Genomic DNA, 70,473 nt, shown 5'->3' with positions numbered 1-70,473 from the left:
AGAGCAACACACGGGTTTGCTGTTATTTTTAGAATGTTCAAGAATATATAAGGACTTGTTTTTCTAATAAAATTTGGAGCTTGACTGTTTAACCATATTGGGGTGTGTCTTGTCTCACAACCTCGTCCTGCAAAAAGGGTTTCCTGCTACAACTGGCGCCCGAACAGGGACCCTAAAGAAAGCTTAAATGCAGAAGTCTTAAATGTAGAAGGCTTAAATGCAGAAGTGTTAGAGGCTTAAATGCCGAAGGCTTAAATGCGGAAGACTCCAAAGCATCGCTGAAGGTGATACTGGGAGCTTGCAGGCGAGCGAGCAGTAGGGTACGGGAGGAAGTGCCGGAACCCAGAAATCCTGCAGGTAAGACCGCGATGGAAGAAGATGCGGAACTAAGACTGTTGTTAAGTATGCTCTCTGAGAGAGGCGAAGAAACAGCTCTTAGCGATCTTAAGAAGCTCACTGAGTGGGCGCAACAAAAGGGGCACATTAAAGAAACAGCGCTTTTTTTTTAGCGTGGAGGAATGGCGTGAAGTGGGGAATGAACTATAGGATATAACAATAAGTGGTGGAAAGGAAGGAAAAATAGCCAAACACTTGGGGAAAACTTGGAAGGTGGTGATAAATGTTTTGCAGACTATGAAAGCTGAACGCAAGGTAGCTGCGGCGGCCATGGAGGCTCTTACATCTCCCACCCACCAGAGGAGCACCCCAGTATCACGTTTAGCATGATTTTTTGGGCTGGATCATCTTGCTCCAGGAAGAGGGGTGCAGGCAAAAGTATGTTCCTCAGTAACTGAAGCCAGAGGAGGAGTAGAGAATACTCAACAAGAGGAGGAGGTATCTGATAGACGGATAGAGAAAAAGGAACAAAAAGAGGAAGTGAGACGAGAGTCCTCTGGAGAGGGAGGGGCCAGCAACGTCACTGAAGGAAGAGTGTTGGTGCCACCCAGCAGAAGTGTGGCACCAGTGACGCCCAGCTGTTCGCTGCATCCTCCCCTCCCAATTAACAATAATGGTGAGGATGACAAGAGTGAAAGAGAGGATGATTTAAACAAGATACTAGACAAGTTGCAAAAAATAGAAATATCAGCAAAAGGCTGTGCTGCTAAAAATTTACTACTTAGTTACGGTCCGTCACCACCATCAGCTGTAATGCCATTAGAGCAGCCTCGGCGGAGCCGTTGGTCTGGGATTATTCGCAACACCATTCTCGAGGGAGACTGGCAATCAGCAGGAGCACTCGTGCTTTCCCCACTCACCGGCCGGACAGGCCATTGTGGAGCATACGCCTGGCAAGCTAAAAAGGCTACAACAACAACAACAACAAAGATAAAAAAACCCAAAAGAGTAAAAAAAGAAAATAAAAAAAGAGAAAAAAGAAGAGAAAAAAAGGGGGGAGATGCAGGGTATCAATCTACACCTCATGAAAGGCTAAATAAGGCATGATATGTCATGAACCTTTTAAACATTTCCCCTGTCTCACAGATGCCACCAATATTGTGTCATTTCTCGTCACAGATACCAGATCAACCAGAAGTCCAGAGCGAGGCTCAAGTGTTAACAAAAAACCTAGAAAGTAGTAACTGGAAGGGACCATATCCTTTAATAACCTGGGGAAGAGGTTATGCTTGTGTCTCCACAGGTCACGGTCACCGGCAAAGTGTGTGCAACCTGAGGCGTGAAAGGCAGCCAGCACTCAGGATCCAGCTGTGGGTGCTGTGGGTGCCCCTGTGCCAACAGTTTGGGGCCTCTTTGACTGATCATTTAAGCAGAATGTCTGGGTAATGTTTGCTACTGCAACAGGACAAAATACACTACAGTTGCCAACTCTTAAAAGAGAAAATGCCAACAGTAATTGCAACTCCTTAATGAAATATCGAGGCTTGCTTGTCACTAGTGAAAGACGTAGCTTAGACAGAATGTAGTTATTAATGAGGATGAAATGCTGTCAGAATGTGTGTATTCCACTTTCTTTGTTTAGCCATATTAAGAATTAAGAGCTCAAGTGTTTAACCTTATTTAGAAACTCCCTTGGTTTTCCCCCTGGAGCGCTGGCCAGGCTCTGGGTGGAACCCAACAGGAGGATGAAATCAGATGTTCCCGCTCAAAGAATAGTGCCAGTTATTTTGGCCTGTTGATTTAGAGGCTGGACCGGATTGCAGTGGTGTTGGATGCCTCACCTACGGATGGACGCATCGCGTAGGATTTCCGGATTGCGAGGAAGGGCACTCTGAATTCTCGCTGCATCCAGGGTTCCCCAGCGGTTGCGGATCTGAGTGTTAGTGCTTTATTAAGTTTGTGCTGTATGAATCTTTCTAATCACTCTCAATTTACATTTAGGCAGTATTAGCAATTGCAAGACAATAATCATAGGGGGATTACTGGAATGCTGTCTTTTTGTTCTGTGGAAATGTTGTCTATCTTGTGTAGTAAATAGCCTAGAGACCTTAATAAGATAAAAGGGGGAATTGTGGGTGCATATGCCGGATCGCGAACCTTCTGAGTCACTGACAATGTAAAAGTATCATCAGCATTCAGGTTAGAAGATTCATGACGTCTAAATTAATGGCGCACTTGTGTCAAGTAGCCCCATTGGCATCTGAGGGGAGGGGCAGGGCCAGCAGCCCCTCTGGGCCGTTCCCGCTCCCAGCTGACACTCTCCCGCAGGCCCCAGAAAGCGGTTCCCCTGCAGCTGCCTTCAGGAGGGAAAAGTGCGCTATGACCCGGTTTCCGTCAGACAAAGCGTTTTTGGCTAAGAAAAGGGCCGGTACAGAGCCAGTGCACACTCTGCAAACCCCGACTCCAGGCACGGGTCGGAACTGGGGGCAGAGGCGGGTGGGCGCCCTGCAGGAAGGGCTGGGGGGTGCCGGCGCCTGCAGGGCCTGTGTGCGGGGCCTTGGGGGCTGGAGAGCAGAGGGGTGCCGGCAGCTGGAGCAGCCCCAGGCCAGGCACCGGCCGGGCTCTGCCTGTGAGGAGCCGGGCAAGGCCCAGCAGAAGAGCCTGTGCAGGGCCAGTCAGGGAGGCAGGAAGGGAAACGAACAAGTGGCACTGACACCCCCGGGAAGTTTTGCCAGAGCCCTGCGGTTGGATCACGCGAAAAATAAAGAGCATTTCATCCTGGCAGCGTGCTGGGATGTGCGTAAAGCTCACGGGAGGGATGTGCCCGACACACATCAGCTGGGACAGCCTGCGACGTGACGAGCACTGTGACATCCCTGCGAGGAAATGCGCCCCAGGCCACGGCAGAGACCTGCAGGAGCTCAGCGAGGGCAGGAGGAAGGAGCACAGCTTCAGAGAGAGGAGCTATAAAGCTTGGATAAGTTATGACCTGCTTCACAGAAGTACACTGAAAAGGATAAAGTGAAAAACCCAGTAAGAAGAGAGAAATGGTCCTGAGTTTTAAATGACTTAAAGAGAATTTCAAAAAAGGGAGGAGGGAGTATTCATAAGAGAGCGAGAAATAAACCACTGACATTAAGGACAGCTTGTTCAACAAACCTCCCCAGCCCTCTGGACTGACAGAATCAGGTATTTGGAGAGACCCGAAGAGCTCAAATTTACTGCTGCCACCAAGCGAATTAAAAGACTACCCGGAGTATCCTGGAATGATGGTTTGTCAGTGACAGTGTTGCTGAAGATAAGATGGAGACAAGACAAGGATCCTGACAAATCCAGAACTTTTCATAAGTAATTATTCCTCCTTCTGGGCTATTCGCTTCACACCATCTACTGACAGCTCCCTGTGTGCATCTAACCGCTTTCATGGATGCCAGGAGAGCTGAAAAGGTACTGATCACCTCGTTTGTACCCTCAAACTGTGCATGTCTGGATCTGCAGATTGGGGTATGGCAAGGGAAAGTGATGAGCCATTTGCAGAGTTCAGATCTCATTTTCAGAACACTTAACTCATGATGACAAATGGTGCCAGTTCTGTGTAACAGCAGCTTTCAAGATTTCCAGGTGTGATTGTTTCTTCCTAGGTAGGACCAAAATCAAATCAGTTCAGAATAATCAACAAAATAGGTATAAGTGCTGTCAATCAAATAAACAAAAATGAGGGTGGGAATATGAAAAGTGTATTATTTTGAATGATGAAATACATACTTGCTTTTGGAAATGCAGTGGTGATACCTTGGGAGACCCACTCACTTGGGTACCTCATGCCCTCACTCTGCTCTTCTCACATGCTGCAGAACATATCAAAGCCTTGCTGGGATCCAAAGGATCACAGCAGAGGTTCACCATAGCACATGTAGTTTATGGTGATAAAAGAGAGTGTTTCTGACCAGTACTGCTCACAAGACAAAGGATTGGGTCGTACAAATACCAAACAGATCCCAGCCTGGCCCAGCCCACATTAATCCAGGTTTTATGAACCTCAGGCCGTGCATTACAGATGTAGACTTTGAATGCAGCTTCAGGTTTTGCCCACCCGCACCTTGGTCCTTCCAGTTGTTCCCATCCTTGGTGACTCAGAGCAGTGAAATGGCCAAGCTTATGAGAAAAATAATGAACAACGAATGCCCTTTGGCAGGGTTTTTCTCTTTTGGTGTCAGATTGGTCCTTTGACCGTCAAACCACCACTCAGAACTGCCACCCCTTGATTAAATCACACACTGCCTGTGATGTCAGATGAAAGGATATCCATCCTTGTAGTAACTCCCCCAAAGTATGAACTTGCCCTGGAAGAGCCTTTGGCTCACTTTCATCCGTTCTGAACTGGCAGGATTAATGTGAAACCACTGGATTGTTTCTCCACTTAGGATCATGCCTAGACTTAGGTAAATGACTACAGGTTTTGCTTGTCAGACTTTGTGCATGTGACCCCGTGGTGATACAGAATAATCAGGAGGAATGAGCTCAGATGAGCCCATCTCACTTGGCACAGCAGTGCCACTCGGAAGTGAAAGAGGGACAGAAGGCTGGAGTCAGGTTTGCGAGCTGTGCAGTGTGCCTGTTCCTCTGCCAGGGGTTTGAGAGCCAGCTTGAGTTCCTTTGTGCCAACAGCGTCTCATTGCTAAGGTACTGTCACTCTGCAATCATCTCATAGATGAACAAAGCTTTTGCTGACTGATGTCTAATTTGCTCTGTGTTTATCAGAACTGAAACAGTAACCATGATGACCGAAGACTGCATCAGTGAGCAGCGATGTCAGAAGAGGAACCGGAGCGGAACAAGAAGAACTAGTCAGAACTCTGGAATATAATGGACTTCTGAAACTGGTGATGAATTGGTATTGTATTGAATGTTATGAAGAATCCCATAAAATAAGACACTTTTTGTCAGCTGTTGCCACTTACTGAGGTGACAGCCCAACTCTGAGTTGTTAATAGAGCAAGCCTAGAGATACCCACAGTCTGGTAAAATCCTTTAACGTGAATCCTCAGGGGGGAGTTTGGGATCGTCCCTTGTCCCAACACCCTTTCCAGTGGGCATCAGGGCTGAGTCGAGGTGATTTAGGAGGGAAACTCAAGCCCAGAGTCACGCGGGAGGGTGGAGGTTGGACGGAGCAAGTGACAAGAACAGTGACAAGTTGGTATCACTCAGAATCTAAACGTAGCCGCCCCCAGCCCCTCTGACACCTGAGGATAAACTGAGACGCAAGGGGGTTTATTTTCTGCCAAATTACCCTGCAAGGTGACAGGCGTCAATGTTGGGGACACTCCAGGGATGGAGACGTCACCACAGACACCCTGCGGCCACCCTGGTCCCCTCCCAGTTGTGGGGCACCGAAGTGGGGTGCACCCCAGGGATGGGGATGTCCCCAAGAGCCAGCTTGGTGTCTCCTGTGTCCCTTCAAAGTCATGGGGTGTCAATGTGGGGGACACCCCGAGGACGGGGGCAGCACTAAGAGCCACCTTGGGGTCCCTCAAGGTCATGGGGCATCAACATGGGGGACAGTTCATGGATGGGGATATCCCTAAGAGCCACCTTGGTGTCCCCTCCCATGCCCAGGGTGACAATTTGGGGACTTCCAGGAGACCCTGAGGGGTGGATGGGCTGTGTCCCCATGGCCCCCGTGGGGTGTCCCTGTGTCCCCCATCCTGGTCAATCCCGTTGATGTACCAGTGGAGGCCGTTGGTGACTTTTCCTGACAGCCCAGTGGGGTCCCCTTCCTGGGGGGTGGGAGAGGGAACATGAGTGACAACAGGCTCCCCAAACTTGAGGGGAGTGGTTGCAGGGGGCGTTGGGATGCCCCCCCTTCCCAGGCGTCCTTGAGAGTTTGGAGGTGCAGGGACAAGGGTGTGGCATTAGTGGGACCCCCCCTAAAAACCCTGCAGGGGGTGGTGGGGACAGCAGGGACACAGTGTGTGGGGCAACTGGGGGGTGTGGGGGGGTGACAGTGCTGGGACCGCCCAAGCTCCTGCAGGGGCCAATAGGGATGTGGAGGAGGGGTTTGGGGGTCCCAATGGGGGAACTGGGGGTGCAGGAGGGGTGACACCACTGGGACCTTCCCCAGACCCCTGCACGGGTCAGTGGGGGTGGGGGTGTTCCAAGTGGGGAACTGAGGGTCTTGGGGGGGTTAAGGTGGGGTCCTCCCAAATTTGGGGGATTGCAGGGGAGGTTGTTTCGGTCCCAGAGGGGCTTATGGGTCCCAAGCTGTTGAGGGGTATCCTAGGGAAAACTTGAGGTGTTCCCCACTATTTTGGGGGGCCACAAAGGGTTTCTGGGCATCCCCTTGGATTTTGGGGGGCTCGGGGGGGGTTGGTGGTTCCAAGGGAGCAAGACTGCTAGAGAAAAGCAGCTCTTCTCTTCAGCACCAACCCTCTGCCCGCCACCCCCCACCAAAAGGAAGTGCCCTCATTCGCTGTCCCCTCCCCAGTCCTTCCTTCTTCAAAGCTGTGTGGCAGCGACGTTACGATGAGGTGGTAAAGAACTCACTTTGGGTGATAAAGAGCTCACTTTGGAGCTGGAGGAGGAGAAAACCCACAGAGCCCTCTCAGGTCTCATTTCAGGGACTGAGAAACCTTAACCCATGGAGAGGGAATCTACTCGCTGCACCCCGAGTTTGTCAGCAACCTGCTGCTGTTTCTTCGCCAAACACTCCCGCAACTAACCTGTGGCATATTTTCTTAGCTGCATGTCTTTAATAACCATTGCCTCTTTTCACCTTTCCTGAGATTTTCTTATCTTTAATTTCTTGACCTTTCTGATGCACACAATACGAGACAGAAAACACAGAAGTGAGGTGCCTGCTCTATTGACCAACCAAATTCATTTCCAGTGACCTGACACAGCTTGTAACATACACACACCGAATTAAAGACACACCGAGCCAGGTTTCCTTCTATCCTATGTCGTTTATTGTTTGAAATCCTGTCTTAATATTTTTTACATTCAATGAACCTATTACTAAATTGTATTACTAAAAATAAAATCATTATCATCTCAACCGAGTTAGAATTCAACAGCACTGCCAAAGTCAGGAGCAGGGGCAGGAAAGACGTGATCTTCCCTCACACTAGGTGGAGGAACTTCTCGATGGAGACTTGGACCTTAATGGAAAACACAACACACAACAAAATAAAGAAAGTTAATTCTAAACAGTCTCTCTCCTCATTTATTTCCTCCCACTCTCTTTTGGGGGTTTTGACTCCTGTTGCAGTAGCAAACATTACTCAGACATTCTGCTTCAAAGATCAGTCGAAGAGATCACAAACTGTCAGCACAGGGGCACCCACAGCACCCACAGCTGGATCCTGAGTGCTGGCTGCCTCTCACCCTCAGGTGTGGTTGCACACACCTTGCTGGTGACCACTGGAGATGAGACCTGTGGAGACACCAGCATAACCTCTTCCCCAGGTTATTAAAGGAAATGGTCCTTCCCAGTTACCCCTTTCTAGGTTTTTGTTAACACTTGAGCCTTGCTCTGGACTTCTTGTTGATCTGGTATCTGTGATGAAAGACAACACAATATTGGTGACACCTGTAACACAGGGGAGATGTTTAAAAGGTTTGAAGAGATGGAGTCTGTCTGGTATTCAGGGCAAGCTGCAGTGATGTTTTTAGCTGGATGCCTTGATGAAGAAAACTGTTTTTGTACTGCTCTGACATTCTGGTGGAAAAATGCATGTGTTTTACAGCAGAGCAAATGGTTGACCTGGAGCCAAGCTCTCTCCCCCCTTTTGTTTTTGCAAAAGCACTTTCAAGGTCTGGTGCGCTCTTTCTACGACGGCTTGTCCTGTGGGGGAATGCAGTGTACTTGCGATGCTTGTTAGCTATACGGTGAAGATCTTGTTTTGCTTTCTCTGTAAGTACTTTGGGTGATGTCAGTGAAAGATCTTTTCACAAAATATCAAAAAGGCTATGCAGATCATCATGAGTTAGGCCCACAACAGCTGTATCCAATTTATGGTTCCTAACAGTGTCTGTAAATCTTTTAAAGTCTTAATATCGGTTTTAAGTTGTTGCAGGACAATGCACACAGGTGATTCGGTTCACAAGGTGAGTGTCAGGGTGGGTTTCAGGGTGGGTTGTGCTACAGTGGTGATTAAGACAAATTTGATCCAATTTGAGTTCCTCATTGAGTCATACAGTCATGACCCCAAAATGCAATAGGGGTTTCCAATATAAATGGATGAATATTTGCTACCCAATTTTCTGGGCCTCTTACATGAATGAGATCCTTGCTTTAAATTGTTACAGCATGACACCAACCCTGAAAAGCATTTGAGGTACCAGGGCTAACAGCCAGTCTGCTCACAGATATTATGGTCACATCTGCACCAGTAGCTTTAACGAGAGTACATTTTACCAGAAGTTAACCTTGTGTCACTGTTTTAGTCCAAAAATATTTAAGGGGTACCTGCTGATCCAAATCCTGAGTAATTGCGGCTTCTTTAACAAGCTGAACAATTTTTTACTTTTTTGTTACTGAACACAGGGGTACAGACCATAATTTTGATTTTTCTCTTCATAATCAGCATCTACGACCCCTGGTAAAACAAACAACCCCTGTAAGGTTGCAGATGATTTTTTAACAATATTTTCATTAGGCAGATGGTACAGAGGTGCACTCTCCCCGCAGAGCACGCACCTAAATTCAAGACAACAATCAACAGAGAATGACTGCCTACTGCTAGAGGAGGTATTTTACCTGTAACTCTGAGAACACTGAGCCCGAACAAACCGCCGCACCGATGCCCCAGCGGGCGGGCACTAGGACCCTGCAGTCCCTGGCCGGCCGCTTCCCTGGCCGGATCGGGAACTCCGCGGCTGCAGCGGCCGCGTCACTCACACACACACACACGCACACACACACACACGGGCACACGGGCACACAGAGGAGCTCCTGACACTCATCACTCACAACATAAAGTGACAGCTATCACCAATACGAGGACTCCGTTAAGAGCACTAAGCCTGTGCCGCATCCCCCTGCCGCTTTTGGCGGGGGGTGCCGAGCGCGCAGTGCCGGGCTCAGCCGCAGGCGGCCGCTCCGCGGGGGGGTCGGGGAGGCCCCGGGCCGCCGCCGCCAGCTCCGAATGTTAAGCATGGAGATCCACAGCTCGGTTTTCCAGGTAGAGCACTGTGCCGGCGTGAATGCCAGTTTTTTCTTAAAAGTGTTAGCCAATTTTTATGGGGCCAGTCGATATCCCTGAGCCATCGCCTCCAGTACAGCTGTTGTGGTCTGAGTTTTTGCAGCCCGTTCTTATTAATGCTTAAATCTTTAATAACAGAAAAATGCCAAGTTTAATAACAGAAAAATGCCAAGGCTAAGTTTTTTATCGGACTTATTCCCCGCTTTTCTAAAAAGCAAAAAGTTTAAGGGCTACCTCTTGTTCCTTGTTCCTGCACAGGCAAAAATTCCTTAAATTCCTGGTGCAGCTTGACAAACTTCCTTAAAGTCGGATCAAGTAGCCAACAACCAGTGAAGGCTTTTCCTGGGTAATCAATCCCTATTCAGCCTTTTATTCCTGTGGCCTTTCCTGGGTAATCCCTATTGCGGCCTGGCCTTTCCTGGGTAAATCCCTATTGTGGCCTATTCCGGGGTAGCCCTCCTCGGATTGCAAAATCTCCTGAAGCCGGACCAGCTGCCCCAATGTCAGACTTACAAATCCCGACGCTTTAGGAGATGGCACACATCTACTGCCACTGGCAGCGACCTTATCGCCTTCCTGCTCCAAAAATCCGTTCCGCCGCTTCCCGGGTTCTGTTCAGTGGAAAAGCAGAGTTCGGGTAACCCTGTTCGGTGCGCCACTTGCGACGGGCGGAGGAAGCAAGCAGCCGATTCAATGTGAATGACAGAGCAAGCTTCAACTTTATTGAAAGAAATCACCCCTTATATAAGCACTCTGCAATAACCATGCACACTACTCACAGATCTATTGGATACATGTAACAGGCTACATTATAATATCCCAGCCCCTTGTGGCATTTCAGATATGTCACAACATCTTCCCTCTTCTGGCCTGCCTCCTTTCCCAAGGTTGTTTTTAAAATCAAGGCCGTTGTGTACCTCAGTTTCTCTCTTTGTTAACATAACAGTCCTTTGTTAGCATAACTGAGCCCTGGGTTTTTCCTTTGTTTACCTCAGGTGGCTGCAGTCAGCTCCTGCAGAGACCCATGGCCTTGCTCTCTGCAAGCCGTTCTCCAACAGAACCTGAAAATCATTTTCAAATGTTCCAGCCTGGTCTCCCCCTAGTTGCGCCTGCGCAGTGTGTTCCGGTGGTCGTGGGCTGGGGTCTCAGGGATGAAGTAGCTCCTCTTCCTCACCGTTGAACTTTTTACCCCGGTTCCTTACGCAGTCTCTGTAGGGCTATATGCTATCCCGCAGGGCTGGTTTCTATCAGTTCTTAGGGCTATATATTCTTGTCAAGAAGTATTTCCGTGATCGCTTAAGCAATTATCCTTATTTGGGCAGCTAAACGTTTTGTAATTTACTAAGCAAAACAAGCACTACATAATCTTAACCCTGCAGCTATTTTTCTTGTCCCTTACTTCAGCAGGAGCACATGAACAAGCTTTTTTTCCTGGACACGAGTTAGATAAAGGATTCAATAAAAAGCATGAGGTGGATACAAAAGGAAGGAAAAGTAGTAGCAAGTGAAGAACAAGCAAAAATCTCATTCCATTATGTATTTTATACACTTACTGTTAAATCTCCACTATTACATGTTTATGTATATATAACTGTAGGCCCACAGTCTTGCCAGTAGGTATAACTTTATGCACAGAGTAACTGTATAACCATAGTAACTATATAACGGTAAAGTCATGGGTATAAAGGTTCCCATATTATTTAAATGTTGAGATTATTTTTTCTCTAAATAAATTCATTTTATCTCTAAATGAACTCAGGAACTCGCCAGGACTCACAATGGGAAGGTCAGTTCTTTCACACACAGGTGAAACACGTAACACTGTGGACAATCCATTTACCCCTCTTTGTTCAGTTTTCAGCACAGCTGGGGGCAGAACACCTTCTACGATATGAGACACTTCCACAATGTTCAGTTAATTATCCCCAATCCTCGCAACGGAGCTGTTTTACGTCACACAGTCCTGGCAGGGACTGCTGCTGCAGGCGGCTAAGTCATGGACTGATCGAGCTCCTTTGTGTTCAGAAAACTCTACTGCAGTTTGTTTCTTTCCCCTCAAACTGGAAATAGAAACTCAGTACTCTTATTGTTGAAAACCTTTCACTTTCCAGCTTGAATGTGAATGTGTGATGTAGACCGTCAGTTATTTTCTTGAGCTTAAACAGTTCTTTTTCTCCCTACAACGTTGATCCACCCAATTTATTCTTGAGCATGAATTAACACTTTTCTGAACTTCTTTTGGTAAGTCACAATCTCTCTCTCCTTTTGCACAGTAGGCTTTCCATTCCCCTCATCTCACTAGTTGCCTTTCTTTGCACTTTTCTCCAAGCTTATTTTTTTCTTGAGTAAGGGTGGTCAGGTCTGTGTGAAGTGCAGAGGACTGGCAAGACTTTACATGGAACATTAATGCTTCTGAGTTTGAAAGGAGGAAGAGAAAGTGGTTGCCCTCACACTCTGTACTCAGCTCTCACACTTTTGAAAGAAATCTCATTGCTATTGTTCCTGTCAGTGAGATGTGTGCACTTCAGTCACGTAGATGTTTCTAAAAGCCCTAGCCTTATCTTAAGCCCCAAATATATTGGCTCAGTTGCCTTTCCCTTGAAATATTGGAAGAGTGAGGAGTGCTAGTACACAGAATTCTGAAATTTGAAATCTGAAATAGACCTTCACTCCAGAACATGACACAGCAAATACAGTTTGTTAATCACAGAAGGCCATTAATTGCTTTGCAGAAATTAATGCAAGTGCAGCTATATAAACCTGCCAGGGTCTCTATCTTCTCATGCGGGATGAGGAACGACACAACACCAATATGATGATCAGATCGTTTATTCTCGGATTCTGGTTACTTTTATAGTAAACTAAGTTCCGTACATGTGCTTATCTGTCCTCTCACAGGCTGCATGTTATCTACACGCACTGTCCACGCGCTTCTACAAGCATCTGCTTTGGTTAATTGTATTTACGTATACAAAGCCCAAAAGTTGCCAAAACTTCCTTATCTTGTATCTTGTTTTGCTCAAACCGGTGTGCATCTGCTGACCACAGCCATTCCTTCTTTTGCTAGCTTTGCCTTCGTCCTTGAATCCTCCTGTATGCATTAACTCCCGTCTAATGCAGCCCAGACTCCTACATCTCCCCCTCTTTTCTTAAATATTTGCTCAACTGAATCTTGCAGCATCCGTTGCAAACATTGGAACAGGCAAGGAAGAATCAACACCAGCATCAATAATATTATCAATGCCATCAATGCTCCTTTAACCAGCGTTTGCAACCAAACCTGTGGGTGCGTATGCCGGGTCGCGAAGCGTCTGCGTCACTGACAATGTAAAAGTGTCATCAGCATTCAAGTTAGAAGATTAACGATGTCTAAATTAATGATGCAGTTGTGTTAGAAGATTAACAGTGTCTAGATTAATGACGGCTAAAAGCAAAAGTATTTTTGCTCATTAGGGAAGAAACAGATAAGAAAGGAATCTGTAGAATAACAAAGCAGAAATTTATCTACCAGTTGTGCACGCTTAGTAGCGCTTGTTGAAAGTGCTGAGAGGAACGAGTTTTTGAAATGAGCATGCGCCAGAGCAACACACGGATTTGCTGTCACAAGAATATATAAGGTCTTTTTTCTCTAATAAACATTGGAGCTTGACTGTTAACCATATTGGTGTGTGTCTTGTCTCACAGCCTCGTCCTGCAAATAACAGGGTTCCTGATACAAAATTGCTCTATTTTGGTGCCTCCAAAGTATCAGATAATTTTGTCTGCTTCTGCCGGTTTCTGTGAAAGCAGGTGAATCGATGGGATTGTTTCTTCTTTGCAAGTTAACAGCCCTGTTCAAGTCACGCTACAGGAATGAAAGTTCATTAAGTTAAAAAGTACTTTGACATTACTGGATGCTACTGTTAGAGTCATAGAAAACAGCAGTTTTCCTTCTGCCTTGGGATGGGACTAAATGCACTGTGCTGTGACTGATTCTTTCCCTGCAGGATTATTTCCACCAGCTCACCTGCATCACAGAACGGGAAAAGTTTATTGTGCCAATCCGAGCTGTAGGTGCCCGAGCTATCCTGGACTTCCCTGACCAGCTGAGCTTCTCCGTCTGTCCAGTCAAGTACAGCTCCCAGAAAACTCTGCGGGTTCGCAACATGGGTAACCGGGAGGCTCGCTACCGCATCAGCACTGAGAGGTAAAGGAGCTCGTCTTCTTTGTGTAAAACACCGTTGCATGATAACATGGTTGGTAACAACAAGGAACCAGAGCATCTGAGCTGCTGTATTGCAGCCGTAGCTGCAAACGGGCAGGACACGTCGGTTTTGCTGTTGCTTAGTGTTTTAAGCATGATGCAACCTTTGACAAAACTCCATGTGCTGCAGCGAGGTTTTGTACTGCAGTGGTGTCTCCAACAGAGCATCTCTCAAGATGGATTCTGTTAGATAGGAAGAGCACACGAAGGAAGGCAGCCTGGCTGCCCTTGGGCTGTGTAAGATGCTGCGTGGCAGGCGACAGCTCTAGGAGCTCGGTTCCTGTAGACCAAATGCAGTGTTAAGAGATGGGCAAGCTGTGTGCTGGTGAGAGAGACATTTAAGAATTTACCAGCAGCTGCGTCTTTATGTGCAAGTGCCATTAGAGATCGTAGATCAAAGCCATTGGTATTGAGGCCCTGACAAGAACTCTGTGTGGTCCAGGAACTTTGTTTTCCAGTAGGTTTGGTCTGGTGCCTGGGACCAAATATTAAGTAGAATGAACTTTTAGGTGGAGATGAGCAGACACTGGCTTCAAATCTACACCACAGCCCCAAAGCAGCGTGCTAATGAGGGCACAGGCAAAAGATGCAGCAAGTGTCTGGTGCATGGGTTGGGGGCCTTTTCTTCTAGAGCTTTATCTCTCCCAGATTTCCTGGAGAGTGCTCCAATCTGTAAGTATCCAGCTTGCAACCTCCTGATCCCGAGTGCCTTCTGAAGTGGTTCCATACCAGTGTCGGCCAAAGACACCCATGCTCTGGGAGGCTGCAAGCACGTGGTGTTCCGGTGGTCCCGAATCAAATGCCTGACATGAGCTGTGTTGTGGACAGCCTGTCCTGCTCCTTCTGGTCTCAGAAGACAGTCACCAGTTTCTCCGTTTACTGAATAGGAGAGGGTGATGCAGCTGCAGGGAAACTGGTTGAGTTGGCTGGTAATTCGTGGTGAGTTGCTTGTCTCGGAGGCCTTGGTGTAGGAGCTGAGGTCAAGAATGCAGCAAAGACCACTGGTCTGACTGGGTGCACCTGAGTGAACTTCTTCCCCAGGAAAACAGGGCTCAAAAGGCTACTCTTTACTTGTGAAACATGAGGGTTCAAAAGAAGCTTCCACCAAAGCCTGGCAAGGCTATTTAAGCAGAGTTCTATGATGCTATTTAAGGTGGCTGCTCCTTTTCCTGGTGGAAACACGTAGGCAGGAACTTGTAAATCACTGCACAGTTTTCCTCTGGGATCTCCAGATCTAGCTGTTGCCACCAAAATAAATACTCAGTAAAGTCTAGCATCTTTTTGCAATGTACTCTCCAACTCTTCTGTTGAGTGATAGGGCACATGTCGAATCCTGCTTGATATGGATTTGAAGAGTTTCTGAATTTCAGCAATTAAATATTTCAGTGCTGATTTGCTATAAAGAAGTGGGAAGCACTGCAAACGTTTTATTTCAACCTACACAAAAAAATATTCTTAACAACTGGATTGCATGTGTACAGGGATGGAAAGCTGATATGATTTCCCTTGTCAGCTGAGGGCATCTGCCACCTCTTCAATTTCATGATGAAGTTTTGAAAGCCACTTTGAAATTCCAGACAGATGATTTAAATCTTTGAATATAGGTAGCATTTTATTCTAATTAAGTTGCCTTGACTTTCATTGAAATTTGCTTTTAAATACTCTTCAATGAGTATTTAAAAATACATGCTTGCATGTGAGAGGAAGAGGAGGAGGATTAGTGAAGTAGAAGGGAGTGAGAGATCTGTCTAAGCTTATAGATCCATCAAGTGACCTCTGTATCCTTTATTCTGTACCTAAACAGTTTAAACTTGTATTTTCTGGCCTGAGCATATTCAGGCTCTCGCCCATTCACAAGTCAGCTGCAGATGTCACCATTTCCTAGTCCATCGTGCTGCTCATGTCACATTTCCTTGCTGCTTTTCTCTGGATTTCCTTCTCTGTGGCATCAAGCATAAACTGTCTGCTTTCACCTTCAGTGCATTTTTCAGCCCATCTCCAATCCTAACCTTTCCCCTCAGCTCTTGTATCTGGTCACTTTATGTTGACATTCTCTGCCTGTTACTCGTTTATCTAAAGGCTTTGATGTTTTTTGTTGTGCATTTCCCTCCAGGGAAGAGCTCTTAAGTGAAGCCATGGGGCCAATTCAGCATCCTTCTGCTGTTCCCGTTTGGAGCTCTCCCTTGCATGGTTTTTACCAGAAGCATGGCCGCGTATTTGATCACTTTTCATGAAGGGAGAAAACCACCACAGCCCTCCCCGTTATGCAGTCTGGCTTCATGCCTCTCCTCCATCTGCATGTCCATACCCAGCTCTTAGCTGCATAGCATGGTAATAAAAAGTAATAACAGTATAAATAGAGAAAGTCTCTTCCTGTTGTCTCATTGTTAAGGCAGGATAACCAGTTTCTGCTCCATGACATTCACAGAGATAAATGTCATCCCAGTACATTCGAGTTGAAAAGGGTGTCTGGAAGCAGATCTCAGTGCAGCACTGCCTTCTCCTGACATTGCTGACCTTGTGCTGTGGGGGCTAGAGGGGATCAGGCTGAGATAAGATCCATTTAGGAATGTCCCCACCAAGCTCTGAAAGCTCAGGAAATTATCCTGCGAGGCACATTGCCTCGAGCCCCCTTCCATCCCTCCCTGGAGTACCCATATGCTACGTGGAGGCGTGAGTTCCCATAGGACGTGCAAAGACCATCCAAGGACATGAAACTTGAGCCTAGGTGCAGTGAAAGAGGGAAATACAGACCTTGTGAGATGCTGACTCCACATGGGATTTTTCAGCACGGAGATGGAGTCTTGGATGCTTTGACTGTAGCAGACTGGGTTTACTGGAATAGTTATGCTACTTGGCTTGGGCTGTTATACCATTACTAACAAATAATATACGCGAAGATTAAACGACCTTTCTTTTTTTCCTGCAATAGATCTTAGTGGACAGAAGAGGCAATTCAATCACCAGTAATTTTATTGTCTTCCTTGGGTTTGGATGAAATCAATTCTCCCAAACTCAAGTGATTTTATAAGGCCCCAGTAGACCAAAGAAAGGTTGGCTGCAGGAGATAAACACGCCACGGCACTTGAAGTGTCTTGCAGCCTCCTTGCACACTGCGTGTGCCAGAGGTGTGGTTCAGGAGAACAGGCAGCATGGTGGTTTGAGAGCCTGGACCACAGAACTGCCAGCTTTGTTCACTTGTCAGTCGTGTTTCTCAATTCTGTCAGGAGTATTTGGCCTTTGGTATCATCACGGGATGCCCAGCTGTCAAGATGGGGAGCTGTTGCCTGGTGAAAGTAAGCAAGACGTAAATGCCAAAATATATCATTATGAAATTGCTTACGAATCTTTCTGAAGGACAATAACAGGCAAGGTCTCGGCAAGTACTGATGGGCAGGCTTCTCTGCTCAGAGCTCCCTAAATCCTGACTCACATTAGACTCCTGTCTCCGAGAAGTACCTACTATGGTCTGATGGGTGGTCTTCAAGGTGCAGGACCAGATTCTGTGCTTGTATGTGGGTGCCTGCAGTGCCCACTGGACCCTGTATCAAGGTGCTAAAATGTGTTTCTAATCCATGCGATCTCTTGTTTGGTGCTGAAATTCCTCTGCGCAGTTATTCCCCATCAGTCACCACATCCCTGGGGATCTCTTTGTCAGCACAGGGAACTTTAGTAATTAGCAAAGCCCCTCTGAGCTTGTACGTGGCTGACAGACCCTCTGTACTGGGATGCTTTTATTGCTGCCAGTAGTAAGAGTAATTACGCAGGTCATTTCCCTTCGGTGGCTCTGCGAGACTAACGCAGAAGCAAAAGTCTGGGGGCAAAAGTCTGGGGGCAGGCTCTCGCCCTCTCTGAGGGGAGAGGTCAGAACCAGTACTCGTATGTGAATGTTAGGAGGCAGAGTGTCCAAGAAGAGCCAGCCCTCAGGGAGGAATGTCTGCTCCGTTACTGTCCTGTCTCCTCTTGGTGCAGAGCCCCAGAAAGCAGCTTCCCCAGAAGAGATGGGCACAGCAATAGTTCTCAGTGGCTTTAGTCCCGCTGGAAGCCTCTAGCCTCGTGCTAAAAGCCTGCTGAGGAACCACCTGGGTATTTGGCAGATTAATACATTGTTTTTCATCAAATTCCTACACAATTTACAGGGAGGGCTGAGTTCCTGAGCAAAGCTCTCCTCAAGCAAGTCTCAGCTTGTTTGCTGTGGATCCCAGACCCAGGCTCAGAGCCTTCTTTGTGGCTCTGCGCACCCAGGACAAGGAAGGGAGCGCTCAGCTTCAGCTCCTGGATTAAGGACTCCTCAGAGTCACCTGAATGACCTGGATGCAGAATTCCCTGTGACTTGAATGGGATGGCAACCCAACGGCCACCTGGGCACATCTGAAAAATATCACTGTAAATACTGTCACCTTGGGGATTAAATCTCTACAAACACACCCAGAAATAAGGTGCTGACAGTGGTGCCCAGGACATCCTCATTCTCAGCTGTCAGGATGTGATGAATGTGCTGATCTGTGGAACTGCCAATACAGCTAAAACCTGTAACAGTTTCTTCTGTTACTGGTGGTTTGCTTTATTCCTCGTACTTCCATCAGCAAGTGAGATGAGCAAAGACTCCCCTGTGCTTTTTTCCAGGTGAAGACATTCACACAAGCCTTTATGGAGCAGCTGTAGATGTCAGCATCGGGCTGGCCAGGAGCTCCCTGACAGTTGAGACTTACCTCACGCTGTCAAACCACAGATGTGTGGTGATTCACAATCGGAGTGAAATCAAAGTCCACTTCCAGTGGAAGGCTTTTTCTACTCAGGAAGAGGAGGATCGTCAGAAGCTGAGGTTCGTTTGAAAGATTCATTTCAGTAAGATACACTGCCCAAGGGTAAAACGAACGTATGGCCTCCAGGGGTGTTGGTGCATTGAATGGTTTAGGACAAGGAAACCATGTATGGCATCAGGTTACATGTCCCTGGGCTTTAGGGTAATGGAGCTCAGTGCTTCGCATTCCAGCTCCATCCATACTCCAGCTGAGGATGGTGTTTTGTGGAGGAAAGGTTGATTGCAGTGACTGGATTTCCTCAGAGAACAAATTGGTATTCGTGGGAGCCCCAAACCACTGAGGTCCAGAGACCCCTGGGCTATGGGGGGTCCATGAGGCTGAGGAAAGTGTCAGCCCTCATCACCTGGGACTGCACTGAGTAGCAGCACTTAACACAGCGGCAGTAACACAACTGTTATGATATTCACTGCAGCTTCTTCCACTCCAGCTTTGATAAGGTGGCAGGCTCCTTCTCCAGGAATGTGCAGGGTCAGGTGCTGTGTTGGCCCAGCAAGTTGAGGCCGTCCTGCTGTAGGATGTTGAATTGCCTTGCACTGTCCCGATCTCCAGCACAACGAGGTATTTCTACCCTTCCTCAGAGACTGGGGAGATTTTGGAGGTGAAGGGTTCTGCAGGGAAGGCAGGGCAGCACGGGACAGAGCGCGTTTGGGCTGCAGCAGCCTGTGTCTTCATGGTGCTGAGAGATGGGGCAGGTTCTTCCAAGGGTGTCTGTGGTGAAGCTTTGAAATTCCCCTTTCAGGCAGCAGAGACACACTTATAGCCCGGGGGGATGAACTGGAAATGACACTTAAAAGTTTGGGTGATTAAGGGAATCCTTGTGGGACTTTTAAGACTTGCATGGATGTAGGTGTATAGGAGGTAGCTCACAGCTGATCAGGAAACTGCCTTAAACTGGAGCACTTTTTAAAGTTCAACATAATTGGGTCAGAAATGCCTTGAAGACCAAAACTAGTTTTCCACTGTTCTCTATTTTTAATTACACAGTGTGTGACTTCCATGCAAGCTCAGTGTGTTAAAAAAAAATCTCATTGCCTTCTCTGGGCCCTTGCCTGGACCCTTCCTTTACCACTCTCCTCTCACCTGCCTGTCTCAGATTGGACCCTGAGTGATCCTCTTTCCCCTCAGAAGCAACCAGGTTTCTGCAGAGTTCACTTCAACCTGATTCTTTTCCAATTACATTTGTTCTCATGCCAGTTTATGTCCTGAGTCTGACCAAGACGTTCTGTTCTTCCTCCTTGCAATCCCAGGGATGGTCATAGCTCCAAGGCCACTGTCCTGCTGCCAGAGAAGCCTTAGAGATCTCAGAGCAGAGAGGACTTTTTCCATGAGAGGAGGCAGTGCAGGACCCTGCTCTGGGCTGTGACCCCAGAAGACCTGGATCCTTAGGTGGTGTATCCAGGGGTTTGCTGTGTGTCCCTCCTGCAGGACTTTCTGGGATGTAATGGTGGAATTATTGTCCGCTGATGGAGGCTGAGTTGGGGTTTGCTCATCGGTGGCGGGAAGCCCTCCTCACGCGCAGGGCTGTAGGTCAGCCGTGGAGAAACTTTCCCCACTGCACTCCAGGGGGGGCGAGCCAAAGCAAGTACTTTTGGTGCTGGTGCCAGCCTTTGCCCCAGGCTCTGTCTGTGTACAGCTGGTAACATCCGTGACCGTATTTCCGTTGGAACTGTATTTGAATTTAGCTGGGTGATGATTGCTATCCTGGTTTTACTACATTGCCTTGATCTGCTGCTACACATGGAGCCTTCCACTCATCCCCCCAGAGTTGTCACCTGCTGGTTCTTCATGGCCGGGGTCTGGAGCATGCAGAGGGGACAGCGATGTGCCAGCTGGGAAGCAACTGCTCTGTAGCAGTGCTCCCTTATCTCTTGGTTGTGACCTTTAAACACTAGAATGATTTCTGCTACAGCTGCCAAGTAAGGGAGAGATGAACTGCATCAAAGCCCTACAGAGATGGCCAAAAAGAGGAAAAAGATAAGGTGGTTCAAGGCTGGACATAAGGGTTTGGATTCAGAGATCCTGGTCCAGACTTTAGTGGGTGATGCCAGGAAAAGTGCCTTCCCCTCTCAGGGCCTCTGTTTCCATGCACATAAAGCCATTGGTTTCACCAAAGGGATGTGATGCCTGAATTCATTGGTTTGCTGTTGTTTGCTCTGGGATCCTCTGGTTAAGGCGGTATAGGGCACAGAGAGCACATTTAGCTTGCTTATCCCTGCAGGTCCAAAGGGGAAGGAAAAAGGAGTGATGCCAGTGGCCTGCAGCTGAAACCCAGCTGCGTCTCCCCTTGCCAGGGAAGCCCTGCAGTGGGTGCTCCTGCATCCTGATCTGCCTCCCCCAAGCAGCTCTGTGGTAGGAAAAGCCAGTTGGGGTGGTCGGTGGATTCTCCATCAGTTGTGGCAGAGGCTTTGAGCCAGGAGGCTCTCGAGGGCTGCTGGCTTTCAGAAACCTCTTCTGAGCTTGTAAGCGTGGAGTAAACCTGCGTGCCGTGGTGGCGGCCAGCAAGTGATAATCTGACCCGTGGGGGACCCCGCGGCTTGGGGTCAGCCCCTCACTGAGCTGCTGCTGTTCCTCCCCGAGCGCTTTGCTGCCCCTGCGCTCACACGAGTCTCTGCAAATATGTTGCTCATTAAATGATCTGCTTGGTTTGTCTCTCCCCATGGCTGTAGAGGCAGAAAGAGGGCAAGATGGATCGCTGTCTGAGGGAGTGCAATGTGGACTCTGCTCTTGGAGAACGCCTTCCCATTCTCTCCCGCCCCTTCCAGAACCAGCGGGCAAAGGCGCAAGGAGACCCCATGCTTTTCTCTGATGATGTGTTCACGCTTGAGCCGCTGGTAAGTGATAGCTGAGAACCTCCCTTCCTTCTCCTCCCTGGCTGAGGTCACTTGGCAGGTCCCTGCATCAGCTGGCTTGATGTGCCGAGAAAAAACACCAGAGGGCTGCTAGAGCTGGTTGCAAAAAGCATTTCTGTGGGCTCCTGACAGAGCGAGAGGCTGCCTAAAGCTGAGCTCTGCTGCAAGGGCGACAAATTAAGGGCACTTGATAAGTGTCCTTACACTGTTGAGAGCCATCAATAATGATGAGTGAGGGCACAGCTTACACGTAGCATGTGGGGATTAACAAAGGATATTAGAGCGCTCTCAGTTCGCATATTGACCTGAGGAATGAAATGGTCCTCTGTGGAAAGGAGGCCAAGTTCAACCCAAGTGTGATCACAGACATACCAATCTCTTCATATAACCTGGATGGATACCACGGCTCAATCTCCCTTCCAGTGTCATCTGTGAGCCTGGACACAAGGCTGGATGTTTAAACAGTCTTCTTGAGTTTCATTGCGCATAAGTACAGAATTTTTTGGGGCCTTTTCTGTTTATGCAAGCAACACTCCATATCCTTCAGTCAGCCAGAGCCCTGGCTCTGAGTATTTGCCCTGGGTTGAGATGAAGAATGCCCACTGTCCGAGCAATGCAAAATCCCTTTTCATCTTGGAGTAAATCCTAGGATAATCTCAACCTCTTCTTCCTTTTAAAATAGGTGAAACTAATTTCTTTTTTTTTTTTCAAGGAAGGGGATCATCTCCTCTTCTCAGTTACTCCTATATCCTACATAAGGCTGAGAGCCACCAATGTTGGCACAGCTGCAGTTTCACACCACCGTAGCTGACAGCAGCATGATGTGACCGAGAGATTGTGTCAGAGTGGTGGGAATATTGTAGAGAGAGGGAGCTGATCAGCTGAGCATTAAGAGCACCCTGTATGTCCCAGGGCTCCTGCTGCTTTACAGTCAGACTGTGTCTCCACAAGCAGCTTAACCTGCTCTTGAGCTCCTGAATGCTTTGAGGTGAGGTCCAGAAGTCCAGCTACCCACAGCGCCGAGTCCTGGTGCTCCATGTAGTGACATAGGGACATAAAGTGTAGCCTGGCCTCAAGTCCTGAGGGGAAACCTTTCCTGAATGGTTGTGTTAGTGTTACTGTCAGTTTGCTCTAGGACTGACTATAAGTGGGCTACCACATGAGTCTCTCCCCTTCTGTATTGTCCAGCATTATCAACCTTCTGATTTCCATGAATTCCATTATTTATGGAACAATCAGTTTCACATTCACTTTTGCTCATGCCTGTCTTTCCCCCTGGCATATGGATGTCTTTACATCAAATGATAGTTAGTATTTTCTCCCCTATATCAAATGTAGAATCTAAAACTCCACTGCTGCTGGCTTCCACAACCTTCTCTCCGGTGACAGCCCTGTAACTTTTATCTTGGACAGACACCCTTCTGGCACTGCCATGTAAATCTGCTGGAGAGGCCCCCCAGAGATGGGACCTTGCTGCCTCAGACCTTCTGGCCAGAAGTGGCTGCTCTCTTCTTCTCACCTCTCAACCGTGATGTGTGGGAGCACCCCACAGAAATAATGAAACCCTTGTAACAGGTGACTGGAGGAAATAATTGCTTCCAGGGGTTAGGAAGCTGGTGGAGGGAGACCAGTCTTGGAAACACTTTCTGAGCGGGATGGCTTTGCAGGGTTTGTGCAGAAGCTTTGCTATGTCAGTGACTGTTAGGTGTCAGTATTTGCAGGTGCTGCAATCTGTAGAAGCTGCAGCAGGTCCCTTCAGTCTGCATAGGGTTTACTCGCTGATGGAAATAACAACAGAAAAGAGGAGGCGTGATTTTGGAGTTACAATGTGACCGAGAACATTTTGAGCAGTCGTCCAAGCCTGTGGGAAACAATCTGATACACAGCTCTGACTTTCTGAGCACATCTCAGATTTGCTTTATTTTTGCATCTACACATGATGTGTCAGCAGAGGCAGCTGTGATAGAGGCCCAGGTGGCTCCCAAGGGACAAAGTCCTTGCAGTTTGCTGCATCCTCCCCGCCACAGCTCAGCTCTAAGTCCCATTGCAGACCTGTGGGAGCTGACTCCTTGGAAATGACAAGCAGAGGAGAGGGAGGATGAGGACTTGTTACTGCTACACTGACCTTGACAAGTCTTCACTGTCCTGTCCTTGCCTGGTAGTGACTCCTCAGTGTCACGAGTGAACTCTGAGCTGATGGAGGTGGTCGTCAAGATGTCCAGGGTACAAAGGTGCTCCTGTTGTTAATCCAGAGATTGGGCCAGGAGGTGACAGTGGTGTTTGTTGCTGCAAACCTGCACCTCAGCTGGGGAACCAAGCTGGTCCCCACCCAGATGAGAGGCTACTGCAGAGCACTTTGGTTTCTGGTGGAAGTCACCATCTCCAGTGGGAGCTGTGGTCCATCCCACAGCTCCCTGGGGGCTCTGTTATTTATGGAAAGAGGCAGATGTTAGCTTTGGCACTGCCTTTCTCCTAAGTGCCCTGAGCTGAGAGGATGCACTTTGAGTGTCATTTTAGTACTTCTGTTGCCAGCTCTGTCTTTTGTTTCTTTGACTGCTTTGAGCAGTGATTTCCTTCCATGGATTGCCTTCCCCCTCTGCAAAGCAAAGCAGGTGATTTGATCAGCAGTTGGTGGTGCCTGGCTTTTCAAGACCAGCTTTTTGTTACTCAGACTGGTGGAGATCTAGCAGATTCTCATAATTTAGGGGCTGAGGGAGGAGTAATAGGATCTGTATGTATTTACAGTTGGGCTCTTGCAGAGAGATCACTTGTGTAGCTGTAAGTCCTGGTGTGCCATGCCCTACCGTGTCACCGTGCTTTATGCTGTAGCAAAGCCAGGGTAGGACAGCTGGAGTGGTTGTGCCGTTCCATCATACATCCACCATCTGTATTTTATGCCACCTGCCAGTTGCAGCCTGTCTGAGGCCAGAAGTGTTTCAGCCAGAAGTGTTGCAATACCGTGTTCACAGCACTGCATAGTTTTACATCTGTCCTGGTTACCATCCATGGTGGCTCTCCATGCTCTGACTCCACTGCCATCCTATAGAGAACACGTCGCCCAGGCACGGGGCTGGCTCCTGAGGTGCCCCGAGGCTCGGACGCGTGTAGCAGTAGCCTGCAAGGGTGGGTAATGTAGCGTTTCCTTTCAAGCAGCAGTTCTTTTTTCCCCTGTGGGGTAGCAGGAATGCAAGGAACCTCTTCAACAGCCCATTTTAATTTCCCAGGAGAAATAACTCACAGTATTTTCTGTGAGTTATTTCACAGTTCTTCCCTCTGTTCTGTTGACTCTGAGCAGGCTGTGCCTTAGGGAATTATTTGCAGCTGCAGCTCAATAACTCCCCATGTCATAGCTCTTCAGTTGTTGTGGGGGCTGTCCTTTGAGCTATAAGGGCTAATTCGATGGGAAGTATTATAGTTACTTAATATTTATGCTGCAGGAGTGCCAGAGGCTCCACTCAGTTCATGACTCTTCTGGACGAAGCAGCAAGGATACCCAGCAGCATGCAGAATCAAAGCCTCGCTTTGCTGATAGAAAAAGAACTCTGTTCGTCTCCTTCTATAAACTGAATTTTTCCTTCCTTGTAGAGTATTACTGCAGTTGTCAGAGGTGCCTCTATTTATGTCAACAAACACACAAAGAAACATTTGTAATGCTAGGGGTTCAGGGGATGTAAGTGGTGTCTTTGTTTAAGCCCATTGCAAGAAGTGAGAGCCTTTAGAAACCAGGCATGCCTCCGAAACTGTGCGACAAGGCTCCCTGGGACTGAGCGCCAGTGCCAGGACTCTTTAGGTGAGAAGCAGAGATAGAAGACCCCGAGGAAGCAGCAGAGAGTTGCAGACACACGGGTAGCATGGCCCAGACTTAAATCCCTGAGCAAGAGCATGACACGGAAAAGAGCCTGTTGGTTGAAAGAGGTGTGGAGCTGTAAGCAAATCCCGTCTCTTCTTGGCTGAGCCTGAGTCCAGGGAAACAGGAGTGTGTGCACCTTGCAGAGAGAAACAGGGTGCATCTGTCTCTCACCTCCTTTCCCACGTCATCCGTCAGCTGGAGGAGCCTGCGTGCTGGCTGGCTGCTCACGGCTCGGGGCAGAAGCAGCCGCCAGCGGGCAGGAGCCTGTTCTTCTATCCCCAGGCAGGAGGGCTCGTTCTGCTTGGTGCTGCGTGCCCCACTCACCGCAGTACGTTAAATACTTAGGGGCATGTACAGGTGAAGGCTATAAGAGGCAGCACCTTAGTAACTAAGAATGGGAAATTCTCTTTGATTTGTTAAATCTCTCCTGACCTGAGTAAAAGTCGTCATGTAGCCATAGTGCTACAGGGATATACAGGAAGGTTTGGAGGCGAGAGGGACCTTTTTCTTAAACTGGCTGGTACCTCTGGAGAAATCTTACTGGATTCACTGGAGCCTGAGCCAGTTTAGTTGCTTTGTTATAGACCCAATTTAACAAAATGCCTCTACCAGATGCCAGTAAAGGTAAGAGACTTAGAAAGCTTTTTTACAGCTGCTCCCAAACCCCCACAAATTTTGTTGATAACTGTTGCTTGTTCCCTGCTCTTCAGTGATGTTCTAAGTAAAGGCTACAGGGCTGTGGTTGAAAACAAGAAATGTGACATTTGAAGATAAATGGTTTGCTGTCTCCTTCTGTTTCAGGAGGGAGATATCTGGCCAAATTCTTCAGCTGAAATTAATGTGATCTTTAGACCCCGAGAAGCCAGAGTCTATCAACAAACGTTCTACTGCGACATCTCAGGTACAGCTCCTTTCTCCTGCTTCTGTTCCCCATGGTGAAGGCGCAAGTAGTCTTGCAGCCCCCTCGGTTCTCGTGTAGTTGGTAGGAAAGGTCAGTGGTCAGCAGGGTGCTGGCACGTGCCCACTGCCCCTGCGGTTTCCAGGTGGTCTCCTGTCCAAGGCCAGCCCTCAGGATGTGTGGCTACAAGCCTGGATCACTGATCCCAGAGCAACCAAGGCAGTGAAGGGTTAAGTTCTCATGCCGTGGGTTTGCCAGCATTTGCTCTGCTGCCAGGTGCCTGTAGAAGCCAAAGAGCTCCAGAGCTAAACAGCTTCAGTGGGCGAGCACCACGTCCCTGTAGACCATTTGCCTCCAGGAGGAGTCTTTATTACACGGATGCATCATCAGACTCCTGAGGCGGTAGGAGCTGAGTTACAAATGTGCTGCCAGAGCCTGGATCCCCTCTCACTACCCCGACACTGCCAGACCTTGGGTGGCTGAGCCCTGCTGAGTTCGGGCTGGCTGTAGAAGGACACCTCTGGCCAGCACGTGGGAATTGTCACCTTGTGGCTCTGAGTCTGTGGTGCCTCTGGGTACGTTGCACAGGGTTTGCTGTGCTCAGCGGGGTGAGCGGCTTCCCTGGAGTCCGAGCAGTCTGCTAGGCAAGCTTTACACTCACCCTGTCTGACAGAAGTGCCATCATGTCTTTTGCTGGGAGCAGTTGTCTGTGGCCCACGTGAGCTGCACCATCTCTGCCCTGGGAGAGGTGATGGCTTTGCTGTGCTAGCCTGGGGCAGGGAGTGCCTGCAGCAGGCTGCGGGGTTCGGGTGACCTCGTCCTTCCTCTCTGTCTCTGCGTGGTGCTGCTTAAGGTGTTTTTCAAGACTGGGAGAGCACTGTCAGCTTCCATCCAGGGAACATGATGGTTTTTCCCCATCTAAGAGGAAGAGGTGCGAGGCCCGTGGTCCTCCAGCAGCCAGGCGCCTGTTCTGGAGTGTGCTGAAGTCCCTAACCCAGCTGCTTTGTTGCTTTCCTTACTGCCCTAAGCTGAGGGATATAAATGTCATGAAACAACTTTTTATTTATACTGTAATTGCGCAGGGTTTATTTGGCAAATGCCACCTACAGGCATTACCCAGGGCTTGTGTTCACAAAGTGTCTTCCTGCCCGCCAGCTGCAGCTGCTAGAAATATCCCACCCTGTCATCTTAGCAGGCTTACAGAAGAAAATGAGCATCTTAGAGTGTAACTATAAGCCTTGCAGTCTCGGTTCCCTTTGCAGCAAGGGCTGTGTGTATTAGCAGTATGTTCATGGCTTCTCTGACCTCAGCAGTGAGGTTTTCCATACCTGTTCAGCATGCTTCAGGTAAGGTGTCTTTACAAAGCTGAGCTCTCGATATCACGGTGGGCACAGGCGAGTGCTGCTCTCTGGAGATCACAAAGCCTTGTCTTATGTAGGTGCCGCTGCAGGAGGTGAGCCCTGGAGCCCCGGGCACGGAGCTGTGTGTCAGTGCTGAGATGCTCTGCCTGCTCTAGGCAGCTGTCAGACGTGCACAGCGCCGTTAGCAGGGAGCTTCGCCTTGCCTGGGCTCGTACTTCTCGGCTCCTGTGCTCTTGTCTCCGATTGCATCAGTACAGATGGCATATTTTTATCTTCAGTTCTGTTTCATGAGCTTTGTGCCTTCACTGAATGGATTGCAGAGATCATCTAAGCACATGGGAAGAAATTCAGAGACTGTGTTTTAAACTCAGCATCGCTTCTTCCGGATGCAAACTGATGGCTGAATGAGAAACCAGACCGAGGGGTTGGTTACAAATTAGAAGCCAGCCCCAAGGCATATCTCCTGAGGGCAGGGAAGAGTCCTGTGTCTCCTCCTGGAGCACCTAGAGCTGTTCCCATCCAGGCCAGAGTCAGGGAGGAGCACTGAGGCAGCCTGGACAGTCCGGGATAACAGAGGCAATTACTGTACTGAAGTGGAAATCTCTCCGCAGGCCGCGAGACCAGGCTGTCCCTGCGCATCAAAGGGGAAGGCATAGGGCCTCGGCTCTGCTTCAGCTGTGAGCAGCTGGACATCGGGAAGGTGTTTGTTGGATTAGAGCACAGTTGTGAGGTGAGCAGTCGGGATTCCGAGGGCTGGGGGGGATCCTGATGGCTCCCGGGGCAGCAGTGAGCCTCGTGGGCCTGTGGGATTTCTGGCAACTCCGGTCATTGTGAGCAGGGACTCTGACATACAAGGCAAATTTGGGGGGTTTCCCAGAATCTGGATACTTCTGATGGGATCTGAAAGGTGCATATGTTGTCTGTGAAGTCTTAATCCCTGCTTTTTGGCAACTTTCCTTGGAGATAAGCGGGGAGGTTTCCTGTGAAAAAATACCCCTTTGATACATGAAAGCAACACTGGGACAAAAAGATAAATATTCAGAGGCTTTTGTTTCAGCCCTGGATGCAATGCACCTTTGTACTCGGGCTGTTAAAAAGCAGCTGGAACAAATGTACTGAGTTTGAACTCCAGGCCATTGCAGCCAGCTTTCGGGTCAGTGCGTGCTGCCGGTCCTGGGAGCTGGAGGAAATCTGTCCAGCCTCTGGCTCAGAGCGGGGTCTGGCCGCGCAAGTGGGAGTGCTTCCCCTTGCTGACCAGTCTCTTGCCACTCTTCAGATTTGCTGCATCTCTATGAAGAGCAAAGCATTTCTGGAAGGGAAACAAAGGAACTTTCTACATATTTGCCTCCCCCTGCAATGGTGTCAAGTCTTCTGCAAAAAAATAAGACAGAGCAACTGAAAGAGGTAGGAAATGAGGCAATACTTGCAAAAGCCTGACTGTGGCAGGGAAGGACACATTAAGGTGTCTTCTTACCAAAATATTGTGCTCTCTATGCATTTTTAATAGTGATACTTTGTTGATTCTCTATCATTTTATTATTTTAATTACCCGAGCAAATGTGACTAAGGAGATGATACCATTAGTGCTGTGCTGAGCAGCTAGACTGGAGGTAAACCTCAGCTCAGTGCAGAGTCCCTGAGTGCAGTTTGTAACTGAGGTGTAAAAGACACGAGAGGAGAGAGTAGTTTCCAGGTTACCCTTGCAGAGCTTGAATACATGAATATCTTTAACAGCAGCTGCAAAATTAAAAAATGCTTCTGTCTTAATTTTTCTCCCAGGTTTTAGAAGGACAAAAATTAGGGAAAAGAAATCCAAAGCAGACAGTTAATTCCATGGAAACGGCAGGACTTGACCCTGCAGCAATCAGAACCTTTACTGCTTTGCTTTGGGTGGGTTTGTTGGTGACTGACAGCGTGCTGGTACTCGCAGCAGCTGTGGGCATTTCTCACCCAATGTGAGAAGAGCTGAATCTCAACAAGTGCTGCGGGATTGTGTCAGTTGTTTGAGGCAGTAGATCTCTCGAGTGTTCAACAAAATACGGCTTAGTTCTAAATTTGCAGTTTATTCTGATAACTGTAAAGTCTTAGATGGTGGCTGTAAATATTTAGGAAAGAGAAATTCTTTGGAGTAGACGGAGCTGCTGTGCACCGCACGCTCATCCTTTCCGACACGTCTGTTTGAACAGAGACTAAGAAAGTATCCCATTAAAGACAAAATAAGAATCCTAAATGACATACCGTAGGAGAGCTGGGGAGTGCTTCTGAAGCTGGTTATCGTGCTGCCCTGAGGTGTCTCCTACCTGCAGTAAACTTGTTGGCTGCAACATGTTCTGCCCTCAGCAGGAGAGGACTCGTTGGGAGCAGAATCAGCTGTGTGATGATTCACTAGTAAAGCTGCAGCTGCCCTTTGCTGCTCTTAGGGACAGGTCTGAATCGGCTTGGTGATGCTGAGCAGCTCCTCTGCGCTGCAAGTCAAAGTGGGCTGCTCTGTGTCAGTGGAATAAACCCCGAGTGACTGTGTCTATGAAGCTGTCGCTGCTTTGCATGAAAAACCCAAAGGCAGAACTTGTCCTGTTGGATTTTCTTTGGCTTCTGCCAAGCAGCAGCACACAGCATCTTCTGCTTTTTACAAACGTTATTTGCTTATTCAGAAAACAAATCAGCCTTCTGTAAGAAAGGAAGATTCCTTATGTATTTCCCTTTTGCTTTCTTGCTGCTGCAGGTGGTCCTGTTTAACAAAGGAGCCATCGACGCTGCCTTCAACTTGGTCCCTCCAGCTACAGCTCTGGGCTCCTGCTTCACCTTCCTCCCCCAGGAGGGCATCATTTCTCCAGACGGGCTCCAGGTCATCCGGATCTCCTTCAGTTCCACCAGCCTGGGGGAGTTCACAGAGGAATTCAGGTTCAGTGTGACTGGATCCCCTGAGCCTGTGACCTTGACTATCAGGTGAGGAGGGTTATAGGAGCTCGGTGGGCACATCTGTAGCTGTCTCTGGGTAATCATCTCTCACCTACCTCATTTTAGGATGAAACAGAGAAAAAAAGGTGTTGTCTAAGGTCTTAGTCTTGGCTTGGATCCTAGCATCCTCACGCTAAGAGCCAAGGCTTTTTAACCTTAACTCCAGTCTGAACCTTGCAGTTGCAGCAGCAAATGAAGTATAATTGTCCGCGAGAGGAAATGGGAGAATTACAGAATAATTGTTCAGGGACCTTCTTGGAGCCAGCAGCAGCGTGGGGGCACACCCTGCCGTGGTGCCCTGAGCCTCAGCAGCAGCTGTCGGGTGCTGACCACTTTGCTTTGGCTGCCTGCTGTCCACATGGGTGCTGTGCTGAGCACGGGGCTGACAGGTTGATTTGAAACCCACCTTGGTTCTGAGAGCAGCTTTTACCCACCCGAGCGGTACGGAAAGCTGAGCGCTTTGCCATTCTCTCTAACCCAGCCAGCACCTCCTCTGCCTGTCTTTGTCCTTGCAGGGGCTGTGTCACTGGACCGACTTTTCACTTCAACGTCCCTGCCCTCCACTTCGGTGATGTCTCCTTCGGTGAGTGTGCCCTGGACTTGGGCCACAGGTTGAGAGCTCTGTGAATTACCAAACTGGAGCACTTTAACATAAGACCGTCTGTCACTTGTGCTCCTCCATAGCAGCCTTCTGGGTGTCAAAGCCAGGGCTGTTTGGTTGCTTAGGCAGTCTTGTGCCATCATGAGATCAAGTAGGACCAAGGGATAAAGTCAGTATTTTCCAGTGTCCTACGAGTCTGTTCAGCCCCAATCTCCCAGTCCTTGGCAGCAGAATGACTGTGAAAGTCCTTGTCCCAGAGGGCCCAGGGGATGGGCCTGCAGCAGAAGGGAGTTTAAGGCACGTACTGGCCTGTAGCTGCTCTGGGTCAACGTTCCTGTGGCAAGGCAGGGATACCATTTACCCGCCTGACCTTTAGTGCCAGATGTTAATTAACGCTGTGAGGGCCCCTCGTTGTCACCCACCAGGTAACATGCCCAAGCAGTAGCTCTGAATCAGGCACTGATGTCCTCGGACCACGGGCTCCTCCTTCCCCACCACAGGCCCAGCTCTGCTGACAGAGCCTGGGGCTGAGCATCCAGAGCGTCCCTGCTGAAATGCAGCTTCTGGTTCTCCATCTCAGGCTCACAAAAGGCTTTTGACTGAGATGATCTAGAGTTTAAATGTGAAATCCATTGTGGATTGATTGAGGGGCCATTATCATTCTGTGCCCAGGATGCCTCTGTGTTTTCGTGCTGTTCATGGACTTTTTAAGAAGACTCATTGCCTTTCCTGAGCTGCTTCTCCCCTCCCTCCATCACCACTCTGCTACTTCTTTATTTCCTTTTGAATAAAACAAGAAGAAACACACCAGACAGAAATGTGGAGATGTAACAGGAGATTCATCCTCCCTAATCTCATTTCGTTAATAAGGGCTTTTCAGCTGACGGCAGCTATTGTATTGTGCTGCTGACTGTTGACCTGCGTCTGGTGACTTTGGTCTCGTTTGGGATTGCAAAGTCTGTGTTTGTCCTTTTTGTGCCCCTCCTGCCTCCCTGCTGGAGTAACTGCTGGAGGTGGGCAGTGGTCACTGTGGTTGGACATGGAGAACCCCCCCGCTGTGGCTGCAGTTGGTTTTCCTCCCCGTCTGTATTCAAACGACGCTTGGTGAGCAGGCCACGGGAGATGTCTCCTTCTCGCAGAGCTGGCCAGCTGAGCCAGATGTCCAGGCCAGAGCAGGCTGTGGGCTGATGTCCTGTCTCTGCAGAACACCCCCCCAGGTGTGGCTGTGTCACTGCTTTTCCATGAGGGAAGGCGAGTATCACAGCTCAAGTGATGCCGACCTGTGCGGGGCAGTGTGCAGTGTGGAAGCCGTGTCCTGTTTGTTGGGTGAGGTGGAACTTGGCTCCCTCTGATTTCTGAGCAAGCATCAGGTTTGCCTCCAGTGCGGGGCCATGAGTTGTCATGTGCTCGGTCTGGTAGCCCCAGACGGGAGATGCCTTAAGGGTCCTGCCTCGAGAAACTGCGTTAGAGTGCTTTGCATCATGCTGTCGTTCCCAGTTTCATCCTTCCTTCCTTTTACTGTAGCTTCTCCTTGTTGACAATGCACTGCTTTTATATACTGAAAAGTGTGGGAGCGTTCACGGGCATTTTACAGATGGAATTTTCAGAATAAATGGTCTGTCTGGATGGACACTTGTAAGTGAGAACTAATTGGTGCAGGTTTGGGAGCAGGTGAGAGAGCTCCTCACAGCTAGAGAGAGAGAAACTTGTGGTGTTCAGCATCGCCAAGAGTGGCCATTTCCAAGGAAGCAATCTCTGTGATCAGCGTAAAAGGGAGCTTAAGTGACAACTAATTCCTTGTGTAACTTCTCAGTTAGCTGTACTTCAGATTGAAAAGAGCTAAACTCCAAGCCCGATTTTATCACAACAGGATATTCACACCAGGAATCACGGGACAGTTGGTGCATAAATTCATATTTGTGTCATTTTTCTAGGCTTTCCTCACACCTTGTCGTGTCGCCTCACTAACACCTCCTTGGTGCCCCTCACCTTCAACCTTCGTGTTCCTGGGGACGGCTTGGGAGAGCCCAGTGTCAGCAGTTTGGCTCAGATGACAGACAACACTCACCTACTCCAGAGAAAGGGAGCCTAATGGCACCTCAGACCAAGTGAATTCACCATAAAGCCCCACAGAGGGACCATCCGCCCCCTGGGATTCCTGGATATCCAGGTATGGGAAGAGTCCGGCCGTACGTGCTCGGCGGGTGGAGCTGGAGCTCCACTGAGGGATGGGAGGGCTTTAGCACCGCTAGCTCTGAGCGTAACGCGGGGAGGATATCTGCACTGGTGTTGGGCTTTTGTTAGCTGGGTTACTCTGGGGCTTTTCTGGAGGACCACTGCTTTGTTCCCAGAATGGTCAGCTGAAGATCATGTCCCATATGGTCAAGTGCAGAAGCCATTATCTGTTTCTGAGAGCTGCTTGGAGCAGTTTCTTTGATTTAAAGTGAGCAGAGGAAGGGTGAGGACAGAAGGTGGCTGTTAAAAAGAGAGATGTCATTCTATAAAGCACTTTGCTTTTCTTCCCGGTCTTACTTCTCCTCTCCTGATGAGCAGAATGAGTTGTATTCACTGCCGTGATCTCCAGTGGGGACTGAAAAATCTCTGGCAGCCATGAACTGCACAGCACCTGCTGGGCTGCATTTTGCCCTCAGCTTCCCAGTGTAAAGCTGAATCTGTTGAATTCAACAGATTGCCTCTGCATTTATGCTGTTGTAGTTGAGATTAAAAATTAGTCTTTTAATTTTAATACAGTGGGGAGTAGAGCATTAATCTAATAGTGGTTACATGTGCCCTGGTAAGTGCAAGGTGTATTTAACAAAGCAGATATGTCAGAAGACTTTTGTTACTCCCAGCAACTGTGCTCTGCACATGGACCAGCAGAAGAGTTAGGGCAAAATCCTCCCTTTCCTGCCCGTGGAACAAGAACCGGAGGACAGCACAGGTGCACGATGGCTTTTGGGAGTGATGAAGTGTTCGGTGCTCTTCTCTTCTACCAGGTCACCCTGTGCTCCAACACTGCAGAGCCACGAGCTGGCTCTGGTGGTGGACGTGTGCGGTGTCGGCGCTGCTCCTCACAGCCAGGTATCGGCGCTTTCCTTGCAGCTCGTCGTCTCTCCTCGTGCATCCAGCACCATGCTGCCTTGCACGTGGTTTGCTGGCTCCATCTCCCAGTGGCAAGTGTTGCTTAATGAGGTAGTTCTGCCCAGCCAGATGTGAGATGGGCAGTGTTCTGAAAGCAGCACCTGCGCTCCACGGACAGGCGTGGCCCTGAGCCTTTTTCTAAAGGGAACAGTAATTCTATTCATTACTGGCCTGGGTTTTGGTGCTTGAGGTGTAATAAATTTCCAGAGGGCCATCTTTCCTTCTTCCTGCAAGTGGTGGACTTGTGCTGGGTTGCAACCAAAATACAACATCCATTTGGGCCGCAGTGAGCAGCCTGCTGAGAGCTGGTGTCTGGGTCACTTAACGAAGGCGCATGGGAATGGGAAAGGGGCTTATGGCAGGACTGGTGAGGGGAAGCTCAAAGCAAGATTCTTATGAAGGGGAAAGTAGTCCTTGATGTGGAAGGTGAGCTCAGATTTCTCTGCTTCCCTCTGGTTCTTTTGAGCATTAATGTTCTCAGACTTAAGCCAAAAGTTGTTCTTGCTGCAGGCAGATTCAGCCCTGTTGTGCTGCGGTGGGTGTCGGTTTAATTCCAAGAGCGATGAGTTCACTGTGCTGTTCCCTCTCCCAGGCAGAGTCATCCAGTCAGTGCCTGGGCTGCAGTTTTGTAAAACAAGTGCAAATGGGGACAGAGAGTGCATGGAGCCGTGGGGTGCAGGAGCTGGGAGAGGGTGATCCCCCACTGCCTGAGGCCGGGGGTGGCTTGTGCCCTCCATCGCCGGGCAAAGGGCTGAGTTCTCAGGCAGGGCAACAGCGGTGTGGGAGAGGAGGCAGTCGTTCTCACTGAGACACTGGGGTCTTGTGCCCTTTGAGCCTTGGTGAGCACTCGGGGGGAAGGCTGCCCCAGAGCTCACGCCTTGCCGGGACTGTTGGGAGGGTCCTTGCAAGCCTCCTGGGACAAAGAGCGGGCAGAGCTGATCAGAGAGCTCTGGCACAGGGCACCGTGCGCTGCCCGGGCACCTGGCAGCCTCTGCGAGGCCGAGTCCCGGGGTTTGCCCCACCTTTACAGGCGGTGGTGGAGTCAGAAGCAGTTAAAGGCCATTTATCGCTGTAGGGGTATTAAGTGTCTATTTGACAAATGTGCTACGCTCTGTTTCACGCTACTCGGGGGTGTAAACAAACTTTACATTCTCTCGTATCTCTAATTCCCTTTCGGTCCTCTCTTTGCCTAGATGCGTGGTTCCTGCGCTGCGAGTGCTCAACCCTGTTGTGATGTTTGGACAGTGCTTCCTAAAATTCCCTTACCAGCAGATGCTGACCCTTGTGAACGACAGCGATCTTCCAGGCTGCTACGGGGTTCTTCCTCAGGTTTGGCATTGCATCCGCCTCGTGGCCTCCGATGTTATCAAGGGTTTATTAGGGAAAAAAAGGGTTTTGGATAAGACCTTGTTGGTTTATATTCAAACCTAAAGGTTGCTGAGAGAAAGAAGCTACCTGAATATAAACTTCAGGAAGCAGTTTAAACATTTTAGGAAGTAGTTTATATTCTAGTCTTTGGGGTGCTTTCATGCAGGAGAACTTAGAGGGCTGTGAAAAGCTGCTGCAAGGAGGCTGCCAGCACAGGAGTGGGTGTTTGTGAGTGCAGCAGGTTTTGGACCCCGTGAGGATGCTAAGCCCATACAAGTCTTGCATCTTGCTTTGTACCTTTCTGCTTTCTCCTCGGGATTTTTGAAAATGTGTGTGAATTGCCATTGTGGTAGATGTTGAGGAGTTCAAAGTTTCCTCCAAGGTCACTCCTGTGTGTTGCGTTTGACTCTGTCCCTTACAGGAGCACAAGGAGGACGCTTCTGTGTGGTACTCCAGCCCCGTGCTGTGGGGGATTGTCCAGCCTCGCAGCTCGGTGGGGTCCCATTGACACTGGGGGCCCAGGTTACGGGAGAGTAGGACACTGTTGCTCATGTTGCAGTGTTTGGGAGTGAAGGATCCCCTCTGGTGAGTTCCAGGGGACGTGGGCCTTTCTTTATCCCCTGATAATGGGAGCTTGTGGCTTTCAGATGGGATCACACTTGCTCCAGGGCTTCTGTTTCGGTTTTACAACACTGAAAACTTCAAACAGCCATGATTATCCCCCAGTCTAGGAGTACCCTTAGAGCTGTCTAATCTTTTCACACTTTCTCTGTTGGTTGGTTTTTTTGATCTTTCCTACCTGCTTTCTGGAGCAGAAAATCCATTTAGTGAGCACTGGAGAAGGACCAGTTGTCTATGTTCATCCAAGTAAGACAAATTTCAGCAGTATCCAAGTTCTACAAGATGCTTCCCAAACTCTCCACCTCTCCAATCAGAGTGTCATCCCTGCATCCTTCAGGGCAAAGATGGAAAGTATCTGTGGGGCTATTTTCCAACAAAAATGACTGACAAGCAACCTGTGACTTGATTTTTATATGCAACATTTGCATATCACTATATGATTGAGAAAGCAACGTATTCCATCACAGTGCAGCAAGAGGAGCCTGGTCTGGGGGCAGTTTTAGCTGGGGGACCCCTGAGTAAAACAGAGAATTTGCATAGATGTGTGAGCAGAAATGCGTCTGGATCAGTGTTGCAAGTTCTCCCTTTATCTTGTGGAAGGTATTTAGCTCTAAGAGTCATGTGTTTGGAGCTCTGAGACCAAGAGAACGCCGTGGCCCTTTGCTCCTGAAGAAGAGAGGACTGAATGGTTTTGGAGATAAAATCTGAGATGCAGTCAGGCGTCAGGGTGAACTGCACATGTACATCTGAGAGCAGAGGCTCTCCCTTATTTCAGCTGGTGAGTGATTTGGGCATCCTGCATTCAGTTGTGCCCCTGAGCCCAAGTCTTGTGTTCTCTAAGACAGAAAAGCTGCTGCTTTGATTTCCTGCCTGGAGATTGCTGCAGGACGGTGAGCTGTGATTTCCCTGTCTCCCGTTTGATGGCTGATCTCGAAACTGTGGCTGTTTGCAGTTAGGCTTATAGATTACGGTCCCTGCTCAAAGGAAGGAGCTATGATTGACATTTTCACAGCAGTACTGGATCAGCAATGTTACAGCACACTGACTGGCAGCTCAACAAACTGAATGAGGTTAAATGAAGGGACAGCAACAGGGCAAGTAAAAGGTTGGTATCTTGTTTGAAACAGGAAAGGAAAATGCTCTAATGCGGATGGCCATGGTGCCACCTTGGTGGTGGTATCAACCATCACATGCAAATTGCTGTTCCTGTCAAGTCAAGGTTTCTTCTTGTTCTATGGGAGAAAAGAGCATTATCTGAGCAAGGCAAGATGCTTTTTTGTGGATAACTTCACTTTGGGGTAGTGACTTAAGGAATTACCTGGAGTACCCCTCGTGCACAGGCTTTCCCATACCATCTCCTCTTCTCTCTGTTGGATGAGTTGAGTCTGTTATATTCTGAGTTGTGGGGAGCAGCACTGAACATCTCTGCCAGCAGAAAGAAATAAATAAAACCCCTCCAAGTCTGTGCATTAAGATGGAGCTTTTGTGGGTTTGAAGAAGAGCACAGGGACTTTGTAGCCTCGTCCTCTGTTGGCTTATCCCTGCGTGCCAGGGTGTCTGCAGGTCTGTGACCGCTGGGACCAGTGTGTCATCCCGTGCTGAATCCTGTGTGTGTGTCTGACGTGCTTTTCCTTGTCAGATTCCTTTCCCAGCTGCCAGGCAGCCCTGTTGGAGGATCCTCTGGATCCGGCAAGGGGAGGGTTTGCGCCTTTTTGGGTAGAAGAGACCGGAGGAACAGGTCAGCGTGAAGGGGCTGCTGCAGCTTAGCTGGGGACTGATGCGACCTGCTGAAAAAGATGGCTGTTTCTCCTCCTTGCTGCTGCTGCCATCTTCTTTCCCCAAGTGTCTGATTTTTTTTTTCCACATTGGCAAGTGTAAAAGAGTTGTATTGGTTAATGGAAGTGTTTGCTCTCCCTGCAGAAAGGCAGAAAGGAAAAAGCATCATTCTTTGATCATTTCCTACTTGTTCTTAGTCATTCTGTCTTCTTGAGGATCGTCTGTTCAGCTACTGACATCTCTTGGCACCACGGAAGGCAGCTGCATATCATGCCTGTGTGATCAGGAAAGAAAAGACAGAGGTGTCATTTTTGTTAATCAGCGGCAGCTTTCTTCTGCCTGCATAACCACTGTGCTGGGTCTGTCATGTGATAAAGGGGAGCGGAGGTGTGGAGGAGACCTTGGAAAAGGTGCCTGAAACCTGGCCACAGGGGACAGTGTGGTTTTTATCACGTAGGGTGTCTTACGTGAGTTCATGCGCTTTCAGAATTGCTGTTTTTCAGTAATGGAAGAAATTGTTATCCTGCGTGTCTAGGGAAACTAAACTTGTCGTATCGTGCTGCACCTGTTGGTGAACTGAATTAAAGAAGGGCAGAATCTTCAAGGCAATTATGCTCCTAGAAGCAAGAGTGACTCAGCCGGGTGCTTTTCCCAAAGGAAAAGCAGGAGTTTGGTTATCAAACCAGGTGGCCCTGATCTCCCCAGCCCAGCGAGGAAGCACAGATGGGATCTGGAGGGGTGAGCTCTGGACCGGGGACACAAATGGAGACAAGTTTAGTTAGCTCGCTCAGCAGTCTGCTGTTGGCTGAACCAAGCTTGACAAGTTAGGCTCTGTTGTCAGTGGCAGTGAGTGCCACACTACTTTAGTTTTTTTAGAGGCTCTGCCTTTTGATTTCACAAAACATCCCCTTGATGGTGCCTTGGGGCAGAGGCTAAACCAAAGTGGTCCCCATCCGTGCTTTCGCCGAGGAGATGCTGGTGCTGAGGTGCCAGGAGGCGGCTGGTGGTTGGTGGGAGCATCCAGCCAGCCTCGTGCCCTGACCTCCACCTCCTGCTGGGGCTCGGGGTGGTCTGGGGCTCTCTTCTGCCACTGGCAGTTTGTGTGGATAAAGAGTAGCTTTGAAATGAAGAACACAGGGTCCCCCACCTCAGGACTGCTGAAACACCTGGTGCTCTGTGCACAACTGATGTGGGACGGGGTTATATTCCCCCTTCATGTGCAGCCTCCGTGAGGAGCGATGGGTCGGCTGAAAAAGGTGTGAATGCTCTCTCACTAGAGCTGTGGCTTGGCAAAGTACAGCTGCATTTTAATACTGAGTTCTGCTTCCTCTTTCACTCGTGCAAGGCCAGAATGACCAGATCCCTTAATTAACTAGCTTTAAGTAGCTTCAAGAGAACTGAGTGTGGTGGCTCCTCAGTCATCCCTTAGGGCAGCCATCCGTCCTCCCATCCCATCCCTCCCATCCATCCCTCCATCCATCCACCGGATGGAAACTCGAGCTAACTTCACCTGAATCAAGCATTTGCTTGGATCATGTCAGGCCTCCAAGCACACTGTTGCTTTCCATTAAAAAAAAAAGAAAAAAAAAAAGTGGGGAGAGGGGAACCTCTTCCCTTAGAATAGTGCAGAGTTTTGGGTGAGCAGTGCCTTCATCCCAAACACAGCACTGAACTGTGGGGTGCAGGCACCACCCCCACCGTGATGGACACTCGGAAGCCGTACATCTGCCTCCCCGTGTGTTTCCTGAGGGCCAAGGAGCACGGTGTGTGTTTCCTCTCTGCAGGCTTGCTCCCCGGGAACGTGGTTTTAGAGGGGCTGGGGTTCAGCACCTTCACTGCCCCAACTGTGGAGGGAGGTCCATGAGAAACCAGAGGGAAGAGAGTGCTTGGAAGCTTGGGCCATGCCTACAGGGCACGTGCCTTCCAGTTTGCTTTCTGCTTATTGCTTTACTGCCCTGCTGTGAACATTTATAGCTGAATTTTCCAAAGCAGAGGGCACTGGGGCACCTCACTGCAGCTGGTGATCAGTGGGAACCGAGTGCTTCAGTTCTTCGGGGGCTGTTGAGAAGCACTGAGTACCTCTTGGGAAAGAAGACGTTGGTGTCAGGGTTTTGATCAGCCGGTTTTGCAGAGTTACTCTTCAGGCTCTCAGCAGTATCCCCCAGCCATGTGGCTGCTGCGGTGGGATTTGAGCAGTCCTGGCTTCCTCTGGCCTTGAGCCTTTATGCTAACCCAGCCACCATTGTCGGGAAGCCAGGAGAGGTGAAGTAGCTTCCCTTGGCGTGCACTCCAAAAGATAAACTGGAGGGGGAATAACGTCTTCCTGAGGATGAGCATCCCTTGGGTTGGGCAACACTGGGTTAATGAAGTGAGTCTGTTAAAGGAAGGTAAAATACAGGCTGTAGAAGCTCCTACATACTTGCTGTTTCCAGACACTAGTTTGGATTTATGGAAATGGAGCCTTTCTGGTTTTTATCCTCATATCTTTAGTTCTTCCTTTTCCTGCACCCCACAAGAGCCCAGGGTCCGTGGTTTCCATGCTAAGTTAGTGTTTGGCTTGTCTTACAGGCTGGCAAATGCTCGTGCTGGAGGATTGAACCCGGTGAAGGAGTGATTCCCCCTGAGACAGAGGTGTCTGTGGCTGTCATAGCAAGCTTGGATGACACGGAGAAATTCAAGGACGAGGTGAACCTGTTCATCGAGAACAGCCACACCTACGTGATCCCCGTCCGGGCTGTTGGCATTGGCACCACAATTGTCACCGACAAACCCTTTGCTCCAGAGCTCAACTTGGGACCCCAATTCAGGTAGGGTATCTCTCAACTTCTGCCGTGGGCTCAGCAAGGGGCAGTTTTGCTGTAGTCCTTCAGGCTGGTTGTTCTTCAGCGCTCAAGGTCCTGGCTCTGTTCTCCTGAAGCCACAGGGCTTCCTTCAGAAACCTTCTATGGCCATCTGAAAGTTGTTAGGTACCCTCAAAAGCCACCAAAATGGAAACCAGTTGTTAAACTGTCCCTGACTTGTCTTTAGTTATAATACATCTATTTCCTCACTTGAACAAAAAGAGATTTGGAGGAAAACAGCAGGTCCTGGAAGCCTCTGGGTGGGAAATGCTACATTACAAGTATAAACGTATTTCCCTTTGGAACAATGTTGCTTGTTTTTCCCTTCACTATGGAGTATCATCTCGTCACAGCAGAAAACCTTGGTGGTAGCTTGTTAGCAGGTCCTTGACTGAATTAATGGTGCTGTTTTGTGCCCAGCAGTCCTGGAGGAGCAGCAGAATTTCTTTGCCCCGTGTCATCCCTCATTAGCTCGCCTTCCCCGTCTCCCCTGCCGGGCTGCTCTTCATCAGACGTAGTCGCTCTTCCCTCGTCTCTCCCACCGGCTTTCCTCGGCGTCACCGCCGCAGCGGAGCCTGAGGCGCGGGCAGGCGAGGGTGGCTGCAGGACCAGCTCTGGAAGGGAGAGGAGGAGAAGTCCCCTGAGTTTGGGAGGGATAAATGGAACATGTTAATGAAAGAGCTTAGCTCAAAGGAGGGGATTCACTGCTCCTAATGCCTCTGTCTGAAACCAGGCATGTTCCCGTAAATGGGAGAAAAAGAAACCTTTACAAAGTGCTGCCTGCTTTGTGTTGGAGACCTCTTGAGATGAGAAGAATAGTCTTCCTGAGGTGCCTGTTCCTTTCCCTGGCTGCAGAGGGTCCATAGTGGTCCAATACCTAAATTTTAGGGTAGAAAGAGCAGGGACATTGCAGGGGGTTGGTGCTTGTCCAGCGTGTCCTGTGCTCTGTGCAGCCACAGACTGGCTACCCAACGGAGTGGGCGATGTCAGTGTGATTTGTGTCATGGTCCTCTGCCCCCCTTCACGTCTTGCTCTGCAGACTCTGGAGTTGTTGCCTTTGCTGTCGGCTGCAGAGCTGCCCCAGGTGAGCTGAGACGGGACCCAGGTAACATCTCAGATGAGTTGGGCTTTCCCAGAGCCACAGATTCTGCATCCACCCAGAGCTTCTCCAGGCTTTCGTCTGTGCTGCCCACCACAGAAACCATTTCACACTAAGCTTGTACGCATCATGTTTTAACAGTCTTTTCAAAGGCTGGTTTGTTCTATACTCTCAGGTCTGTGCATTTAGCTGCCTGGGGCAGGCATGCATTTTGTAAGCCGTGTATTCTGTCCTTTTCAGAAAACCAGTAACTGTTCCAGGAACAATTCACGTCCTGGTCATGCTCAGATTTATAGAGGGTAAAATAATTACTCCAGATGAGCCTGCAGTTAGTGTTTCTTTACCTGAAGAAATCAATTTCCACTGAGTATTCATTTTGGTTTATATCTAGCTCTAGTTACTGACGTCTCATCATTGCTCCATCCCCTCAGCAGCCAGACCTGGTCTTGCTGCCATGTTTGATTTGGGGAAACTTCTGTTGATCCAGTGTTCTCACAGTGCATTTATCTTCCTAAACCACAGCACCACCTGCACTGTTCAGGCAAGGGACGACATGTTGGGGGTGATGAGGTTGGATGCTCCCTAAGGGGTGGGGGGTGAGGGGATAACGTGGCTGCCAGGGCAGGGGCCCGACCAGTGAGGCAGGGGGTGCCCAGGTCACGGAGGGTCTCTAGGCTGGTGATGCTCTGTCTGCAGCAGCTGAGATGATGATCTTCATGCAGCTCTTCCTTGCTGTACGCAAACAGAGCAGCTGCTGGATGCTGATAAACTTAGGGGCAACCAAGGTCTGGCTTTTGCTGAAGCTCTGAGCTAGGTCAGCCTTTTTGGAGGTGCTTTTATTGCTGAGTGTGCAGTCAGGTAACGCCGTCAGGGTGCTGAAGCTGGGTGACCGCTGGGAGATAGCAGCTCCCATGACTTTTTCCATCTCTCCTTCTCTTCCAGACTGGATCCCTGCTGTTACCACTTCAAGGTAAGAAACAAAGGACGGCGTGCCCATCGGCTCTACGGGCCAACAGCAGGTTCTGGCTCGTTACGCCGGCGTCATCGTGTCCCTGCTGTCAGCACCACCGAGGGCCAAGGTTCCTCCCAGAGCCCCAGACCTGCCCGCCCTGGGTTTAAGGTTCAACCACTGAGGGTGGAGCTGATGCCGGGCAAGACTACAGAGATGGTGCTGGAATGCTTCTCCAGCACTCCTCAGGTGAGGTCCCCGCCGAGGGCTGAGCCTTCCCCATCAGGAGCAAGTGCTTTCAAGAAACTGTTCTAACAGCACAAGCTACCATGGCAGCACCAGCTTTCCTTGCTGGCCACTGTCAGTTCCTAAGGCTTTTTCATGTTTCCATGGCTACTGTAAACCCAACCTGCTGATACCAAAACACGGACTGAAGGAGATATTGCTACTCCAGGGGCAAATGGCAGGTTACAAGGTGTCATGTGCTGAGGCAGAAAGGAAGGGCAGAGAAAGTAAGTTACGCTTAGACTAGGAGCACAGGCAGAAAGTAAATAACAAAGTGCAAAGTAATGTATTTGGGGGAAGCAGTGAGTAAAACAAAACACCTGTGAAGGGAGGGAGTGTCTGGGAGTAGCATCATTTTTCCTCTGTAGACAAGCATGGGCAGAGGGCTTGTCTAGCACTGAGTCCTGGAGCAGAAGAACGAGCACAGTGTGTCAGCTGTAGCGATCGGGTGATGTTCATCCACGTGGGAAGCTGTTTGCAGGGATCATTACAATTGACAGCTTGACTTTGTCAGTATTTCCGTAACGGCTCACCCCAGTCTCTCAGCCAGTCCCAGGGTGCCAAGGGCAGCCAGGTCTCGCAGCACCCTTGGATGGCAGCTCAGGGGGAGATTTCAGCAGGGTCACGGGGTGTTCTCCTCCCTGGACCCTTCTTTCTCAGGGGAAATCCTACTCTGCAGAGAAGCTGCCAGCTAACCCTGGTGTGCGTTCCCTCTCTCCAAGACCAGAGGTTTAGGCAAAGGTGGAATAAATCTGCATCAAGCTCCTGCTGATACTTGTGTTTTGTAAGGTGTTTTAAAGGGCTGCCTTGGTGGTAGCTTGAGGAATACTTGATTACTCACCTAACTGACTGCAATGGGACTGTCCCTGTGCAGTTCGGAGCTCAAAGGTTTTGCTGAAGTAGGGAAAAGCTACCAGAAAGGAAATGAAGTGATCAGGGTGCAGGTGAGGCTGTCTTGCCTGGAAAGCCGAAAGGGGATCTGTGAGCTGAGCTGTGGCTGCCCGGCTCCTGCAGTCAAAACCAAGACCCTGGGAGTGGGCTTTCCACCTTCCTCGGGTCTTGAGAACTTAATACTCTTGAGGTTGGTCAGAAGCCCAACTCCCTGCATCGCCCATGCAACACGGATGATTTTGAGTCTGTAGACGAGGAGGAGGAGTTGGGTTGTGGTGTTGTATCAGAGGGAAGAGTGAGAAATGAAGGCAGGAATATGGGGAACTGAAACCATGAGAAAACAGGAAAAAGAGCATCCAGCTTAAGCAGAGGGTTTGCATGTGAACTGCAAGACCTCTCTTTCCTGGGGAGGTTTCTTTTAAAACCAGCTCTAGGAGGGTACAGTACCTGCTAGGAATGAGTGGCCCCCTCTTTACCTGAAGACAGTCTGCCTATTTGTGTTTTTCCATGGATCCTGTCCTCTAAGCTTCCAAGGGAGAGTTTGCTAGCATTGGCCCTTCTGTCACCTGTTTCCCTTAATATAGTTGTATTATTATTTTTTAAATCAGTTCCTACAGCTTTCTGTAAGTATTATGCCTGGCAGTGGGACAAATCAAAACAGTAATAATTTGGGGCAGGGACTATTACAGTTGTAGCAGCACATGACTCACAAGGGCTTTTTGTGGATAGTGGGGTGTGGCATTACGGACGTTTGAGAGCAGAATAAATGGGATGCAGCATAAAAAGAAAAGGGGGCTGCTGAGGAGTCCCGTGGCTGTAACTTGATGGCGGTAACAGGGTCTGTGGTTGGGTGGGCAGCAAACGCAGTGCGTTTTGAGGACGCCCTGCTGGGCCCCGCTGGGTGACGGGTGACTCCTCCGTGCAGGTGGTGAAGGAGCGGCTGCTGTGCCACGCCGTCGTGGGGAGCAAGGCAGAGAAGGCTCCGATAATGGAAGTGGATGTCACCTGCGAGTTCATTGCTCCCGTCCTGCAAATGTCCTCCAGGGAAATCACTTTCCGGGTGGAGAAGGTAAGTCTCTGGATTTCATCCTGGCACTGAAGAGCATGGCTGGTGACTGAAAGCCTGGTGGGGGTGTGCTTGTGTTCGAAGGAGGGAGTTAAATGGCTTCTCCAAGTCTCTGGGGCTTTGACTATTGAGCTGAGCGGGACCAAGATTTTGCCATTAACACTGAGATCAATATTTCGCCCCTCTGGGATCGGGAGCAGTCCCACCAGCTGTATTCCGCCCTCTTGGTGTGGAGACAGAGTTGAGCTGCTGAGCCGAGGGCACAGGGTGAGATGTGTGGGACCCACGAGAACAGCGTGGGCTTTGCACAGGCACCTCGTGTGCTGGGGCTGAGGTGGGCGAGCAGAGTGCTGCAGCTGAGCGATGCTAAACCCCCTCCTCACCCTTCCTGAGGGGCTTCGTAAAGTAAGTGAGGGTATTTTTAGAGATGGGACTGGTTTTTAACTTCACCCAAGTAAAACAGAGAGAACAGCTGCTCTGCCGAGGGGGATCATGGCTACTTCTAGAGAGACACCAGTTCCTGTACTCGGGGTGAAGGGAGGCTTCTGGGGATCCTCCAAGGCACGGTGATGTCTGAACACCGATCCTGTAGGGAAGCTGAGAAGAACTGAGATTCCTGTCAGCTCCTCAGGCTGATGAGAAAAACCTGTCATTTCTTGTCCCTCTTTGCCTTCTCTGCTGTTGGTGTAGTAGCTCTTTGCAACTCCCCAAGCTTCACCTTCTTCAAAGGACCTGCAGACATCCTTCAGCTGCAGTGATGATAACACCAGCGCAAAGCAGGTGCCCCTTAGCCTCTGGATTCTGACTTCTGCATCACCTTCCCTCTCCTGTGAGGTGTCTGAAAAATAAGATACTTCATTATTTAGTTTCTGTGTTTTCAGGCCTCTCCTCTGGTTCCCAGGCTTCCAGAGAAGCACAAAATCCTGTGAGGAGGCAGTTCAGGTTTAATTAGAAGCTTTTCAGCTGTCCCTGATGTCTGCCTGTGGTCTGCTTGATGCCATGCACTCTGATTGAGTGTTATGACACTGCAGCTGTTTGATACCAATTCATCCAGAACCAGTTTCCCAAACACTGTCTAGTTTATATAAACCATGCAGGAAGCCCAGAGCAATGCATAAACAGGAAGAAATAGCTTAGGTGGAGCCGAGCAGGGGCAGCAGGACACCCGTTGCAGCGCCACTGTTGAGGTTTCTCGCTGGCTGTATGTGCCTGTAGATGCTCAAAGCCAACCTTAGGCTGCTGCAGGCTCTCCACTGTGGGCCAAATCCTGCTCGCTTTTCTCCTCTGACCAGCATCACTGCTCTTATGAGGCTACTAGAGCTGACAAGGTTGTAAGAAATGACTGTACATAAGTGACAATCATCTTGTGCCGTTCTTCTCGAGAGAGGATACAAATCTGGAGACAAGTGCTCTGGGTTCAGTTTCTGCTTTGGATCTTGTTCATGCAGCTGCCTCCTCTCAGGGTCCTGTTCCCTCCTCTGTGTGCCAGAGTGTTTCCCTGTCCCCGGGGGATGCTGTGGTTTCTAAACATGAAAGGATCTGATATACTTAGAGAAAAACCACCTAGAAGGATAGAAACTAATAAAAATAGTGAATAGAGGTGTATGCACTTCTGGGGTTGAAAAACTTGAAATGCGTCAGAAAGGGAGGAGTTCCAAGGCCACTTCATGTTGTTTTTCCCTTGTGTCCTGTTTCTGTAGCAACCTGGTGATGTCCTAACTCTGCAGCACCAGTCTCTGTCTTTAAGAAACGCCTCCGCCCTGCCACTCAGCGTCGTCCTGGCCTTAGAGCAGCCCTTCTTAATCTGTGACGCGGAGCGGCAGCCCCTCTCTGCAGACGCTCAGGTGAGCAGCCGTGGGCCCTCCCGCTGTGGGGTTTGAAGAGGGGGGGTGTGGTGGTACGTTTCTGCTGGGAGGTCCTCTAGTAGAGAAGTTTATTCCTTAGACTCAGTGATAGACTGGCCTGAACTAAATCAGATTTGAATCAAGCTGCTTAAGGAAACAAAATATCATCTGAACTGGGGAAATACATCCTGGCTCTAAGACGTGAGGAGAGGGGAGCAGGCAGCTAGGCCTGGGCAAGCCGTGTATAACGGTGTCTCTTGGAAGTCACTGAACTCTCCAGCAGCCATTCTCAGATACCCTCCAGAGCAGCTGGCTTTCCTCAGGGGCAGCCCTGCCTCCAGGAAGGCTGAGGAGGCTCCTCCAGCCGCTGCCTGGCCCCTGCCCTGTTGTTGGAGGAAGGGGCTGGACATGGGCTCTGTTAAACGTTGTAGGCACGGCCACTGCTTCTGTGCTGTGCCAGTGACTAGCCCCTGCAAGGGCGAGGCTGCAGTGCCATGCTGCTTGTGCTGGGAGGGCAAAGCAGTTCCTCTAGAGCTGGGGCAAAAGGCCCTGGTGTACCAAGTGCTGATTTAGTGTGTATTTATCACATCGCCTCTGTGGGTCCCGAATTCAGCAGTAGAATATTTATTTTCCTCGTGTATTGATGCAGAGCACAGGGACATGGGCCTGAGATAGTCTCAGACAGAGCGTGGTGGGGCTTGCAGTCAGGCACACACTGTGAAGAAAACTCAGGATGAACTGAGAAGCCTACGCTGGGGTCACACATTGAACATTTCCACGTTTCGTGCTGCCAGACCTTGGGACTTCATCAGACTGGTGATTAATACTCTTCATTTCCTTGCAGCCCATGAAGCTGGAGGTAGGGGAGGAACTTCATCTCTCCATCAGATTTAACCCTGCTTATGAAGAGGATTTGTGTAGCCGGGTAGTGGAGAAGGTTCTGAAGATACAGTTTCTGGAGCATCCTCATGAGGAGCAGGTCACCGTTCGGGGAGAAGTCTACTTCCCAAATCTCCATATCCAGCCCACGGCCCTGGACTTTGGCTGCATCTTGAACGACACTGAAGATGTGCGTTACATCGAGATGACCAACTGCAGCCCGCTTCTTGTCCAGTACCACTGGTCGTTCCTGATGGACAGCCGCGTGAGCCAGATGAGGTATGTGCCCCTTTGCTCTCTCCTTGAAGCTCTTCTCCTTCCTCGTCTCCTGTTTGTGCTTTGCAGAGAGCAAAGCTGTTTGCCTGTGGTGTGACAAACTGCTTTCAACTTTCCCTGGGGGAGTAACACTTCCCAGTCGTGGTCAGCTTATGTCCCTTAGGTGCTCAGGGAATAAGTGATCTCCACCAGTCTGACGCTGGGAAGGAGACAACGTTCTCCACGATAGCTGGGGCTGTGAGATGCCACCAACGCTTTTTGCATCGTCCATATCCTAGAGTCCTGCTTTATTTCTGGAGCTACAAATCTGTACTTAGGCACTGGGACAAGCAGATGTATGATGTGACCTCTTTTTCTTCCCTGCCAACCCCATGTGTTGTCATTTTACACTAAGAACCTACACAGGCACTGCCACCAGAACCATGTGCTGCTGCCCCAGTCTCTTGCTGCTGCTTTGCTGTAGCCCCCATACTGGTTCCCCTGGGAAGGAAGGCTGGTGTTGGAAAGCTGCTTTCTCAGACCTTTGTGGCCTGAGGCAAACACCACACTGGTGCAGTGAGTTTTCATCGTTAAACTGCACCATCACATTCCCCAAACAGCCATTTAGTGTCTTACAGGGAAAGGGCAGGTTCTGCTGCAGCTGTGGGTGCAGCTGTAGGCGTTGGTGGGAGCACTTGTCTGAACGTCCTGGGAAGCAGGGCCAGCCAGCGCTGGGCTGTGGTTTACAAGCCCAAGAGCAATCTTGCAGTCGTGCTGGAGCACATTTATAAAAACATTTCTAGCAGTTCTTCCTGCTGTGGCCTCTCTGCATAGCACAAAAGTCTAGTCCGGGCAGTTTTAATTAAGTAGCAAATGGTTTTTCCATAGCACCCTAGGAAACCCAGCAAAGTTAACCATTGTGTGTTGAAGTGCTGCCACTACAAATAATAGAGATCATCAACAAACAGGTTTGCTTAGAGAATTGGGATCTGGCTCAGAGGACACAACCTACTGGGAACTGGAGATTAGCAGTGGCGATGAGGAGAGCTTGGGGGAGAAGACCTGGGCACTGTGTAGCCTGTTCACAGCCGGATCTTACCGAGTAACAACCAGTCTTTAGTGTGGCCCTTCTTGATGCACAGCACCTTCCAGAACAGACCCTAAAATGCAGAGGAAAGCCCACAAAAGCAGGTGGAGGGAAGTGGGCAGGGAAGGAGGAGCAGAGCTGTAAGCTCAGCTTGGAGGACCCTGTCAGCTCCTGGTAAATTAGATTAGGGTTTAATTGCAAGCTAGAGGGAAAATCTAATTTTGATGATAGAACAATGCATGTATTTTCTAATAACAGAGAAGCAAGCACGTTACAGCAAAGCCTGTGTGGAATTAATTCTTCTGGGGCCACTTGCTGGCCAGTTGCCTGTCTGTCTTTATTCTTTTCTTTTTTTAGAACCAGTTTAGTTTTTTGGAAATGTAAATGCTGAATCAGTTCTCAGCTTTTAATTACCCCGTCTCCACCTAAACTGGCTTTGGACCCGAGCCTGCAGGTGCTTGTTCTTCCAGGGGATTCCGCGTCACCCAACTCTGCTGAGTCGGTAGCAGTTGAGGGTCCTGAGCATCTGGCAGGAGAGCAGCCTCTGCTCCGAACAGCTTGGCATAGCCCCTTCACTGGCTCGTTAGCACTGGGGACATTATGGCAGCTCCCTTTTCTGCTCTGTATGTTAATTAAGCAGAAATGTACTTTCTGTGGGTCCCTCAGCAGACGCCATGTGATTCTCCATGGCAGAGCTGGAAATGAAGATGGTCTCCAAGCTACTGACACCTCAAGTTGCTCATTAAGAGCCTGGCAGAAGGGCAGCATGTCAGATATTATTTCTGGTCCACATTAAGCACTGTTAATATTCTAAATTATCAGATTAAACTCAGCCTGACAGCAAGGGAATCAAACATCAGGTCTCATGAGGGTGAGATCAATAGAGTTTAACCATCCATCTGTCTGACCTTGCTGGAGCCCATCATCAGAGACTCCCACCATCGATCAGACACACACGTTTATTTTGGCCAGGAGAGAAACATGTTCCTCTGCCTGGACAAGACTGTGTGCTTAGATCTTTTTTTCTTCTAATTGTTCAGCCTATTTTTCCTACTTACCCTTTGATCACTGCTGCTACTTTGAGCAGAGCAATCATATAAGAACACAGTCCAACCATTGCTGTGTGGTGGGACGTGCCCAACTCACGCCAACCCATGGCCCTTCTCTGGCACTGCTGAGCCATCAATCTCTCATGGTGACTCTTCTTCTAGACCTCTACGTGGTTAGAGACAGACTGAGAATACGTTCTCCTCACCCCTTGGGCCTTTGATAGCTCAAAGCTGAGTTAAGCCTTTGCACCACGATGTTTTCTGCGGCGTTGGAATGGGTCACCAGAGTCACCCAGCAGGAGACTGTAGGTCTGGAGTCAAATTCAGAGATTTCATCATACTTCCTACCTTAAAGGTTTCTTTATGAAAGACTGATTTGTCCCCCTTTCTAAGGGCAGTATCCAGCTCCTCAGCTTTGTTTGGGTTTCTCATCAAAGGGAAGACATTAAATCTCAAAGGATATAGAAGGATTTTCTTTGAGACCTGTGACAAAGGCTGCCAAAGCCTCATCGCCAAACTTCGCTGTTCTCTGGAGTTTTCATCCTCTATTAAGGACCCGTGCCTTGTCATTTACTTTGAGCATTGCTGTTCCTGCATCACCTCTTTGTCCCCTTCATGCAAGACACGTTTCCTCCCTGGGACAGAGCTGACACACACCGAGCAGTCCGTGTGCCAGGATGGATCAGCAGGGAGCTCTGCCCCTCTGTGGCACCTGTCCAACCCCCTCTGTGTATTGATCTGGCGTGTCTGGGGAGTGGGAACTTCTTAGCTACAAATCCAGTGTAATGAATTGCCAGTAGATTCTTTGGGGAAAGGGTTTGTTGAGCTAAACATGTAGAAAATCACTCTTTCCTTCCCATCCAGGATTTTCTCGGCCAGTGTGTTTTGAACCAACCAGGAGCCTTTCTCCTCCCAAGTGGGTCTTCCTACAGCTGTTTGCACTGCAAACAGCATCCGTGTCCCTATCAATGATGTTGCGCCTGTGCGGTCTGGATGGTTCCTCCTCTAATTCCCTCAGGGCAGGAGGCTGCTGCTCAAGGCCGGTCTCTGCAGAGCTTTAATGTTTATGAAACAAAATGTTGATTTTTATTTTTAATTCTTCTGTTGTTCATGGGAAGGGCTTGCTGTCATAGCCTGGCTGAGGGAGAGCAAGAGCATCAGTTTCAGAGACTGCTGCTGTTGCTTCCCCGTCATCCCTCTGGCAGAGCACTGGGTAGGGAAGGCACCCGATGGAATCTGGGGCGCAGGATGGGCTTTTTAGTCCTCTTTATTTGCTGACCTGCTGTCACTGCATGTGGCAATGAGGAGTAAGGTGACATAATTTTCCAGACCTTGTTTCTCATAATTTCTCCAGCTCTTTCTCCCCCTTCACTCTCTTCCTGCTTCCAGCAAGCTGTGCATCAAGCAGCTTTGCTTAAGGGAAAATCCCTCTGAACCCACTGGCATCGCTCTGCCCAGGAGTGCTGTCTCTAGTATCGCTGTGCTCTTTCGCGGTGCATCCCTGTCTTCAGAGGGGAGGTGAGAAATCTTTAAACTCTTAGGAGAAGAGGCTCAAGGCAAATTAGAATCCGGGTGCCAAATCTTGGCATGTTTTGGGGTGTGAATCTGCACAGGGAACTTTTGTGCTGATTCCTTCTAGTCCAGGGTGCTGCCTAGTGCAGAGGTGATGGAGACCCTAGCTTCCCTGCTGGTCCCATCATCACCCCTGAACTGGCTGCTGCCGAGACAGGGATTGGCAGCAAAAACCCTTCCAGAGAACAGGGATTTTGTCCTGCATGAGTCCAACCCTCAGCCCGACTCTAAAAAGTTCTCCCCTACCCCACATCCCCCCACATCTCATCCCAATGGCCCTTAAACAACCCAGGGATGGGGAGTCCCCCCCTCCCTGGGCAGCCTGTTGTTGCGGGAGGATATCGGACCTGCACAACTCTGTGAGAGTTACATCGAGCAAAGCCGTTTATTTTTCCAATAGCACATATTTATGCTCTCGCCAAAGCTCTTACTTCATAATTAGCAAATTGGCAATTCGACAGCTCTCAACCTTTTCTCCTGTCAGCATGAGACCACTCTAACACGCGCTGTGCAGACCAACCACCTGCTCGTTCAGGCGCTGTTCACCCGGCGGTAACTCCCACAGCTCAGTGTTGCAGCTGCCCGTTGTTTTCCCTGCCGCCTTGGCACAACTCAGCAGTTTCTGATCTATCTCCCAAGGCCTGTTTCTCATCAAAGCCTTGCTGCTTCTCAGGGGCTGTGCAGGGCTGACAGGCCGATGTCTCCCACAGTGGGGGCCCAGGAGTCATCAGGAAAACCCTGGAGGGCATTTTCTTCTGGGAGAGTCCCGGTGGCAGCGTCCCAAGATGCTCCCATGTCACCTCCTGGATGGCTGGGAGAAGGTGAAGCCACCCACCAAGCTGGCCCCTCTGGGTTGGAAGCCCGGGATGTCTCTGGCAAAGGCGGCTCCATTTTAATTTATTTTTTCACAGCTGGGCTCACACGTCCATCCATGGCCCTTTCTCTGACCGGGCTCGGTCGTGCACGTCAGCACAATGAAGGGCCCTGGTGCCAGGTGCCAACGTCGCCGTGACGACTGTGCTGCATCACGGTGACATCATGGCCTGGTGCCCATCTCCTGGCAGTAGGAAGGGGAAGAGAGAGGAAATTGCTAGAAAGCCCTGTTCCCTTTTCCTGGAGAGAGCAGCTTTTAGCCAAGGAGTGAACCCAGCTGCCTTTGCTTTTGGCGTGTCCTCCTAGGCCAATGCTGCGTCCTGTTGGCCCCGGGAGCTGGTGGCAGTGTCCCCTGGCACTGTCCAACAGGGACTCTGCTATTTTTCTTCATTATTCAGCCCTGCTTCTCTCTCTGGACATCTTCAGGGATGTCTGTGTTACGATATTTAGCTGGATCTTAAATGTTTACCAGTTTAGGACCAAGAAGTAATAAATGGGCCTTGACAGCAGGCAGCTCTGAAAGGTGACTTAGAGGGTATATCCCTCACTTGAACTACGTCTTGTCGAAGGAAGTTTTAATATCCAAATTATAGGTCTGAGTCTAGAAGGCTTAGATATCTTGGGAGATTTATAGCCCATATTAATAACCAATTATTTCTCAATAACCAATTATTTCTCAAACACATTTGCCATGCAGTTAGGCCCAAGCCTTTAGATGAGCTGAGATGATAAATGCCCTGTTAAAGTGCGGTGACAAATGTCATATATTTTGTGTTGATGCTGGTTTCCCAGCTGTTGCGATGTGAAAACAATTGCATCTGTGACCCTTAAACTGAGCCATCCATCAGTGCTGTGCTGGACACGTGGGGGAGCAGGAGTCGCTCCCCAGCCCGTTCCTGGGCTGCAGGTTGGGATTGATCTGATCTGGCGGGATGTCCTGGCCACGGGACGAGGGGGACTGTCATCCCATATGGTTGTTGCTGCTGATGGCAGAGCAGCATCTAAAGGTGATGGGGTTTGAGAGCAGACTTGGAGCAGCCAGGCCCTGCTCCATCACAGTGTAGGATCAGGCCTCTGCTTGGTGGGGCTGAGTCAGGGTCCATCCTGGACCAGCAAAGTCCATCTCCAGGAGCACCAGCTGTTGTGTTCGTGCAGCGGGGAGAGGGCTCTATGGATGCCAGGGGTTGGACCCGACCTTTCAGCTTTGATCCCCCAAGAAGCTGAGGGACCTTCCATCCATCAGTGCGCTGTGGGTCCTGCGTGAGTAACGGCGTTGTGGGTCCAGCATCCCATCTTGGAGCCACCCCCTCTGCCAGCAGCCCCTCTCCAGCACCAACCACTCCGTTCCACTCAGCGTCGCCTGTGGTGCATGGTGCCCCTTCCCCATGTCCCAGTACGTGTTCCTGGTCATGGAGAGCTGTACTTCTCTCGGCAGCCCTGTTTGCAGTACTGGCCTGAGCCGGGGCTCCAGCAGTACGGCGCCCATGGAGGTGGAGTACGTGTCCAGAGCAGCGGATGAGGACATTGTGCCCCGTCTCTTCCGAGTCCAGAACATCACACGGGTGAGGGTCTCTCCTCTGGCTCTGTGCCAGAGCAGGGGGGTTCAGGAGGGCTTCACTCGTGTCTGTGTGTGTGCCCAGGCGCCCCCCAGGCATCTCCCAGTACAGAGGTCAGGGCTGGGTGAGCTCATGTGCAGGGGGTGGATTGCTTTTGTTAGCCTCTGCATTGAGGAGGGGCTGGGGCATCACCAAAAGCCGCTTTATGTGAGCAAAGACCTTTTTTGAAGAGCAGAAGGATGATGCATCTAGTGACACTGTGCACTCCAAGAGCTTGTCATAGCCCAGCCAGGTAACTCTCCGTTAATGAACTAATGGAATGGTGCTGTAGATGCTGGTGTCTCTTCAGCCTCATCCAGCTCCTCCAGAGGATGCAGCCCCAGCTCTTCTCCTGGCACAGAGGAGCCTGTAAAATTGCTGTTGGCTCCATCCAACCTTTCTGGAGTTCACAGCTCCTTGCAAGACGCTAGGTAACTCTGTAGGATGACTTTCTCATCCTGCCCAGAGGTCCATCTCTGCCCTGCCACACACGTCTCGCAGGATGGAGACTCCCTGCATGGGCACAGCAGCTGCCCTGGGACCAGCAGAGCCCTTTTCCTGCAGGATGAGAAGATCCACACAGGTTTTCACCTGTTGTTGCATTGATGCTTGGCTGGTTCAGCTTGCCTTTAAATGAAGAGAAATGCAGTGGGATTGGGAATTGACAGGGACTGTGATGAACAGCTCACGTGAGTGCAGAAGTGTACATGGAAAGAAGAGCTGGTTTAACTGCAGAAGCCAAACATGAAGAGGTGGCATCCCTGCAGTCTTTAAATCTTTCAAGGGTGGACAAGAGGCTGAGGCTGGTGCCTCAGTGGAGGTCATCAGGCAAATGGGAACTATGGAGCTTGGAAGGACGTGTGTGGCTTGGCTGATGGCATGGCTGTGAAAGGTGCTTCAGTGTGGGAGCTGGGGTTGGAGGAGATAAATCCTGATAATCTGGACTCTTAACACAAAGAGGGGTTTGGTCCATACTCTGGGGGGGCATCTGGTATTTTCTGGGTGTCAGCACAAAATCCTTCAGCAAATGTGCTTTGCTCTGAGGTGGTACAGCATACCCCGTGCTGAATTAAAATGCAGCGTGATTGAAATCTCTGGATCTAAGAAGAGAGTTCCCCAGGGTGCAGATCGCTGGAGGAGAGCTGGTAAATGCATGGAGCCACTTCTTGCCAAGCCTTGCCGGCTGTAGGGGAGCAGGCATTTGGGGTGTCACAAGTCCTCCAGAGCCAGATGGAGCTTTCACCTGAGCTTCAAAACGGATCCCAAAACTTTCCTTCCCGGACTGTCAGAGGAGTTTTCTCCTGTTTTAACCCCACTTATTTGTTTCATCTTCCCCCTCTGCTTTCCTGACTTCCACCTGGAAGCCAAAACTCAAGCCCAGGGAGGTCAGCCTGTCCCAGCCATATCACCAACCCACATCGGAGCTCCTGAAAAGTCCCGAAAAGCCCTTATGCATTTGGGATGTGCTGGTTGGAGTGGGCACCAAATGCCCCCACCACCCACTCCCCAGGCTGGGGCTCCCTGCAGAGCCACAGGAATACCTGGTCCCACTGCTTGGAGATGTTCTGTGCTTGCCCTGCTCATCAGGCATCTGAAATTGGATGGATGGAGCCCTCCAGAGCTGGGGATCCCCCATCTGCATTTGATCCCCCCTTTCTCCTCCAGTGTGTGCTCTCCACACGTGTGCCTCTGAGACCTGCAATGCAGCTGGAGTGCGTGACCCACGGTTTCATCCCATCAGGCACTCCTGATGCCCCGAGTACTTCTGAGCAAGAGTCCTGCATCTGCCTGGCTAAAGCCTGGCCTCATTTAACTTTGTGGCTGTAATCCTGCTCCTGGAGCCTGCTAACCAGATTAGGTTTCAAGACTAACCAGATTACCAGGGTATTAGGGCACGTTTCCACTCTCCCCCCTCTCCATGGGTGGCAGCTTCTCATCAGCCTCCTAGTTTACAGCAAACACAAAAAAACCGCGTCCCCTGGGATCTTCTGCATGCAAGACAAGGATGGGATGGAGAAGCCTTGGGGAAGCTCAGGGGTCTGGTAATAGGTTTAGGGAGATACAGAGAGAGCCTGAGATGCTGCGATAAACCATGTCAGTGGAGCTTCCCCCGGGTGGGATGGGGTGGTGGAAGCAGTGTGAGCTGTGGAGGAGAGGACTCAACTATCTATCTTTTGAAGGACCAGGGAAGAGTTTTCCTCTCTTCCTCTACTACTAATGCATGGCAAACCCCTCTTGCCCTCCATCAGACCTGCCATGGAGGCAAATGAGGGCAGCCCATGGGTTCAAGCTGATGAGGTTTGCTTTCCTAGTTGCAGGAGGGGCACCTGATGGTCCGGAATTTCCAGTACCTGTGGCGGTCAGTGTATCGAGACACCCCGGGCTCCAGGAAGTCCTTCCTGCACCTCCTGGCCCAAGTGGAGAGCTGGCAGAAGGAAAGTGTTGATGGCAGGACGGTGGTGCACTGCCTGTGAGTGTCATCTGGAGAGGAACAGGCTCTGGCATGGGGGGAGATGCCACCAGCTCACGTGCCACCAGTTCTGCTTGGAAATCCTCTAAAAAGTCCCAACGGGCATCACTGTCCCCAGTGGTGCTCTCTCTCCTACAACTTGAGTTTTGCTTGAGGCACTTTGTGGTCACCATGTCAAACCTCCTCCATGAGATGGATGTTTGGTGGGAGTGACACCTGCCAGCAGCAGCCCTGCCATTTGTGCCTGTACCCTGTCTTGCAGCAAGGCTCGGCAGAGGTCCCAGCCCTGTCACCATGTCCCATGTGTGTCACAGGCTCTAAAGGGATGTGGCAGGAGCTGTGCAGCTCCCCCCACTTACTTCTCATTGAGGTGGACACGCTCTCCATCCCCCTCCTGCCACCTGGGTTTGGCTCACACAAACACCCGTGCGTGTTCACCTCGATGGGACCTAGCATGTTCACAGATTGGTAGGGTCAGCAGCGAGGTGAGCCTTTAATCAAAAATTAATTACAGCCTCGTCTGTCTTCATTAGCGTAAGGATAATTTGAGAACATGCTGGCATCATGTTCTCTATTTCTTGCCCTGGTCCCCTTTTCTGCCAGGGTTCAGACGTGGTGGTGTGGGATGATTTCATCCCAGGATGGGGGGAGGTACCCGGTGAGCTCTGTGCTGGGGGAAACGTGGGATGGTTCCTCCACCAGCACTAGCCAACAGGTCATCAGCTCAAGGTTACCTTGCAGAGGGGAATGGCGTGGTAGAGGGACACAGTGGCATCCCCAAGGTCTCAGAAGGCATCGCACCATGGCAGGGCTGGAAACTGGGCCCAGATGTCCAGGATTCAGCCGCGATGATCCAGAAAGGTGTTTTCATACTCTGCTGTGGCTCTTGCGAGGACCAGAGGGCAGGATCACAGTTCCTGCCGCCATGTGGGTCTGGTTCAGGTCCCCCAGTCTGGGAGGACTGTGGGGTATGAGCTCCTGGTGTGGGACATCTCCTGGGATGCAGGGATGGATAGAGAAAGGGGGAATTAAGAGGGAGAAAGATGCTGTAATGCCATGTTCTCACCACTGACACGTGTGTTTCTTCCACCAGGAACAAAGGTGGCCAGAGAAGCACCTTCTGTGCCTCCACCATGATCCTGGAGATGATCAAGTGTCACAACATGGCAGATGTTTTCTAGCTGCAAAGACCCTTCGCAACTACAAGCCAAATATGGCAGCGACCTTGGTAAGCATGAGACACCGCCAGCAGCCACGCTGGCTGCTGGTCCCCACACCCAAAACACCTCCTTTCCCACCCCAAATCCTGATGAGCACTGTGGGCATCCTCATGCAGAGCATGTCTGGGCGAGTGTGCCAGCGCCGTGCTGCGGGCTGGGGTGGGCAGGGCGGTGACGCAGCTCTTGAAAGCAGCCTTGGGCTTGCCTTCATCTTGCCGTGCCAGCATGCCCTCGGTGTCGGCACTGGGCTTGTCAGAAATCCTTCCCAGGAGTAATAAGGCAGGTTTGCATTAATTCATGGGAGGTAGTTGCAGCTTTTCAGAGGGTTTGTGGCACCAGGATCAGCTCCGAGGTGGAACCAGACAAATTCCTGTTGGAATATAAAAATATAAAAAAGGAACTGCATTTTGAGTGAAATGAATTGGTGGACAAGCTGCTGGGGGCAGCAGTGGAGCCACATCTCATGACTGAGAGGCTGGAGGTGGCAGCGGGTCAGGGTGCAAAGCCTGTGCCCTATTTCAGGCCCTCGATAACAGGACAGGGGATGGAGCAGGTGCGTGTCTATCCCCGTGGTGGAGGAATCCAGGTGCTTTGTGATGTTTTAAAAGCAAGTTAGCCAGAAATGTTTACCCTCTTTAGATTATAAAATCCCTAAGTTGCAAAATGAAATGGTTTTGAGGAGGGGATGTGATCTGCATTAGGAATTAAAGTGGAGGAGAAGGTGGGGTAGGGGAGAGGGGAGCAGAGGGAAGAATGCAGATAATGGAAAGATGACGTGACAAGCATGAAGCCACCAGACCCATTGGGCTAAATTGCAAAGGTATTAAAAAAAAGGCAACATTTCACATCAGGACACAAGCATCCTCCAGCCTCAAATGAACCTGAACCATCTATTCTGGGAATCCCAATCTACCGGAGTCACTGGGAGGCCGGATCCTCGCCCCATGTAAAGAGCCACAGCCCAGCAGAAAGCGGCCAGTGCGTAGCAGCTTCCCGCTGCCTGTGCATCTTCCCCCTCTGTTCGCCTGTGGGGTTTATTTTATATGATGATAAATGGAAACAATCCCTTTTCTTAACCTAAAAAGCATTATGTGCTTTTAATCTAAGCTGTCACAGCCTCCTTGCTTTGCAGCCCTTCTCCCCCGCTGCCCGTTCCCACCTGGGGTCCCCGAGCAGCCGCCCACCCGCCTGGGGGATAACAGGATTTTCGTGCCGGTGCTCAAGCTGCCAATGAGGATTTCAGGAGATGAGCTCTCCCCTTTCCCTCTCTGCTCTTGCACCCAGGATGTTCCTGCGATGTCCCAGTGCTCACAGCGGTATTGGAAACCTGTTTTTTGGTGGGTTTTTCTTCCCCCAAATCTGGCTGATTTTGCTTTGTGGATGCTTGAAGGAGACGCATCTCATGGAGATGGGCACTTCCAAGGTCCAAGCTCCCCTTGTAGTCTTCTGTGCTGTGAATTATATGAGGATGAGGGAGCACAAGAACAGGTCACGTAAAGGGGGACAAGGATGGATGAGACTGCCTTCACAAGCCCAATTTCAGTGTTTTTTGCTATAAAACCAGGAGCGAGCCATGCTGGGCTTTGCCCTCGTGCAGCTGGGGAGCCAGCTATGGGGGGAGCAAAGGGTGGGAAGATGCTGACACTGTCCATAGCTGTCTCAGGGAAAGGAAGGGGTGGGACAGTGAGCCTTTCCCACTCGCACCCCTTGGCTCTGGCCTGGCTGTCACAGGCAGGTCAGACTTTGACCTGAGCACCAAAATGCTTATTTGTTTGGTGTTTCCCTTGGAAAATACGGATTTTGGAAGTGAAAGCTCCTTGGACTTCCCTTCACACCTCTCCCACCATGCAAAGAAAACACCCAGACCAAATCCATGCCAGAGATGGGCAATGGCATTTTTTTATCTGCAGCAAGAGATTTTGTGATGAGAAACACCCTGGCAGGGTGTCTCTGGACAGTGGATGCAGTGAGGCCACGCACTTGCCTGAGCGTGTTCCTTATTTGTAGCCTCGCTGAACTCAAAAATAGAGAAATCTCTTGATTTCAGGGCTGAGGTTTTATTTCAGACCCCAGATCCCATCCCTCCCATGGCTCTGCCACCATCTGATTGACAGATGTCAATCACTGCAGGGGGGGGATGTTCCGTGGGTGAGGCTGGTCGGTGGAGCCTTGCACTGGTGCTGCCTGGTTTGCACCCTGGTGTGGTGAATAAACCGTATTTTCGTGGTAAGGGGACATCACCGTCCTTGTCTGTCCTTTGGGGGAGGTGAAGGTTTCTAACCAGAAATCCTCTGGTAGGTCCATTGGAGCTGCCGAGCCTGTCAGCACAGGGAGAGGGAGGCTCTGGAGGAGATTGAAGGTTGATGAATCATTAAGTCATTAAGCTTCGTTAGTGAGGGCAGACACATCTCAGGTGTTTCATAGGTGATGGCGATGAAGGAGCGCAGGGCCTCAGGGCCTGGGAACTTTCATGGACAGACCCCTAGGAAATAAGGAGCTGTTTTGGGTTGGTGGAGCCTGTGGCTGTCATCCCAAGGTGCTGGAGCAGCTGGTGAGATGGTGTGAGGTGCCTGCAGGATGGTGGTGCTGGGCCTGCTGTTAGACTGGGAGGTAATTGGTTTCTGCAGCAGAGATGTGCTAAGGACTTACCTCCTGGGGTTGTCACAGCTCGGTGTATGATGTGTCCTTGCTTTGTTTCAGTCTCTGAACTGCAGAGCGGGCTTGGTTATCTTGGAAGCTGCTGTGTTTGGACTCATTGCGGGAGGAACTGGAGGACCCTTCCATCGGGAAGATCCCTGTGCTGTGGGGTGGGACACCAGTGTCATGGGCATGGCTTGCTGGGGAGCCATGCAGATGCTGGCAGACAGGTTTACTGCTCCAGCTGCTTCTTGGTTTAGATGCCAGAAAAGGGTGAGTGGGAAACATCCCTTTAAAACCCTGAAGGAATGAAATGCAGGTTGAAAGCCATCCAGTGGGGCACCTGCAAAGTGTTTCCCTCCCCATGGCTTTCCCTTTCACCCTGCTAGGCCATGGGTGCCCCTCGTGCAACCCCAGCACCCCTTCCCAAACACCCCCTCTGCTCCCATCCATGTGTCTCAGAAGAGCCATCAGAGACCCTCTGGGGCACTTGTTTCCCCATTTGGCTTTTCTCTGGAAATTAACCATTTCTCACTGCTTCCCCTCTTTTTCTCTTGCTGTCAGATTTCCCATTGCAGAGTGTGCCTTTTGCTGTCAGAGCTGCCCGAGAATGGCACCAAAAAGCCACAGGAAACTCTCCTACGCCATCAGGCACATAGCCACAGGGACATGTGCAGAGGGAAATGCAGCCCGTACCAGCAAGTAGCCGGAATGCAGATACATAAATAGACACAAATAAACAGGCTCACGCCCCCCAGTAAGCCTGAAACGCATCCACACAGGCAGATGCTTTAGCAAGCCTATACGGAGGTGCTCAGATGAAGAAAAATGCACGTGCACATAAAGGTTTTTCCACTTCTGTGCCGCTACCGCAGGAGCAAATGCAAAGATGGGCCACAGATGCCTTAAACACCCATACGCATGCTGCCCTATAGGTAGACCATTTGGCAAAGGCCTCTCTTGGTTTGAGTCTCTGGCTGAAATTATATGCGTTGCCAAGATCCCGAAGCTGAAGTTGCTTGCAATCCTGCCCTTGCCCATTTTCATGCCTTTCACAGGCTTTTTCATTTAGTGAGAGGCTGGCTAAGGGCTGCACAAGGGTGGGCAGAAAACTGCTGGCCAAGAAAAGGGTGTGAGATGGGTAGATGGAAGTCTAATTAGCAGCAATACCTTAACTGAGCAGAGGAGGGGTTGGGATTTGTGTTTTTCTGTGGGAAAATGTTGTTTTTCTCCCGATCCATGCTTTTTCCAGCATTAACTAGCTAACTATTGACAGCCTGGCTGGCCTTTGCATGCCATGCCAAGATGGGAAGGTCTTTGACTAGGCTCCAGGAGGAATGATTTTACATAAAAATGTTTCCCAGGGTCTTCTCCCTGGGATGATGATATTCTGGAGTGGGAGAAGAGTGGGTTTGGGCACTGCCACGCTGCTTGAGAGTTGGGTTTAAGTTTAAGCTTAAGCTGTGAGTGGTGTGGTAAGAAGATTGAGACCTGCAAATGTGACTTTGTTTCCTAAGGAAAAGAACGAGAAAATGCTGAAAGTTCCTGGGCTTTCAAAAGACAAAGCTAGGAAAAGAGAAGTCTGTTGCTTTTGGTTGGGTTTTTTTTGTTTTTTTTTTTTTTCCTTCTGTAATTTTACATGTTTCCCTTTGAGCAGCTCACAGAACTTCATGTTGACATTGGCTCTTCAGGCAAGAATGAGGTTTGTGTCAGACCCCGAAATACTTTTCAATCAAAATAAAAAGTAGCATCAAATGGGGAATAACACAACACTTGAGTGTCGAGACCTGATGTTTTCTAGTGCTTTTTTCTCAGCCTTCCCCCATCCCAACCCTCCCCTCAAAAACCCCTACAGATTTTGCAAAGCTTGGAGTGCCTTGCCAAGGAAGTTGCAATGACAGGTTTCTGTGGGGCTGGTTTCTGTGTTGCCTTGTACCCAGTCCCACTGTGCACACCCCTCCTTATTAAGCCCCTTCTCTGGTTTCTGTTGGCAGCCTGAGCTGAGCCCAAGCCTGTCCGGGCTGCACAGAGCTGTTGTGCCCCAGCCAAGGCTGCAGGTGAGACCCCGTCGGCCCAGCGCGGGCTGGGGCAGTGCGAGGGAGAGAGCAGGGATGAGGGAGGAAACCCTTTACTCTGCAGCACTGAGAGCCTGCCAGCTGCCTTTATCGCATTCTTTGTTGATCTTTATTCTGATCTGGAGCCAGCACTGCGGCTGTACCCATTACAGCTGCGCTTGCTGTTGGGGGGCTGTTTCACCAGCACGTGCCTCTTTGTGCAGACGCCGCATGACACGGCCGCAGCTGGGCTGCTGGCTCGCCACCAGCAAAAGGGCACAAACTTCCCAAAGGGACCAAGGCTGTACCTTGCCTCGAGCTGCACCCCCTGTCCCTGCTCCCCAAATCGCCAACAGCCACCTCGCCCCATGCTTTCCCGGCAGGTGCCGGGGCTTGGGCACTCACCCCGCGGCATCCGGCAGTGCTGGCCAGACGCGTTGGCTTGGGATGGGCAGGAGCCTTGCTGGAGGGGAGAAAACCTCAGCACGAGCAAACGCCTTGGGGGTTTGCCCAGAGGATTTGCAAGCTGTGCTGGCCACTTGTGGCTCTGCTTTACCACCTGCTTGTCCCCCAGCTGCTTGTTTTCACCCTAACCCAGTGTCTGTGCTCTGCTGCAGTGAATTCTGCTGTAGCTGCTCTGAGGGAGAGTACGGGTGTGCTGTGTGGGTATGCCCCGACCAGTTGTGAGTAGTGAGCGGTGGGGGGAGGCCAGGAATAGTCCAGAACTGAACTGTAGCTCACTCTCTGCTGGTTTTATCATCTGTTAATTGCAAGCGATGGAGGTGGGCAGCTACAGAGCCTCTACAAAGTCCAGGCACAGGGCAATACTTGCAGCGATGCCCCACTGGGCAGGAAGGTGCTTGTGTGATCCAGCCAACAAAGTGAAAATCGGGCAGTGCTCTGAGAGGAGGACTTGAGTGCTTGTGTGTAGGGAGGGCATCAGGAGAGCTGGTTTTCTTTGTGGCTGGGGACTTGGGGTGAGTTGCTCCATCTTATTTTTGTTCTTGATGTTTGCCCCCTTGCCTCTCAGGGTCTCTGTGGGGCATCTTAACACATTCATGAGCACAGCAAAAGGAAAAGTAAAGGACTAATTGTTCAAAATGCTGAATAACTATTGATGGAGTGCTCCCACTGTCCCACTTCCCAGTGCAGTGCTGGCTGGCCGCCTCTGTGCTGCCTACACAGCATGAGCCATGTGGCATGACCCAGCTCACTGCTCTCAGGCTGGGCATGCCAAGGGGATGCTATCTCCCTAGCACAAAGTTTGGGGTCCCCCACCCATGTTCAGGTGCACCCAGGTCCTTGTGATGAAGGGTAGGTATGCAACTTGGGAGGGAAAGCTGTTTGCAGAGTGTGGGGCTTTGCAGTTTGGCATCTTCCTTGGTGCTATAACCCAAAACCTGAGGCACCACCTGGTGAAAGGACAGTTTGGGGCTGTGCAATTAGCAGCAGAGCAGCAGGCCAGGCTGCTATAATGCCAGAAAGTGCCTGGGCACGCACCCAGAGCTGGGACTTGCTGCCGAGCATTTAATTAGAATCCAAGGAAATTAACTTATTTTTTAAAGTTATGTTCAAGGTGTGGGCTATTCCCATTTGAGACCCCTCTGCTGATGCCAAGGAACAGCTTGGCAGGGATGTATTTGTATGCCCTGCCTGCATCTCTGCCTGCTTTGCCCTGGGGTGTGAGCGTGGGGGTGCAGTTAATCTGTGGTTCAGACTGTCCTGCCCCCACTCGGTGCTGCACTGACCAGGAAATAAATACCTGTGGGTGTAGGAGCTGAGTCCATCATCCCAGGTCTCTAATGGCTGCAGAAAATCCAGTCAAGAGGAGCAGGGTAAGCACGAAATGTTCTCCATGGTGAGGGACTTTCTGAGCCCACTGTGTCCCAGTGCGCTGCCTACCCATCCCACCGCCACGGATCCACCTGCATCCATCCTCAGGGACTGGCCTCCTCCCTGTGGAACCCTTCCCTTCTATCACTTGTCTCACCGTGCATTGTGGTGAGATGTCTGACATCCATCACATGTCTTAATTTCTCTCCCTGCCAGCCCCTATTTAGGATTTCCCAGCCTTTTGCTACAAGCTGGGTCCTTCACTCGACTCGAGTGGACGTGCCTCCTGCTGCATCTGTCCCAGCTAGGGCTGCATTGCACCTTAGGGACACCACTCTGCCTGAATTCTGGAGTTTTGGCTGTCCAGATGGGGTTAAACATGGGTTCACACATTTACAGCTTCAGGGGAAGCTGCCCTCCTGCCTGAGACTTCCAGAGCACTTCAGAAACGCTGTCCTGTGTCCTTTTGTGGAGGCAGCTGTGCCCAGGGATGACCCAGAAAGAGGAAAAGTCTAATCCCTCAGGTTTCCTGGGTGCTTCCACACCACCCGTGCTAAATGTACTGACATCCACATCCCCAGCGGGAGCAGAGCGGGAGCGGGGCTGGAGCAGCACCTGCACGCAATGGCATCTCGGCCTTGGCGCGGAGGCCGGGCGGTGCAGGGCGGGACGACAGAAGGGCTGAGAGAGGGTTTGAAGGAAACATCTTGTGAACCTTGGAGCAAAAAAGCTGCAGTTTGATTTGAACATGTTTGCTGGGCAGGGGCTGCCCGGGCCCCTGCTGTTGCTGCTGCTTTTCCTGGCGCTGATGAGGCAGGTTTCCATCCTGCCAGTCTCGGGTGCTTCTCCTAGAAGTGGCTCCGCTGGCGAGCCCTGGCCGGGCGGGCAACCCGCTGTGGGTGGCCGAAGGGGTCAGCGTGTCCCCCACACCAGTCCTGGCTGGAGATGGCTCATGTCCTGGGGGTAGCCCAGGCATCAGCCGAGCCTTCTAGGGTGGTAACATGGCCCAAGGCCAGCTCAGGGAGTGTGTGTCCTGGTTTGGTGCCTGTCTTAACGCAGAGCACTGATGATGCTGATGGAGGATACTCCCTAACCCCGGGACCCCTCGCTGGCCCCGACAGTCAGACACCAGCACCCGCGTTAGTACGGAGCACCCTGGGGTTTTGTCAGTGATGGGGTGGCCTGGCGCAGGGAGCACTTAAAACCCTTTGCAAGATCGGGATTAATTCTGCTCCCACTAGAGTCATCCTGCCACACTTTCCCTTCCATTGGAACCATCTGCTGCTTTTGAAGCTTGATAAATATTTCCTTTCCCCCACTGTCTCTCTGCTCCTCCTCCCAGGCAATATCTTGCAAAAACCAAACCGTCTGCAATAACAAACACCTCCTCCCACCCCAAAAGCACTTTCTGTTTTCTTGTTTTTCTGGCCCAGCTTCAATTCCACAGTGGCTGTTTGGAGACGAGAAGGGGCAGCGAAGGAAACCCGTGCTGACCTGCCTGCTGTCCCGGTGTCTCTGCGCACAAGCTGTGCACAGATCAACTCACTCTGGTCGCCAGGGTAATCCGTCTCCTTTGTTTTATGTTTGCTGGGAGACAGGTCCCTCTTAATCTATTACGGTGTCATTAAAATGGAAGATGTTTGCTCTATAGGGCCTCAGATGGCCTTTTTAAACTACAGTAAAAATGTAATTACCAGCTCAATTAGGAATTAAACCCTTTCTTGATGTTAACATGCACAGCTCTGTTTACAGCGAAGTAGCAGCAGATCTGTAGAGATGGGCCTGATGCAGAAACTAGGTAGGAATAACCCAAATTTGCCTGCTGGGTAGGTTCTTCGATGTCTCTGTGACTGCTGGTGATGTGCTGCTGCTGTGATGGAGCAGGGGAGTGTTTTACCAGATGCTTTGTGATCTGCAGGTGAAAATGTTGGTATTTCAGACAATGTCCATCTTGCCCAAAGCTCAGAGATGTCATGGCTTCCTGAGCTTGGATCCCATCCCCTCTGAGATGCTCAGGCTTTCCAGGCTTCATCTGGGCTGGAAATAGCCCCCTTTCCCCCCCACCCCCCCATTCCATCCCTGTGTGGAGGGGCTCAGCCAATGCTGACAGATGGGATTTGGGGGCAGCCTCCAACCCAACAGCCCTTACAGCTGGCGGGTGCCAGCAGCCCAGTGCCATATGGAGCCTCCCAGAGCTCTGTGGGGGCATGGAGACAGGCCGGAGGATGCATCAGGCTTTGCCAGCCCAGGGATCCCTGGGGCACTGTTGTCACTGCTGTTGTGCCTCCGTTTGTCACCACGGTGTGGTGTGGGCGACAGCAGGGCCAGCTCCTGGGGGTGTTTATTCCCACGGGTATGTCAAACACGCTCCAGAAGCAGAGACAGCATGAGGATGTCATCCAGCAATTCTCTGTTTTCACATCAGCTAATTCTCCTAAACGCAGATTTCTCTTCTGTGGTTGTTTTCTTGTCTATTTAGACCATGAAGTCTCCTGTGTGTGTCCCACTGGTGCTGCAGAGGGTGCAGCACATCCATGGGGTCCTGCATTAGAAAGGCCGGCCCTAGCTTCAGCATTGGGCAGGCTCAGCTCACCACAGCAATGCTGCTGAAAAGGTGAGAAGAAACACCCTCAGCTGGTAAAAGCCAATTATTTTGATTAGGGGAAAAAAGCCCCACAATCCATTCTGTGCCTGTGCTTTAAATCGTAGCAGTCGCCCTGTTGAGTGGAACTTAATTATCTTACCAGGAAGCTGGCTTTACCTGGTGTGTCTCCCACAGAGCAGCCCTTCACTCCGTGGGCTGAATGTGGCCGAGGTTTGCGCTAAACCCAGCATGAGCCCGGCTGCCTGCTGCTGCCCACAGCTGTCCCGGGAGCAGCCCGGCCAGCCAGGGCAGCTGGTGCCCAGCTTCAGCAGCGGCTCCGCAGCCTGGAGAGGGGCTTCTGCCTCTGATGGTTTTAAAGGAGTTTTAATGTCCCTCGTCAGTGAGGTTTTGCCCTTTGTGAAGGCAGCAGGGAAGAGGCTCTCATTTAAAGCGCTGCCTTAAAAACCTCTGCATGAGAGGAGATGCTGAAGGTCCTGGTGGCCCAGCCGTGTGGAGGACCGGAGAGGTCACCTTGCCTGCTTATAGATGAAGCATCTCACTGATGCCACAGCCCTGGTGAGGAAATTAAACATTTGTGTAGTTTTAAATTTCATTAATTTCCTTGAAGAGTCTTCCCACAGGAGAATTTACCCAGAGAAAGAATTTGGCCCCTGGACCCAACTCCTCACTAGTGGGTGCAGGTGCCTCCGTCCTGCTTGTGACTTTGGGTTTGCTGGGCGCCTCGGAGAGGCTGGGTGTGAGCAGAGAGAGATTGAATTCTCAGTCCCAGTGGGGGCTTTGGCAGATGTCCCCAGCCCAAGATAGGGGGCCTGGAATAGAGGGCTTCAGGCAGACTGTTCTGGCTGAGGGAAACTCTTGTCCTTCTCATGTCATCACCCTACTGCTCTGCTTTCAGAGCAGGTGAGAAACCAATTTTACAACTACCATCTCCTGCAAAGAGCTCTCGCCGTGAAGTGGGTAGGTTTGTGTCTTAACAGAACAGCTCCAGTATCAGTCATTTTAATCAAAGCAGTTGGTTTGCAACTCTTTTTTTTTTTTTCTTCTGCATGGCCAAGTGCGATTAAGAACCATCTTCATGGCAACGGCTCCGGCCTGTCTGAGTGCAAACTGGGATGTCTGAGACCTTGCCCTTTGTCCAGTCAACAAGCTGCAGATTCAGTTTGGGCTGTAGTTTTGACCATTTATAATGAAGTGTTGAAGAGAGACTTATTTTGTAACACGACCCAAAGAGGAAAGCGTCAGAGGCCCAGCACGTGTGCAGGAGCCAGAAGCAACCTCAGCTGCTCCCTGAGCAGGGGGGGGGGGGGTCCCTGACGCTGTGCTCTGCCCTACCTTACTCCCAGCCACCCCTCCATAGGGTGCCTTTAGGTTTCAGTGTGAGGTGATCTACAGCTCTTATTGTTGTCTCAGGTTTCTTTCAAGGATTTCCAGCTTGTATTTGCCTCTATGAAGTAGAAAAATATAATTTAATGGCAGGTTAGTTTTCGCTCTCACCAGTGCCTGCAGGAGTGCGGGAAGCTCAGGCAGCCCTCAGTGCCGCTCTGCCTTTCAGTGCTGCTGCTTTGCAGCTAAGCCAGTGACAATCACCTGGGGAAAGCAAATCTTCTCTGCTTTTCCTCCAGCTCCATGAGATGGTTGATGGTGATCTCTGGGGTCCTGCGATACTGGGGGGGCCAGCTGGTCCTCCTGCTCCCACAGAGGAGCAGCAGCACCAAGAAGGAAAGGGGAAAGGTATGCTACTGCCCTTGCCATTTCTCGGACTACTCCATGCTGTTTCTCTGTGTCTTCAGGGTTTGTTTCCTTACCTGTATTTCTGACTTTTTGTCCAGCATAATTTAGCACAGGTTAAAGAGGATGTCTCAGGGTTTCAGCTGCTGTTGCTGTGAGTCAGCCCAGAGGTGGTTGCGTTTTGTAGCTGGGAGAAGCGCTTTGTGCGCTGATAGCGTTTTGCAGATGATTTTTGTCCACCCTTCCCTCTTTCTGCCTTGAAGGTGGAGGGGAAGGGCTGTCTGGGCAGTGTGGGAAACCCAATAGCAGAGACCAGCTGCCCTCCTGAGCATGGTCAGGCACTTAGAGGTGTTGTAGGAACAACCAGGAGGTGCAAGAAGTGGGGAAATACCTTCCCCCCCTCCCTTGGCTTGGCCCAGCTCAGTAGAGGTTGGTACAGCCATGGTGAGGGGTCTGGGGGAGCAGGGTCCGTGCCCAGCTGATAACTGATGCCTGCAAGCAGGCAGGACTGCTGCTGTGCCCCTTGGAGAGCGGGGCCGAGTGTCCTCCTCCTCCTCCCACCCTTCAGGAGCTGCTTCCTTCAGCTTCTGAAGGAGCAGGAGGGGGTTGTAATTCCCTTCGGCTTCCAGCTACAGGGTTTGGGCTAGTTCCTTCTCGCAAGAGATGTCCCAGGGAAGCCTGTCAGCCCTGCCTGCTCTTGGAGTCTGCTCTGGCCCGGTGCGGAAGCAGGGGAGGGCATCCCGACCAGCTGTCCCCCTGGGGCTGCTGCGAGCCTACCCCGTCCCCCTCACTCCTCCTTCCAGGACAAGATTGTTTTTCTTCACTTCAGAGAAGCTAAAAACTTCTCTCTCTACCCCAAGGGAAGGCAGGAGCGGCAGTTTGGATTTATGCTAAGCAGCTAATTAGTTGTCACCCAGGTTTGAGCAGAGAGAGCACAGCAGCCCTGCTTGGGTGAAGCTCTAAAGACAGTTTGGGTGGGTGAGGAGTGGCACCGCTGTGCCTCGGCAGGGCCAGCCTGGCTCCTGCCACAGTCTGAAGGGGCTTGGCCAGCGCCTTTCTGCTGCACGAACGCTGCGATGCCACACTGCACGTGCTCAGCATCCCTTCAGCCAGCTCTTGCTCCATGGGAGAGGGGGAAAAACATGTTGGAGGAGGGAATATATAAGGCATGGCAGGTCCCTTCCATCCCGCCTTGCCAAAGCTATGGGGACTTTTGTGCTGTTGGAAATACTGTTCTCAGCTCTCCCTCCTGGGCACCGTCCAGGGTTGTTTTCACTCCTTGGCAATTCACTTGATTTGGCTCTGACTGTGTGTGAGGGTCTGGTTGAATGAAGCATCCCCTGGTAACATCTATGCAGGCAGCGTAATCCACCCCAAAGCGCCTTGGGGCAGGTTGTGCACCTCTAGTTTGATTTAAACTGGAATTACAAAGCTGGAGGTCTGGCCTTCCTGGAACAATGGGCCAACGGCCAAGTCTGGAGTCCTGGCTCCACAGTGCTGCCTGCGTGGACACAACCAGGCACAAAATCTGTAGTGAGAGCCGTGATTTCATCATGCCACGTTAATGAACACGCCCTTCCCAAAGCAGAAGTCATCCCCAGGTTTCAGCAG

General features: G+C 50.4%; 1 protein-coding gene across 1 annotated transcript; it reads left to right on the top strand.

The window, feature by feature from the left end:
• Positions 1-21,292: 21,292 nt before the first annotated feature.
• On the top strand, positions 21,293-57,966 carry LOC141963904 (hydrocephalus-inducing protein homolog). Its single transcript, XM_074913641.1, is given in 16 exon segments — positions 21,293-21,439; positions 26,109-26,208; positions 28,178-28,296; positions 30,289-30,512; positions 31,040-31,107; positions 33,060-33,295; positions 34,122-34,141; positions 34,143-34,337; positions 35,460-35,595; positions 40,600-40,838; positions 42,913-42,940; positions 43,091-43,168; positions 47,850-48,163; positions 54,156-54,282; positions 56,628-56,785; positions 57,879-57,966. Coding segments are annotated over 16 exon segments (2,277 nt in total).
• The last annotated feature ends 12,507 nt before the right edge of the window (positions 57,967-70,473 follow it).

This window comes from Athene noctua, chromosome 9, assembly GCF_965140245.1.
Source record: "Athene noctua chromosome 9, bAthNoc1.hap1.1, whole genome shotgun sequence".
Taxonomy (NCBI): domain Eukaryota; kingdom Metazoa; phylum Chordata; class Aves; order Strigiformes; family Strigidae; genus Athene; species Athene noctua.
The sequence above is the reverse complement of the archived record's forward strand: the minus strand, read 5'-3'. Positions and strand labels throughout refer to the sequence as shown.